Source organism: Leiobunum rupestre, chromosome 2 (assembly GCF_980474605.1).
Source record: "Leiobunum rupestre chromosome 2, qqLeiRupe1.1.hap1, whole genome shotgun sequence".
NCBI lineage: Eukaryota > Metazoa > Arthropoda > Arachnida > Opiliones > Sclerosomatidae > Leiobunum > Leiobunum rupestre.
This window is the reverse complement of record NC_143385.1, coordinates 11472986-11545074: the sequence shown is the minus strand read 5'-3', so window position 1 is coordinate 11545074 and position 72089 is coordinate 11472986. Positions and strand designations below refer to the sequence as shown.

The following is a 72089-nucleotide window of genomic DNA, read 5'->3' as shown; positions in this document are numbered from 1 at the left end:
AGCTAAGGCTTTGAAATACTATTTATAAACCGCTAGAAACCTCTCCAGAATAATTTTTTGATCTACAGGGATATTTTTACCATTAAGAGATCGCCCATCATTTGTGTCATGATTGGTCGAAGGTGTGGATTATGGGCAATATCCTTTAAGTTTTCAACCCTTTTCGGTATGCCTTGTAAGGTTATTGCGCTTATGGTAAACGACGAAATGTACTGCACTACGATGAATATAGAGATCAGCCAGTCGCCGAGGAGAATTCGACTGCCCAACCGCTTAGGTATATATTCACTTCCTGCAAATTCAAAATATCAAAACATTAGATGTGGCAGCCATGAGCCGAGAATTCGTCATACGAATCTGGGCTAAATCAGGATTTAATCGAGATAAAAGCAATCAACTGCGGTTTCTAGTCGATGCAAACGCGCGTCGTCATGTAAGGTTTTGCGTCCAGAGCACCTTCTGTTTCAATTACTCTCAAGCTAAAGTTAATCTACCCTTACCATGGCGCTACCTATTAGCATGACCAAATTAAATGGGTGTGGAAAACGAATGACAGCCATTGAAAATAAAGACAATAATAAAAAAATCAAGTCCGTCTATCATATTAACAGTAACCAACCAACCAACAGGACAAAATAAACAAGTCAGTCACAAGTACAGGTCTGATTCTCTTTGGATTCGCCTGAGGGGTTCGACATTCGTACAAATCCCGTACACTCTAGAAAAACAATTATTTTATAAATCGTTAAATCAAGTTGAAAATTCCGAAATCTGGGCGAAAATCAGTTCCAAAATCTCGAAATCAAGCTAAGTAACCCAAAATCAACACGAAAAATTGGTTCTGTAATCTCCAAATCAGTTTCTGATTTCTAAAATAAATTTGAGATTCAAATTCCCGTACGTAAAATTTGCAAATGTCCGATTCCTTTTGGATTCGCCATCTTCTATTTGCATATTTTTCAATTTCATCGATGATGTGTGGCAAACGCGTATGAAATAGAGGTCGTTCAAAGTTGAATACTCCTATCTTGATGAACTTCTGTCCTTACCTTGAAAGAGAGCTGTGACAGTATACATTCCAACATGCTTCGAAAAGTTTCTTCTACTTGCAGTTGGATTCTTTATATTATAAATTAGGGGAAATTTAAAAACCTTTTATTCTTTAGTATTTCTTAGTCTAGTGATATTTACTGAAGAAACACGTCGTTCCGATAAGTAAGACAAAGTTGAATACAAGAGCACAAGAAACAAAAACATTAGGAATACCTATTCAAGTATTAAAACAAATAGTCACTATTCAGAAATAATTATTTGGGCCCTATATTGCCTTGTAGGTATGAGATAATCTGACTATTTTATGATATAGTTAAGGAGGGCTTTTATATCAGACAAAGCTGATAAATCCTGATAGTTTCAGGTATAATAAACTAAATTTAATTTTTAAACCGGATTAACCCGCAATAACTTTATTATTGCTTGGCGTAAAATAAACTAAATCGGCTTATTTTAAGATCGTCTGAAAAGGGTGAGTTCAAAATGATTTTGCTAAACAACTTGCGCTACAAACTTTTTAAGCCCAATTTAAAAAGGTCTTACTCCCAAATTTTACAAAATTTCACTCGTGTAAAAATAACAAGTATTATTTACCTTCAAAAGTTCTACGCGATAGAAATGTAAGGTACTAAATAGCTCACTTACTTTGTAGGTAATTAGTTTAAACATATCCCATAAGTTTAAAGTATAACTTAGAGGTTTTCCAGAAATTATGTGAAATCCTATTTCTGTTAGAATATTGCTCGGAGTCCAGACCGTAGTGTTAATTATTGTAATAAAGTCAGCCATGCCTTGTATGTCTAACTCCTAAGAAATCAATTTAATTTTTAAAAACTAACCAAGTCTAATAAATCTACACCTTTTTTGCTAAGACATTTTTGTTCGTGCAGGGTTGAATGGATGCTGGGAGTTCGAATGACCTTGACAGCATGTTTTGAAGGTCCTTCAGAAATTATCTCGAGAACCTTAAAGACATGTTTCGATGTTTTTCTAATTTGACCATCCATTAACTCTCTGCACAAGCTAACATTGTAAGTGAAATAAAAATAACTAATTCGTATTATTTTTAATGGATACCCTGTATTTCGTTAACGTTAAGTTTTAATATTTAAAATTAAATTTCTTTCAAAGACTCACTTCTTTGTAAGCAAGTAGGTCGTAGGATACGCCGCGTTTAAATTCTATCATCTCGCAACTATAGGAAAATATAAAGACCTCCAGTCATTTGATTTCAATCCGACTGAGGCTCAAATGGAAACTTACTTTTGGCTGGCGTTGTGGAATAACACGAAATTAAATAAATTTCCATAAATTGAAGGGTCTTGCGCCGAAGAGGGCCGATATCGTTGAGTAGCCGCGTCAAAGACGTAATACGGAGGAAAATCCTGTTTGGAAAAAATATCGGATTCATTTTATCAGTTACCAATAGGCTTTTCTATCAAATAAGCTACGCTTGCTGAACTTGTTTTTATGTATGTTAACTATTACCGTTAACCTCGACAAGTTTTTATGGAAGGCGAAACCGAAGAACTCAGGGGAAAACCCCTTAAACCAGTGGAGAAATAACTTGCAAACTCAACGCAGAAGGAGTAGTTCCGAGTTTTCACCTAGTGCCACAAGCTGAGATCGAACCCGCCTCCTCTTGCTGCGAGGTGAAAGTGCTAACCACTCCGCCACCCCACATATATACAAACTGTCATCTTTAGATATTAGATTATATTGTATTTAAATTTGAATATCTAAATATCAATTAACATATAACTACGCATCAATTTATTAATTAACTCTGCCCGATAAGGCCACAGCGAGCTTTTCTATGGGGATAATTAGTACAGCCAAAGCCAAGGCAGGAAAGTTGATAGTCGAACCGCGAAAAACTAAGACTTCACTTATCACTAAGCATTTTTAATGCTCACGATTCAGTACTACGGAAGCAAACAACCTTTAATTACTACTATCGACTTCAACGGGAAACGTAATAGAATTGCATTACTTAACGAAGGTTAGTTGACAGTAGATAAAATGGAAGTCTTTAATCTCGCGCCTGCGCAGTTCGTCGCCTACTCCGCCGAACGTCACCAACAACAAAACCAAATATAGGCTTTCCATAACAGAAATGAAGAGTCTGCTAATAAGCTTTACCTATCTAGTTTTCGACGACCACAAAAAGATGGCGTACGGATAGTTTTTGGTATGCAAGCGAGCTAGCTACAAACTGATTTTGAAAAGTTTCTTCAAAATATAAAACCTTAACGTACACACGTACTTTTTTACAATTTAATATTTTATAAATTTACTATTACCCCAGGTAGCACCATCACGTACATATTACGTGTTGTATCGAGGTTTTTAAAACATATACGAAACACGTTTGGTAAACGTTGATCATGTCACCATTTAGCACGTGTTTCACCACGTAGTCTTTAAGTGTTAAATTATGCGTACATTTAGATAAAAAAAGCGCATATTAAGTTCAAATAGCATTAAGTTTGAAAACAATAACCGTATTTTTAATTTAAATTATATCTGCGTTTTTGCGTGTATTAAGAGTTATTGTTTTTGTGTATTTAGCGGTTAGTTTCCGTGAATTCAGCTATTATTTCGCGTACATTAATTACAATTTTTTTGTGTGTCAATCGTTTTTTTTTGGTTGGTCAATCGGTTATTTTGCGAGCATTAATTGCATATTTTACATAATTGGTTATTTTGTGTGAATTCATTGGTTATTTTGTGTGAATTCATTGGTTATTTTGTGTGCAATAATAAGTTCGTTTCTGTGCATTAGTTGCCTATTTTGGTTGCATTAATTGGTTATTTTGTGTACATTAATTAGTTATTTTGCGTGCATTAATTAGTTGGTTTTCGGGCAATAGTTGGCTATTTCGGGTGCATTTATTGATTATTTTGCGTGCATTTATTTGTTATTTTGCGTGCATTAATTGTTTAATTTCTTAATTATGTGATGAAAAGGTACACATTTCACGATGAGTTTTCGTCTAATACTAAATAGAATAAAGGTTTTGGGATACAATACATTTTTTGATTATGTGTTATATGCATAAATAATTTTTCAATAGTGCATATCTTAACTTTCATTCTCTTTAGGACTCGAATGCATAAGAGGGTACTAGATAGTTCAATGAATATCACAAACATTTGATTATGAAACAATTACTACCTCTTCAATGCAGTATTTCTTTTACAGATCTCCATTATCTATAATTCTGCCCAATTATCTAACAAAATGTATGTGAAGGATAAACGCCACGAAATTGTATTTTAAAATTTAAGATATACTTATAGTTAATTTCATTAAATTAATGAATAGACCTCAGAAAAGTAGTTTTCAAAAATATATTTATAAATCGCTTTTGAAATCTTGAAATGGAGACCTTTTCAGCGTTTGAAAGTCAAACAATCCTTCGGAAAACAATACGCCATAAATAAAAACCGCTTTATACACGTAAAAAAGCTTAATATATGCAAAATAATAGATAAATGTATTCGAAATAATTTCTTCGTGCACGCAAAATAAGTGCTTATTACTAGAAAAATAACGTCTTATTGTATGCCAAATATCCGCTTAATACACGAAAGCTAACAACGTAATTTACGCCAAATAACCTATAAATACACGGAAAATATCGCTTAATGCAAGGAAAATAACCAATATGTTCACGCAAAATAACGATTTAATGCACGAAAGTAACTTATTAATGCACGGCAAATATCCCTAACTACGTGAAAAATAACCAATTACTGCATTAAAAATAGCAAATTAATGTACTCGAAATAATCTCTTAATGCATGAAATTTAACCGCTAAATACACGAAAAATAACTCCTTACTACACGCCAAATACCAGCTTAATACCGTATGATTTAATGTAATTTAAACTTAATAAGCGCATTGTTTAATCGGTAAGTAAGCATAATTTAACACTTAAAAATACCCGGTGAAAGTTAAGAGGGTGTAAGGAAGGTGATAAAAATTTTTCATAGTCAAAGATACGCCCAAGGAAGGGTTTTTAAAAGTAACCATTCACTTGACTACGCCACTGGTTATTTGTCCACATTTTGAAACCTCAATTACCAATCTACTGATATATTTTGCAAATATATCCGGTATAGCAGGAGCACGTGTAAATTAGGCGTATATCTATTTATGACAAAGGAAGCTTCAATTCATAATAGCCAAATGATAACTTCACCAGATAACTATTGTAGAGTATTATAGTTAGACAACTTACACTCTATTTAGTGGACTTAAACCTAAACTATATATCCCGTGTAAAAATATTGTTTATAATTGCTGTAATGTATGTTATTGACCAATTTACAAACGATCCAATCAACGCGAGGGGTACCTATAAGTACCGCCTTTTGATTTCAACGCTAGCGACATCTATTCAAAAAAGAGCTAGCTACTTCACGTCGAGCCGCCACTTGCTTTAACCATTTCAACCAGTAATTACAAATCAAAGAATCAACTTACCGCGTAATACAATATCTTCAATTGCATTATTACGAAGTGAAAGGTGACCTGTTATTTTGATATTGATGTTATTTTCATAAAACTATTTCAACCACGAATACCATGTGGCAATTGCATTTCACCTGAAATTTCGAAGAATATTTAACGATCCGCGATTTACTGTTAAAACGCATTTTCCTTGGTTCTAGTCCTTTAAGCTGTTATTATTTCTTAAGATTTGATTTAACAAGTTGGCAAGCCATAATATACCTCTCTTCATGTATCCGTGGTTCTGTGGTAGAACGCTTATCTGTCGAGCTGGAGGGATCGGGCTCGAATCCCGCCCAATACTAAAGCAATTTGAAGAAAAAAAATATACTACACCCAATGACAAAAAGAGGGCTCTTTTGGAAAAAGCTTTTCCCTAATTCCAAGAAACTGCGAACGCAGTGATTACACTTTGACCCCGAAAATGCACTCGCAGCCCCGACAGACAGACAGACCCACAGACAGACCTTAGACCAAGACAGCGACGTCGCACGGTAGATATTTCGCGCCCGAATCTTCGTTGTGGCTGCCTATTTCCTATTTATCTCGCGATGTGTCGCTAGTAGCAAAGGTGAGTAAATTTTTATTGGCTATTTGAGTCGCGTGCACCGCCCTACAATCTGTCAGCACGTGGCCTGCAACAGTATGGCTCCAAAAAACGAAATTTCTGCTATGTTTTTTAATATTTGTGTCCCGAAAATATATAAAAAAAAATTAAATATATGTAACTCTTAGCTGATTATTTTTTTTCAAGTTCTTTAAAAAACGTTATTTTTATCTCTCATGGATGGCGCCTATTGACTTTCTGTATCACCCAACCCCCCTCTCCCTATCGCAGCCGCAACAAAGCTACGCCGAAAAATAAAGCGTTGGGTATGCTTTGAGCGAGACGTCCCTGTGTTTCTTGGTCTAAGGACAGACAGACATGGTGATTGTAGAAACATAGTCCCACTCGGAGAAGTAGAAATACGAAAATGCTCCGAATCTGTTTATAAATATAGAACTTTAGTCTTGGTGCCCGAAATGGTACAGTTGATATTACAGTTAGTGCTTAAAATTCTGATCTTTTGAATGTTATTCTACATCTGATTTCGATGTCTGATTTTAAAACTCGTAAACAGTTAGGTTTCATTTCGATATCTGATAAGAAATTAGATCTGATCTGGTAATTTTTAAATATCCGTTAGCCATAACTGATAGAAGTAGAAGGAAAGTAAGGGCGACACATCGATCCCGGGATCGGGATCCGGGATTTAAGGGGTGAAATGGGGGTAAAATCATCGAAAAGTCAATGTATATATGATATTTCTCGCGACGATTTGTTTTTTCGTATATCAACATATTGTGTTCAGGCCAACTTGTTTATTTATCTCCGCTTATCTCGAGTGACACTTGAACGTATTTCTTTTCACGTTTTATCGTACGGAATAAGTTGAAATGATGTAAAAAGTGATAACCTAGGCGGAAGATAGCGCGCGTGAGCGGATTACCCGGGGGACGCGGTTAATTTGAATTTAAAACATGGATTTGAGTGTTTTGACGTCATTGAATATTCACTGTTAAAATGACGTAGAATTGAAATATTTTTAAACTTCATTTTAATATCATTGTAGAACTTAAATATGCTTGGAATTTTAACCTATCTCACGCGAGAGATAGCGCGCGTGCGCGGATTTCCTGGGGCGTGGTTTTCGCGGCGCGGTTAATTTAAATGAAAATATGGATTTGAGTGTTTTAAAAGTGAATAAATCAACACACACGTATTCACGCCTATCGCGGTAGTGAGGGTTCCCTCTCCAAAATACTTCATGTACCCAAAATTGGACCGCAAGTTTTTTTTTTAGGTGAATCTCGATGAGAGTTTAACGTTACAATAAAGCTAATAGGTCCAGTTTAGGGTACTTATGGTCCGAAATAGGGTATATTGGGCTGGTAATGATGACTTTGGTCGCTTTTAAGGTATTTTCGGTCCATTTCGGTCCATTTGTTGGTTACAAGACGTGTGAGGGTTTAATGAAAATAAAAAAGCTCTTGACTAGCTCATTTCAAATGGGTATACGAATACGTTAAATTACATTCCGATATACAAATATATATGTATTTGGCGTTCAATACTTTAAAATACTTTTCCCGATACGCAAATATAGGTAGAAATATACTATTTAAACATCTTAACTCTACTTTAAACCGGATAAAATATATTTCAGATATGCAAATACATAGAAAAATACTACAAAAACATAGAAACTCTAATACAACAAAATACCATTCCGATATTCAAATATTTAAAAATACTTAATTAATGTACTAAGTTACGTTTAAAAGAACCTTTTGTAACAATTCCAATATGTATATATAGGTATAAAAATACGATAAAAACAACTTACCTATATTTTAAATACGGTAAAATACAATTCTTATACACAAATATAGTCGGATAGATACTATAATATATTTCAGATAAGCAAATACATAGAAAAATACTATACAAAAATCTAAACTCTACTTTTAATGCAACAAAATACAATTCCGATATTCAAATATTTAAAAATACTTAATTAATGTACTAAGTGACGTATAAAAGAACCTTTTGTAACAATTCCAATATGTAAATATAGGTATAAAATACGATAAAAACAACTTAACTATTTTTTAAATACGGTAAAATACAATTCTTATACACAAATATAGTCAGAAAGATACTATAAAAACACAAAATTTAATATTAAATGAAATTTGTGTGGATAAGATTTGTAAATATCATTTTGAAACTAATAATTTTCACGCTTTATTTAAGTCAAGTAATTACATTTTAAAAAATGAAAGAAGTTAAACAATATAATTTTTTTTAAATATTGTAAATATTTTTAGACAATAAAGAAATTAAGAAATGTTTTAATTAAAATCTCTTTTATTTTCTACAATAGTTACCTTTTATTACTATAAATATTCCAATATGAAATGGCAACCACGTATGCGTAACACAATATGTAAATATAGGAATAAAAATACGATAAAAACAACTTACCTATATTTTAAATATGGTAAAATACAATTCTCATACACAAATATAGTCGGAAAGATACTATAATATATTTCAGATATGCAAATACATAAAAAATACTACAAAACATCTAAACTCTACTTTTAATGCAACAAAATACAATTCCGTTATTCAAATATTTAAAAATGCTTAATTAATGTACTAAGTTACATTTAAAAGAACCTTTAGTAAACACGCTTTCTAGTTTTCTGCTCTCTTCCAACTATCTTGCAATATTTTCAATCCAATTATATCTGTTTTTATATCTTTAACTTCATTTCTCAGTACAATTTCTCTTTGACTAGCTTCATCTTGCTTAAATTTCCACTCTTCAATATGCTTTTCCATTTCTTCCAAATGCTTTCTTATGTCTTGTACATCAAACCACGTCACATTATACTCTTCCACTATTTTACTCGCTTCTTCAAATGTATTGAAATCCATATGGTTATAAGTAATAAAAGATAATTAATATAAAAATTTCAGAAATGCTAATATTTAGGTCGTCTGAAAGACCCTTCTCTCTACTACGTCACAAGACTTTTGTTAAAGTGAATAAAATTAATTATAAACTCCATTTAATATCATTAAGTGCCTATATACCAAAGTAGTGCTTTAGCCAACATCACAAGCATTTTGTTAAAATAAATTTCTTAAGTTTTAGTATGAGAAACGTATCTTTCTCAAGTATTGTAATTGTACACGTGATTCCGTATGAGGACCTGATAAATTTATATATACCTATTTTGTAAGATGAGTCGAAAATGATTTGCCAATTGTAATAATAACAATTTCAATATGTAAATATAGGTAAAAGTACGATAAAAACAATTTACCTATATTTTAAATTCGGTAAAATACAATTCTTATACACAAATATAGTTTGAAAGATACTATATAAAAACACAAAAATGAAAATAAAATAAAATTTGTGTGGATAAGATTTGTAAATATAATTTTGATACCCTAATGCTTATATCCGTTTCAACTAAAATTCTCTCTCCGGCGGGTTCATATGGACGTATAGGTAATTATTTATTCATGGTTACTAAAATTATTCCCCTTTAATTTATTCTATAGTACATGTATCTTTAGCTCCACGTTCAGGTCTAACAATACGCAACGGCATCGACGTTATGGCCTAAAGTCCATTTTTCAGGTATTAGTAAGTATTTCATACAAGCTAACTTCTAAGTTTGAAGAAAATATGAATTTAGGGCCCGTTACAGAGACGAAAAACTCTCGTTAAGTTACGAAAAAGGGGACGTGTCTAGTAGAAATACGAGACTTTTTCAAAAATGCGTTCCAGAGACGTTTTACCGAGACAAAAAGTCTAGTATCTTCTACGAGAGCTCAGGAGCTATCGTAGAGCTCTCGTAAATGCGTTTGGAGGCGAAAATAATCATTTTTCAGAAAATGGCGATGGAATTTCTTCGAGCTAAAGAGATAAATCAAGGTGTAAACAACATCGAAACCGACATCTCGCTGAAAATAACGCATGGTGAGTGTTCCAAACTATGAATTGATTTAAAAAAAAGATTTTTGGCACTACCAATGAAACATTTACCTGAAACCGCGTTTATTGTGCTACAAATGGGAATGGCCGAGGACTGAATTGAAGGGCGCTCCATAGATTCTGCTACGCAGGTAAGAATTCCTTTACCACTATTTTTATTTAATAATAAAACGAAACGAAGAAAGAACTATCTTTTCGTTTTAATAAATTTAAAATTATCTTATTGCAGATCCCCATAATCATGTGCTGTATTTGTTTTGGAAAGACGGCGAATTATTATCAAGTTGAGTGTTTGTCGAATCGTTCACAGTGTAAACTTCAACAGCCAAATAATTTTTTGTATTACACCTTGATTTTTTTACATATGCTCCACTTATAATAAAAATTATTTTAATTCCTCAAATAGAAGTATTTATTTATAATTGTAGCTATCATTTAAAGAGAAAGGGGACACATCTCCCTTTTGACCTGATACCCTATGATAAAAAAACTCTCAAATATACTTAATACAATGTGTATTGAAGCCCAAACTGCTTTTATGGATAAAAAAATTACAGGAAGGTGATAACCACCTTTGTAAAATATCCAAATGAAATTCAAATCTACCGCCAAAGTGATATTAAGAGAAAAACCAGATGGAGACAGCTCCGTTAAAAAACCCACCAAAACTTTGGTCAGCTGACAATAATAAAGAAATAAGTTTCATTGTTGTGGGAAGTTTTACATCTGAAAGCTAGAGAAAAGGCAATCAGTAATATTTATTATTTTAAAGGAGTAGACATACTACTGGTAAATGTAATTATGTTTCAGGGTTATTAATTATTCGTTTATAAAGGCGAGATCACTGAAATTAAATTTTCAATTTCCTTTTCAGTCCGAACAAGAGAGTTGTGTATGGCCACCAGAATTTTATTGGTATTGTCCAAATGATTCAAAAAGGAGAGAGAAAATTGAACATGTTGAGCTACCATTTCGTTTAGAATCATTTTCTAAAGCCCATTCAATCGTTCTTGATTATTTACTACCGACAGGGCAACGTTGTCTAATGTTTCAGCATCGCTAGTAGCAATAGGTTCGGAGGACACAGGTAATGTATGATGTTTCTTTTGGCTTATTTTATCACCTTAAACACGTATACCAAATTATTACTTATATGTAAATTTATGTCCATCTGTTTTTCAGGGAATGTAGGAAAAGAGCAACGTTAACAATACCACTTTTGAAATTTTCTCCTACCGTTGGTTTAGGCTGATCTAGAAGCGGTTTTTCAGCCCTTGCGTCTATTTAAAAATGTAACTGAGCTATATCTGGTAGTAAGTAATATACCTAAACTGATTTTTTTCTAAATATACCCATTTCATTGGCAATATTTTGCTTTGTCAATCTTTGTTTTTTTTCATTGTGTTATCATCAATATGGGAAGCTAAATTAAATTCAAATTAAATATTGATAACCTCTACTTTCTAGAAATATTTTGCCGTCTCTTTGAAGCCAAATGAAAGGGAGCACTACCAACCACGCTCGGTGGAGTACTCGTAGGAGTAATGTGAAAACATCCCGCACTTGGCATACCAATAAAAACACCACTTGTTCTGGACTTTTCTGATCCTTATGATATCTTGGCCTTTCACTATTCTCATAACTCTGTTAACCAAACACATTCTAGCCCAGCCACAATTTCTTTCCTTTCCTTCAACCTTGGTCAAACTTCTTTGCATTTTGCACTCCTTCTTTGCTTGCCCCATTTTTAAAACAATTTCGCGTAAAACTTATGAATAATAAATGTAAATGATATATAAAAACAAATGTAAATAATAACAAAATTTGAAAATATGTAAATAAAGTTTAATATGTATAGTAAAATAACTGAAAGTCGAAAGTGGAAAATTGCCACTGTTTACAAGAAATAAATAACAAGTCAAAGCTAAGGCTTAACTGAGTGCTTAAAGTAACCCGCTTCCCACCGATATTTTCCGGCGTTTCTATTGGCTATGGCGAGGGGTGGAGCTTATTAAAAAAAAGGCGAAAGATACGAGAGCGGGAGTTTACGAATTCTTGAAAAGTTGTCTCTGGAACGCGTTTAAGATACGAGAGTTCGGGTCTCGTAGATTTTTTTAAAATAGAGCTAATACCCAAGGCACCACCTTCGTAACTTTTTAACTTACGAGAGTTTTGAAAATGTCTCTGGAAAGGGCCCTTAGTTTGTAAATAAAATCCTTTTATAGTACTTTGAAGGACTCTTTATACGATTTGAACTTGAATAAAATTAAAAACAATAATCTAAGATACCCTTTATAGTTAAATTCCTTTAGAGTTTATCAGTAAAACCACTTACTTTAAGTATTTTTTAATCCGTTCGGTCTAATAGTAGATTACGCACCTATAATCCATGATGTTTTCATTTAAATTCAAATTATAACGAATTGAAAGTTTGAAGAAAATATGAATTTAATTCATTAATAAAATCCTTTTATAGTACTTTGAAGGGACTCTTAATACGTTTTGAACTTGAATAAAATTAAAAACAATAATCTAAAATACCCTTTAAAGTTAAATTCCTTTAGAGTTTATCAGTAAAACCACTTACTTTAAGTTTTTTTTTCAATCCTTATACCTATATTTACATATTGGAATTGTTACAAAAGGTTCTTTTAAACGTAACTTAGTACATTAATTAAGTATTTTTAATTTACCGTAATTAAAAAATAGGTAAGTGGTTTTTATCGTATTTTTATACCTATATTTACATATTGGAATTGTTACGCATACGCGGTTCCTATTAAATATTGGAATATTTATAGTAATAAAAGGTAACTATTGTAGAAAATAAAAGAGATTTTAATTAAAACATTTCTTAATTTCTTTATTGTCTAAAAATATTACAATATTTAAAAAAAAATATTTTGTTTAACGTCTTTCATTTTAAAAAATGTAATTGCTTGACTTAAATAAAGCGTGAAAATTATTAGTTTCAAAATTATATTTACAGATTGTCTAAAAATATTTACAATATTTAAAAATTTTTATTTTGTTTAACGTCTTTCATTTTTAAAAATGTAATTGCTTGACTTAAATAAAGCGTGAAAATTATTAATTTCAAAATGATATTTACTACTCTTATCCTCACAAATTTTATTTTATTTTCATTTTTGTGTTTTTATATAGTATCTTTCCGACTATATTTGTGTATAAGAATTGTATTTTACCATATTTAAAATATAGGTAAATTGTTTTTATCGTATTTTTACCTATATTTACATATTGAAATTGTTATTATTACAATTGGCATATCATTTTCGACTCATCTTACACAATAGGTATATATAAATTTATCAGGTCCTTATCAGGAATCAAGTGCACAATTACAATACTTGAGAAAGATACGTTTCTCATACTAAAACTTGATATTTATTTTAACAAAATGCTTGTGATGTTGGCTAAAGCACTACTTTGGTATATAGGCACTTAATGATATTAAATTGAGTTTATAATTAATTTTATTCACTTTAACAAAACTCTTGTGACGTAGTAGAGAGAAGGGTCTTTCAGACGACCTAAATTTTAGAATTTCTGAACTTTTTATATTAATTATCTTTTATTACTTATAACCATATGGATTTCAATACATTTGAAGAAGCGAGTAAAATAGTGGAAGAGTATTATGTGACGTGGTTAGATGTGCAAGACATAAGAAAGCATTTGGAAGAAATGGAAAATCATATTGAAGAGTGGAAATTTAAGCTAGATGAAGCTAGTCAAAGAGAAATTGTACTGAGAAATGAAGTTAAAGATATAAAAACAGATATAATTGGATTGAAAATATTGCAAGATAGTTGGAAGAGAGCAGAAAACTAGAAAGCGTGTTTACAAAAGGTTCTTTTAAACGTAACTTAGTACATTCATTAAGCATTTTTAAATATTTGAATAACGGAATTGTATTTTGTTGAATTATAAGTAGGGTTTAGATGTTTTGTAGTATTTTTTATGTATTTGCATATCTGAAATATATTATAGTATCTTTCCGACTATATTTGTGTATAAGAATTGTATTTTACCGTATTTAAAATATAGGTAAGTTGTTTTTATCGTATTTTTATACCTATATTTACATATTGTGTTACGCATACGTGGTTCCCATTTAATATTGGAATATTTATAGTAATAAAAGGTAACTATTGTAGAAAATAAAAGAGATTTTTATTAAAACATTTCTTAATTTCTTTGTTGTCTAAAAATATTTACAATATTTCCAAATTTTTATATTGTTTAACTTCTTTCATTTTTCAAAATGTAATTGCTTGACTTAAATACAGCGTGAAAATTATTAGTTTCAAAATGATATTTACAAATCTTATCCACACAAATTTCATTTAATATTAAATTTTGTGTTTTTATAGTATCGTTCTGACTATATTTGTGTATAAGAATTGTATTTTACCGTATTTAAAATATAGGTAAGTTGTTTTTATCGAATTTTTATACCTATATTTACATATTGGAATTGTTACAAAAGGTTCTTTTAAACGTAACTTAGTACATTAATTAAGTATTTTTAAATATTTGAATATCGGAATTGTATTTTGTTGTATTAGAGTTTATATGTTTTTGTAGTATTTTTCTATGTATTTGCATATCTGAAATATATTTTATCCGGTTTAAAGTAGAGTTAAGATGTTTAAATAGTATCTTTCTACCTATATTTGCGTATCGGAAAAGTATTTTAACGTATTGAACGCCAAGTTAATAGGTTTTTGTAGTATTTTCCACCTATATCTGCGCATTGAAATATATTTTAACGTATTGAACGTCAAATACATATATATTTGTATATCGGAATGTAATTTTACGTATTCGTATACCCATTTGAAATGAGCTAGTCGAGAGCTTTTTTATTTTCATTAACCCCTCACACGTCTTGTAACCAAAAATGGACCAAAATGGACCGAAAGTACCCTTAAAGTGACCAAAGTCACCATTACCAGCCCTATGTACCCTATTTCGGACCATAAGTACCCTAAACTGAACCTATTAGCTTTATTGTACACTCTTAGAAAAAAGGGTTTTGGGAGGGTTTTTCCTAGAACTCACGGGTTCTTTGTAGAACTTTAATAAGTTTTTAGTCATCGAAGAGGTGGATTATACAACCTTAGGGTTTTATTTTTATCCTTTGGTTTTAGCATATAACCTTCGGGTTTTATCTTGGCTACAAAGGGTTTTATTTGGACCAGGTAGGGTTTTTTATAACACGTAGGGTTTTTGTTTGACCATGTAGGGTTTTCGTTTGACCGCGTAGGGTGTTTGTTGACCGCGTACGGTGTTTATTGACCGCGGAAGGGGGTGTTTGTTGACCAATAATGGGTTTATTCTAGATCTTCAAATATTTAATATTTGAACCTTTGGGTATCTCAACAACTTAATGCTATTTATTGTTGAAGTTTAATCTAGATCTTAATCAAGTTTCCATTTGACCCTTAAAGTCGAAATGACACCACCCTAAAATTTACTAAAAATCATTTAAATGGATAGAGGACTTCCGAAAATGGTTATACAAAAATTTCATGTTAATATTTCCAGTATTTGATTTATTATTAAGAACCAAATTTCGTGTTTTATCCCCCCCTCCCCCGACTACCGCTTGGTTGAACCTACCCGCCGGGCCATCTTGTGAACGAAATATTAATTTCCCCGGTTTTATCGTTTTTCGGTTGGAACTGTCGTCTGCTACGACATTCTCCTTGGCTATTTAACCGAGTTATATTCGTAGATTGTAGTTTATCGTGTTTTTAAAATGCCTTACACGCCGCACATTCTCAAGTTTTTTTGCCGCTTCAATGGGTGGTAGATAAAACCTAGGAAAGATATGAGACCAACCTTTGAGGCTACTAGATGGAACCTTGAAGGAGGAAGTTAAATTTGTGGATGGATTGAAATAGAACCCATGACGGGGCTAGGTAAAATCTTAAAGGTGCTACGGAGGATTAACTAAGCAACTAGGTTGGAGTTACATAGAACTTTCTATAGTTCCAATATAACCTAAAAGGGTTGTTGATAAAACCGAAAGAAGATGTATGAAAAACTCCTGAAGGTACAAGATAAATGCCAAATGAAACCTCAAAACAAGGGCCATACATAACACCTTTACGGGTTGAAAATAAGGGACATCGGAAAAAAACCCTTTTTCCGGTTACATAACACCAATTTTTCTAAGAGTGTAACGTTAAACTCTCATAGAGATTCACTTAAAAGAAAAAAATAATATATTTGTATATTGGAATGTAATTTAACGTATTCGTATACCCATTTGAAATGAGCTAGTCAAGAGCTTTTTTATTTTCATTAACCCCTCACACGTCTTGTAACCAACAAATGGACCGAAATGGACCGAAAATACTCTAAAAGCGACCAAAGTCATCATTACCAGCCCAATATACCCTATTTCGGACCATAAGTACCCTAAACTGGACCTATTAGCTTTATTGTAACGTTAAACTCTCATCGAGATTCACCTAAAAAAAAAACCTGCGGTCCAATTTTGGGTACATGAAGTATTTTGGAGAGGGAACCCTCACTACCGCGATAGGCGTGAATACGTGTGTGTTGATTTATTCACTTTTAAAACACTCAAATCCATATTTTTATTTAAATTAACCGCGCCGCGAAAACCGCGCCCCAGGAAATCAGCGCACGCATGTTATCTCCCGCGTGAGATAGGTTAAAATGCCAAGCATATTTAAGTACTACAATGATATTTAAATGAAGTTTAAAAATATTTCAATTCTACGTCATTTTAGCAGCGAATATTCAATGACGTCATAACACTCAAATCCATGTTTTAAATTCAAATTAACCGCGTCCCCAGGGTAATCCGCTCACGCGCGCTATCTTCCGCCTAGGTTATCACTTTTTACATCATTTCAACTTATTCCGTACGATAAAACGTGATAAGAAATACGTTCAAGTGTCACTCGAGATAAGCGGAGATAAATAAACAATCTGGCCTGAACACAATATGTTGATATACGAAAAAACAAATCGTCGCGAGAAATATCATAAATACATTGACTTTTCGACGATTTTACCCCCATTTCACCCCTTAAATCCCGGATCCCGATCCCGAACCCAAACCCGAACCCGGGATCGATGTGTCGCCCTTACTTTCCTTCTACTGATAGACATTCTTAGCTGTTATCTGTGCATTAAAAATATCTGAACAGACAACTGATAAAATAAATAGCGGAAAAATGTAGAGGTCAAGGTCGATTGACTGAACCCTATTACAACTATAATCTAGATATCATCCGATAGTGTCACAGATACTCGGGTAGCCGATCTTATAAATTAAAAAAACACACATTTATCAAGGATATATACTGATCCGCCTTTCAAACCGAAAAGGAAAACTGATCGGCGCAGATAATGTCGTTAAAATCCAAATCCAATATTTGAACCGACTTAAAAAATCTGTTATCGTCAGAGCAGAAATCAGTTAACCGACTTCGGTTTAAACCACTAATTACAATAGCTTAATCATTTATATTTCATTTAACAGGCATTTTTATGAAAAGAGAAGTACCTAGAATTCAATTCGACTTCAAAGTTTAAGAAAATGAACATTTCATACCTTGTATGTTCTTTAATCGGGAGTAAAATATATGAAACAATTCTTAAAACCTTTGTGGAATAATATTCTTCATGAGTATAATGAAAATCACACTAACTACAGAAAAGGAACACAATTTTATGGTGGCTTTAATTATTAATAGTGCGTGATGTTAAACATCATTAAGAAAACAGTTTTTGGAACTTGTTAGTATTGGAAGCTCTATTAAATGTTCTAAAGTAACGAAAATCACGCGAGCCACAAAACTAAAAACATTTAGCTAAAATTATTTGTAGCGTGTGGGTTTTTTTGGAAACTCCACTACAAGTAAAAGTACGAAAAATTGCTCGAGCGTTAAATTAAATACGCAACAGAAAGCTTTTATTTAATTATTACAATACAATCTTGAAAAACCCTAGTCGGTGAAAAACACTTATGAGAAAGGTTAAGCCTGCGCTAGCAAACATGTAAAGGGGACGTGTACACTGCAAAATTTATATTCACTACCAGATCACATTCGAGCATTAAAAGATCGTTTATAGTGTACCACGAGTGATCATCAAGTGTTTTTCAAATGGTCTTAAACAGTTCATAGGCATTCTCCCATTTTTCGTTAGTGATCTAAATGCGAAGTAAAGCATTCTTATGTAGTCTTAGTAGAAATGAGATCGCTAGACGTTTCGAGATCACTGTTTCCTCTTATATCCAGACACTTTTCTTCATTTAGAGATCACTTAATTTTAGATTTCATGTAGGTAAGATATGATATTATTTTAAACCTAATTTTGTTTTGGAACCGAATTTCTAGTTTTTACTATTTTTAATATTATTATCATAAATAGCATATTAATATTATTATCATAAATAATTTATTAATATTATTATCATAAATAATTTATTAATATTATTATCATCATAAATAGTATATTATTAATATTATCATCAGAAATAGAATATTATTAATATTATCATCATAAATAGTATATTATTAATATCATCATAAATAGTATATTATTAATATTATTATCATTAATAGTAATAATTTTTTATTATTTCAAGCCTCTCCATATGAGAGGGATATATTTTATTCCAACATAAAGCGGATAAACACGTACATATAGAATAACCTAGCTCAAAGAGACTCTAACATTCTCTAAAATAATAAATATATTCTGGATTTACCTTCAGGGTTATCGTTATATCGTGTATAAAAAAATGGAAAATGCTTCTGTTATTCTACTTTCCTATAGTGGAGTGCAGAGGGTTGCTTTAATGAGCACGGACTGTTCATCATAATCGATCCCGATAAGCGTTTTTTAGCTCAGGATTAATCTCATCTTTAAATAAACGATGCGAATTTATTAACGACGCTCACACTATCACTTGAAAGCAATTTTTAGATCAAACCGACTGAAACTGCGTTTAAAGCTCTAGTGTGAACGTGGCTTTATTTTCCCAAACTTGGGAGTACGGCCAATAAACGCAAACACGTTAGTTGGAATCGAAACATAATAATAAATAATAATAATCAGCTAGGCTAATACCCAAGGCACCACCTTAGGCCTAAGTCATCAAGCGACTTTTGAAGCCTTTTAATTCAGGTGGCCGGGTTACAATGCGTAGGAGGGTGGTGACAAGCCCTGCATGCCACGCGTTCGAGTCAACAGCTCCCTACACTAACTATTACCGTTAACCTCAATAAGTTTTTATGGAAGGGCAAACATATTAGTATCATATATAGAAATACAATAAACATTATTTGTATTTTAATAATATATATATATTTTCCAATGCTTTGGTTTCGGTTTCAAGGGATAAAAACACAGGCTTCACAAAAACCCACAAAGACCAAAACATTGAAAATTTGTATTATTATGTCGAATGTTTAGGTACATAATCAAACGCTATTGAATATTGTGAAGTGGCTCTGGTCAGATAAACCTACGTTGTGGTTACAATAATAAGTAGTATATAATTTAAAGCGGAATATAGTGTTTAGTCAGTGGATAGAGAAGATTAAAAGTAATTTATCTAGAGTTGGGGAAGCACAACAATTATCGGGACATTTAAAGTTTGAGGCTCACCATCCTGGATATTTCATCCGTAGATGCAACAATTCAGGGTATATTCTCAAATTTTTAATTTTTCGAAAAAACCCTGTCTTTGACATGCTGAAACCGGCATCATTGACAAATTGGCCGTCCCATGGAAAAACCCAGTAAACGCCATTTTTGAAAAAAATTAGATTTTTAAGTTTCTTTATTTTGATTAACATTAGTTCTTAAAGTAACGAAAGTGATATTTACTGGTATAGCTCATCCAAGGAGGGTTCTGTTGGGTTAAAAAATTCCCATTAACTGAACCATTCACGTATATACTGAAATTTACTACTAACTAAAATTTTAAAAATTGGCTTTTACCAGGTATTGGCGTTCGACAGCCGAAATAAATATGTAAGTAAGCGAACTTTCATGCTTTCTGTGAAAATTTCGATTTTCAAAAATTAAATTTCAACATTTTAAAGATATGTTGGCTCGCGTGGCTTGCAGGGCTTGCCAACACCCTCCTACGCATTGTAACCAGGCCACCTGAATTAAAGGCCTTCAAAGTCGCTCGATAACTTTGGGCTAAGGTGGTGCCTTGGGTATTAGCCTAGCTGATTATAATTATTTATTTATTTATTTATTTATTATTCTGTCTTGACAAATAGTTGTTCTTGCGATGCCAAATGGCGAAAAGCATATAAATTCAAACACAGATTTGACCAAAATAAAAAATAAATATGTAATTTACCTACTATAAATGAGAACCCATTTAATAATAGCTCTTCCTATAAATTCCTCGTTCACAACAATGTATATAAAATAAGCTACCAGTGGCGACACCCGGGGGTAGGCCAGGGCAGCCACCCTTCCCTAAAATTTTAATGGGTCCCTAATTCCTACCAAAAAAGCCTAAAAAATTAGAAACAAGTCGAAACCTTTGAGGGTTAACTTTTAAATTCGTTTAAAAATCTAGAGCATCGAAAATTCCTGGCGCCGCAACTGTACACCGTCTGTAGAACCTAAGACCATTTACACCTGGACTACAATGCCAACGTTATAACTCCGATTTCAGAGTGTCCGCTACAAAACACCACCAAGTGGAGAAAATTCGCAAAAGTAATCCACAAACATGCAGCAACCCCCCCTTTTTGATCCCCCTTCTTTAGGAGGCGAACGGTTAGCGCTCTCTTCCGCTGTTTTTCTCGGACTCGGGGCTCTTCATGTCTATTTTCAAGCGGGTGGACGAGTATCTAACACCATGATAAAAATGATTAAAAACATTTAATTAAAAAATTAGAAAATTCATAATTAAACATACCTTCAACAAGTTCCCAAAACGTTTTAGGTGGAATTTCAATAAACTTCGCCATGTGGTCTCCACTTAAGCCTTGACGCCGTAAATAACGGGCGACAATTGGTCACGACTCGCGGGGCGACCGAGTAAAATGTCGGGAGAGCAGGGCGACGCTATGAAAGAAAGGAGCGCGAAGTGAACGCGTTTTTTCAGCCTGAATTCCCTTGTGGACGAGAGTTGCCTCTTAATAACGGTGGTGGCGTTGGGGTAGCGGCGACACTAGCCTAACGACAACACTAGCCTAACGACAACGCCTACCTTCATTGCAGTCCAGGTGTAAATGGTCTTTGGTAGAACTTGTAGGTTGTTACATCTCACTTCTCTCTATGGGAAAATTTTAGCCCTAACACTCGCATTGTCAAAGGTAGGTAAGCTATTGTAGATCACTTTTTAATATTGAAATAAAAAGAAAATGTTCTTTAACAATTAAGAAGAATGATCGATAAATAGAAAAACAAACTATCCAGGTTTATGAAAATTAAAATTTCGGTTCTGTTTGTGACAATTTTCTGAAACGTAATCTTCGTCCCAGTGCTTTTGTCCGGCGGCTAATGTTAGTCGTGTCCGTTTTCAGAATCGTCATCCAAACAGCTGAAGATGGAGAAGCCGTCCGTCAAGTAAGTCGTCACAACAATTTTATGGTAAGCGTACCATAAATGGTCTCGGACGTCCATTTGCTAGTGTGTTAATAAATTTAAAATAAATTAGCAATGCGATAGATCTTTTTTGAATGTCCGTGGATGAAAATTCCCTTCCTAGAAGTTCCACTATCTCTTTTAGCTGCTAGATCTAACTGCATACCAAATCAATAAGACCATTTACGGATTATTTGTGCATTTTACTATAAATATAACAAGTTCGCAAAGAAGGCGATAATATTATTTCGTTGCCCGTGTTACAGTTAAACATGGATAACATAGACTTGAACGGAGCTTCCTAAACGAAATTGATAGCTACGAGGTTTTAGCTCTAAGTAATGATTTACCTGGTTTTAGCATGGTAGACTCTTAGAGGAAAGAAGGCGTTTCTGGAGGGGATAATACAATACCTCTAGCAGAGGCGGTAAGCACTTAAGCGCGAAAAGCCACCCACATTCTTCCCAAAAATTAATTTAAACAATTTTGCGACGGTGCGAGTGTAATTACTATTAATTACGATTTTGATTATACCCACTAAGCCACGATATTTGGGCGATAATCAAATAAATTTACGATTTTGCTTATGCTCACTTTCAAGCGAGCGATCTTAAGTGAGTGTGCCCACCGAGCTCGTTCACCGGTATCGGACATGGTTAACGGAAAATTAATATTCAGATTTCGGGAACCACTCCCAACAAATAAAGTAAAGCGTGGGAAAAGAGGGGGCCCTACCCATACGCACAGACTTTACCGCTCAGCCGGCTGTCTTAAAGTTTGTCCTTTTATTTATTTATTTACTAGGTTTAATACCGGGCTTCGCCCGGGGTCTTAGTTTTAGTGAATTAGATCTGATTTGTACGTAAGGAAGGTAAACGCTGAAATAAAAGTACGGCACCATAACAAAACCGTCTTCAGAAAACTTCGTATTTTTATTTCCTGCTGACGATTCTTCCTAATAACATTTGGGAGAGCTAACTTTGAATTTGTTCTTTAATTAGCCGACTGAAAAGCTAATTAAGATTTAAACCTACGATTTCATTTAAAGAGACTTTTTTGTGCTCCTTAACCAAACTTTATTTTATATCTCCATTTGGGAACGACCTAAATTTTTGAGCCCTTTCACTTGGCCTTTTACAAAGGAACTGCTTTATTTTCGTGTCCTCTTTTACAAAAAAGATATACCAAAGATGACCAGTGACGGGTTTTTCCCATACGCCGGGCCTCTTATTTTGAAATGTCCAATAGTCGAAAGCGAGAAGTCCGTTGAAGAGCCCCCAAATTCGACCCCTTCAACCTGTCCGTCTGTTGAAGATAAGGAACGTTATCGTTTTTTTTTCCCGTTCAGTTTTTTTTCTAACAGGTTAAAATGTTCAAGTGTAAATAAGATATTTTTAATCACGTTTACTATTTTTTAACCTTGTATATATATTCGCTCACGGCGCGTATAAGTGTGTCACTTTAATTATGCCTTCCGTCTTGTACAGTATTCATTATTAATATGTTTTAATTAATAAACGTTCGTTATTTTAATTACTGCATTATGACTTCTTACTAGTTTCATTAGTTAGTTAGTGTAGGGTAGCTTTGCTGTTATTATTGGAGTTAAATCTCCAATAGGTTATGGCCCAGCACGCTCCCACTGCGCACTCACGACAACACTGATGATCTAGTGTATTACCTGCTATATCCTGTTTCCAGTTACCCGTCATAGCAATCCATATCCTGTTCAACGATTCCCGCATGCAAACATGGATAATATATTTCGTCAATACGTCGAAAAACTATCAAGTCCAGAGAATTGGAGGAGTTGGAAAAGACAAATAGTCGACATCCTAACCGTTCGAGACGTATACGAGATTCTTACTGGCGAATGGATTGAAACTACGGAACCGGTACCTGGAGAAACAGCAGCAGAGAAGTCTGAATACACTTCAAACAAGAAGAAGTACCGAGTGGCGTTCAGCACGGTCCGTGGTATCCTTTGGTCAACCTTATCCAAAAAGGTCCGAAACATGATCACAAATTGCGAGACACCAAAGGAAAATCTTCGAGCAGAAGTCTTCAAATCGTCTTCGAAAGCTTCTGGCGCAGCTCTTGCGAACTACGAAGTCACCGGACGTCGACATGGCCACCCACATTGCCCAGATGTGTTATCTCTGGACAGATATCTTGTCAACGGCAAAGACAGAAAAGGACGTAACGTTCGACGATTGCATCCTTATTGCATGTATTTTCGAGTCCCTACCGCAGGACGAATACCAAGAATTGAGTATGCTTTGGGATACGATGCCTACAGAGAAACAGACTGTCGCAGAATTAGAACGTCTGTTAATCGTCCGTGCAACTCGAGAGGGCGACGCGTTTGGAGATTCTTCTGGTCTTACGGTAAAACGCAGTAACGGAAGTTACTCTGGCACCTCAAATGAGAAGAAAACCGTAAGACGTAAGCAAAAATGTACTAATTGCCGGAAGCTTGGTCACATTGCTGAAGACTGTCGGGGACAGAAACGAGCCTCTAGAAAGACGTGTAATGACGACAGAAACCACGCAAGCATTGGGGGTCTGATTGCAGCTGACGGTCTCGTGGCACGTTCATCATCTGAAAAAGCCTGGTACTTTGATTCGGATGCTACACAGCATATTACGAACGACGCCACGAAGTTCCTGAATTTCCGAAGGTTTGCTACACCAGCAACAATCCAGATCGGAAACAAAATGCAGATGACAGCGGATGGTGAAGGAGACATCAAGTTTCAGTTCCGGATCGGAAAGAAACTATATCAAGATGTCGTCCACAATGTCTGGCACATTCCCGATTTCACCTGCAACGTTTTCTCATAAAAAGCGCCATGAAGAGAAACAAGAATCTGGAGTTCAAAGTTACAGCAAATTCTTGTGGTCTCTATGAAGTCCTCGGGGGTAAGAGAAACCTCTGTGTCCCTGGTAGGGTGGAGAACTTGTATCGTCTGGACGTCATGGTCAAGCAGCCATCCCAATCAGCTTACATCGCAGCAGATCCTCGAAATGACCGAAAAGCAGATTTACAAGTCTGGCACGAGCGGATGGGTCATCAGGATAAACGTAATGTAGCAGCAACCTTGAGAAGACTCGGATATGCAGTCCTCAACCATAGCTCTGATAAGCTCTGTGAAGGGTGCATCTACGGCAAGATGACGAGGCACAGCTTCGGCACTCGCCTGGAAAAGGCAACGAAACCGGGTGAAAGGATTCACTCAGATCTCTGGGGACCATCACCAACCCCGTCCATGAAGGGGAAGAGATATTACGTCCTATTCAAAGACGAGTATTCCAGTATTCGAGCCGTATTCTTCATAACGAAGAAATCCGAAGTCATTGTCTGTTTCAAAGAATTCCTTGCTTTCTGTCGAACCCGAAACCACACAGTACAAGAGCTGATCACTGACAATGGAGCCGAATATGTCAATGAAGAGTTTCATCGTTGGACTTCCAAAGAAGGTCTCAACCATCGCAAGTCAATGCCATATACGCCAGAACAAAACGGGGTTGCTGAAAGAGAGAACAGGACAATTATGGAATCCGTACGAGCCATGTTGCACTCCAGATCAGACCTACCAACGAAACTCTGGGCTGAAGCGGTAAACACGACTGTCTATGTCCTGAATAGAACAGCTCCGACTTGCATTACTGGGAAGACCTCATACGAGTTATGGACGGGGAAGTCAAATCCATCGATCCATCATCTGCGTGTCTTTGGCACGGAGTGCTTTGTCCACATACCCAAAGAGAAGCGGAAGAAGCTGTCTCGGAAGGCGTATAAAGGTTTCCTTGTTGGCTATGAAGACAATGCAGACGGATATCGCGATGTCAAATTCAATCCCGAGACGTGCGTTCTTGATTCCTGGATTCCTGTCTCTGAGGAGTTGTCCAGCCAGGGCGAGCAATTGACCGACGATTTCATTTGCGAAAACCGGCCAACCAGAGCCACCAACTCATCAAAAGACGGACCAACCAGAGCCACTAATGCACCATCGGGCATGCCAACCAGAGCTGCCGACTACTCAAACGACGAGACAACCAAATCCGTCAAAGCGTCGGAAGAAGTGGCTACCGGACACAATGAGGCAACAGTCTCTGACGAAATGTCAGACAACCATTCTGAGAAGAGTGGTCCGGTACTCAGAGATCGCTCAACTCTCAAGAAAGTTCAGTCGTGTCATACCTGTCATCCAACAAATAAAGCCTTCCTGATCTGCGACACATTACCACAAACTGCCAGCGAAGCACGTTCCAGTAACGAGTCCACAGAATGGCAGGAGGCAATGGCAGACGAGCTTACAGCTATGAAGAAACACGACGTCTACGAAATGGTCGATCCTCCACTTGGTCGAAAAACCATTGGAAACCGTTGAGTTTTTCGTACGAAGCATGATGAAGATGGCACTGTTATCAAGTACAAAGCTAGACTCGTAGCTAAATGCTTTACGCAACGAGAGGGTGTCGATTACGACGAGACTTTCGACTCTACGAATATTCATCAGCCTAGTCGCCCAGTAAAAACTTCATTTACGGCAATTTGACGTGAAGACGGCTTTTCTGCATGGCAAGCTATCTGAAGAAATATACCTACGTCAACCCGAAGGTTTCAACGATGGCAGCGGACAAGTCTGGAAGTTACGGAAAAGTCTTTATGGTCTCAAGCAATCCCCACGGTGCTGGAATGAACGAGTCGACAAGTCCTTACGTGACCATGGTTTCCAAAACGCTGATGGAGACCGATGCCTGTACATGCTGTCCACCAACGCCATTTTCTTGGTTCTCGTCCTCTACGTCGATGATGGTCTTATTGCTGGAAATACTACCGAAGCTGTAGACGAGTTCCTTTCCAACTTCAGTGATGAATTTGAAATCATCACAGGAAGAGCGTCAACCTATCTTGGGCTGAAAATTGATAAGTTGAAAGACGGGTCTATATTTCTTCACCAGAGCACCTATGTCGAAAAAATCCTGGAGAGGTTTAACATGCAGAACTGCAAACCAGTAAAAACTCCCACCAGCAGTCCAGACACTACCGATCAGAGCAGAGAGTTTTTCGAGTCAACGACCGTATATGCCTCAGCCATCGGAAGTCTCAGATACGCAGCCACAGGAACACGACCTGATATAGAGTACGCTGTTAATCGAGCGTCACAAGCTATGGCCAACCCCACAGTCGCCGACTGGAACTGGGTGAAAAGGATCTTTCGATATCTTAGAGGGACCTCTACACTTGGTCTCCTATTCAAGGCAGGCGATTCTATGACAACAAATCCTTACAGCGACTCTGACTACGTCGGCTGTGAAAAAACGAGACGTTCAACATCTGGAATCGTATGCTTAATTGGTACCACTCCAGTCACATGGGCGAGTAGAAAGCAACAATCCACCGCCTTATCAACCACAGAGGCCGAGCTGGTTGCTGCCACTGAAGCAGTCAAGGACGTCGTCTGGATTGAACGAATCAAGTCATTCCTAGGTGTCAGAGACAATGTTGTACCGACACTTCGAGTTGACAACGTAGGAGCCATCAAACTCATCAGAAATCCTGAGTTCCATCGCCGAACGAAACATATCAGTATTCGTCAATACTACGTCCGTGAGCTAGTTGAAGAGGGCGTGATCAACGTTATGTATGTTCCAAGTGAAGAGCAACTGGCCGACATATTCACCAAGTCGCTGTCAGCAGAAATCTTCATTCTTCTGCGTCACAAACTCAACCTACGTCACCTTGAAAAAATCTACAACGAGGGCGAGTGTTGAAGATAAGGAACGTTATCGTTTTTTTTCCCGTTTAGTTTTTTTTCTAACAGGTTAAAATGCTCAAGTGTAATTTTAATCACGTTTACTATTTTTACCTCTCCGAGGGGACAAAGTCCCCTAGGAGGGGGTTATACAACGACCGTGTCTGTTTGTGGGTCTGTGGGTCTGTGGGTCTGTGGGTCTGTGGGTCTGTCAGGCCTGCGAACGCGTTCGCATTTTCGATGCAAAGTGTAATCACTGCGTACGCAGTTTCTCGAGATCTCTGCGTTCGCAGTTGCTAGTAATTAGGGAACAAAGTCGAAAAACCGTGTTTGCAAAACCACCGTGGGACGGTGAGCGTTAACGGATTAATTTGCAGTCGGGGTTGGTTTGGTGGTTTTTTTTTCGTCAACGCTCGCCGTCACGACAGGTTTAATTCAGTAGTTTGGATATTTCGCTATTGTAATGTTTATGTGTAGGGTGGTAATGTTGTGTTATTGTTATGACGTTTGTGGGTGTTGAGTTTGTGGTGTGTATGTACGGGTGGTAACTCTCCAACTCTTTCTTATTGACTTTTGGGACGGACCGAGTGCTGAGTGTAATGCTACCTCTCAACATCCAATGGCAGGGTTTCCACCAATTGTTCACGGTATTCGTCTTAGTATCAATTTGCGATCGCATCGGGAGCCCTCCTGCATGACAGGCGGCGAGTGTTCTACCACAGAACCACCGAAACATGTTACGGTTCAGTGAAAATTAGAAGCTCAGCTTAAGCGGAAGAGTATATTAAAAGTTCTTAAACTCTAAATTTTTTAACGTATGAAAATTTGAAGGTCAAATCTTGTTTTAGCCGGGATTACGTTTTTAGTAAGTAATTCTGAATTGCGGAGATATCTTTAAGGGTCATCTCAAGAAATTAATAACACTAGGGACAATTCTTCCAAGGAGAGGTAAATTTTGGCTTGCTAACTTGTTAAATTTTTCTCGTGTCCGAATTCCCGTCTACGGTCTACCATTTTTGTTTCGCGGTTTTTGTGACCAGTTAGATCGGCTCAGCGGTGATTAAAGTTGGTGAAAGAATTGAGGGGACAAAAAAGCATTTTCTTCTACGAAGTAAGTAATTAACGAGTAATTTCCTACAAATGAAAAATTTTAAAGTCAACGGCACTAGGCCTAAACAAGCAGAAACTATAGTTGGTTTAGAACTGATTTTAATACTGCGCGAAATAAAGTACCGTCGATTTTCAAATTTTCAATAGGGACTTGGCAAGCATCAGTTGCGGCTGAAGGGCCGGGCAACCCGGGCAACTGCTCAGCAACGTCTAGCAGTTGGGCCAATAGGGACATGTGTCTGTTTTCCTCAGGATCATCTGGGGGCCCTCCCTTTGGAATCGGCGTTACATTGGTGCGCTTCCAGTCCTGGGGGAGTGAGGCTGTGGAGAGCCAGCAAGCAATCATGTCTGCCACCGGAGAGGCCAGCGGTTACGCGCAACGTTTCAGGATTGCCGGGTGAAGTCCATCGGGCCCTGGCGCTTTATGGGGATTTAGCGGCTGAAGGAGCTTTAAGATTCCCGTTCTTGAGATTGTGGGGGCAGACCGGGGGGAGTAGGGGAGATACCGAATCTGGATGAGATGTTGCGTGAGGGGTGTGACGTAAGACCGCCTCAGAGAGGGTGGCCTTAAAAGTATCCCACTTTTCACACATATCCAGGTTTGGGAGGCACAGTAACTGGAGTTCAGCGGAGATTGCTTCAGTATCCGCTTTGCCGATCGCTAGGCAGGTACGGGGGGGGGGGAGTCTAGGTGGTGAGGGGAGAGCCGGCTGAGTGAATTGAAGGGAGTCGTGGTCCTCGGGACGAGAGCGCTAAGTCGAGAATGCTTTCACAGTAGGACGTAGTTCTGGTAGCACTAAGAACGTGCAGCGTGTAGTTGCACAAGAGCACAGTTCACAAGAACTTCGAATCGAGAGTTAAAGGGGTTTGTAACAGATCCCAGTCTATGGATTTATCGTGAACTACTAGGACAACAGTGACACCCTGGGACAGCTTTTCAACTAAGGCGTTGACCCGGGCGGAATACGATTTATTGGACGAGGGGGGACGATAGACGCAAGCGACCCTCAGATATTTGGAGCCCATAATAAGTCGCACCACAACCACCTCAACGGTATCCTCGGAGCGCACTGGATAAGATTTTTAATGCTATTGGCGACCGCGATCAGGACACCACCACCGAGCCAAATATTTCCGAGGAATTTATCGAGGAGACCAGTTTTGTCTCAGTTAACGCGACAATAGCAGGGCGGAGAGTTGAGAGGTAACCTCGGAAGGCTGGGATCTTATTGCAGAGCGATTCCGTGTTGGTGTAGAGCCTGGTAGAGGAGATTCAGGCCGACACGGTCGCTGAATTGGACGTGTTTTTTGGCGCTGATACTATTCAGTATGGCCATAATAATTAATGTACTTAAGGTATACTAGTCTTGTCAAATAACCTAGTGTTTCAAGCTCCATGTAAAATGACCATGTACCATAAAGAAGGTATTAAATATGTTTACACAAAGTATTTAGAAAGTTAGAAAATAACAGGGGCGCCAAAAATCCCCCTTGCCCGGGTGAAAAAATTTACTTGAGCCGGCCCTGGGCAAGCTGGCAGCATGACGTCACACCTTTTGCTATGGCCACCATGCAGGTATCCTTTTTTTCTTCAATTGAAAAAAGCATAGGTAACGTATAACCTACGTCATGCTACCAATGTCCCTATTAGTAATTTATGCACAAATAGCTGCAACCAATTTTGTTGAGTAATTTCTTAATTATCGTGTTAGTATTAGTTTATACGTAATTAGGGCGTTAAACGTACAATTTTTAAGTAGAATATTTAAAATTTTGCTAAATAATTGAGCAATAAAAAACGCTTTCTTTATTTCGGAGGGAATTAGTTTTCAATGATGGATGACTTAACATCATTGATAAAAACTCTTAGTTCATACCAAACATCTGATCTTTTTCTTTACATTACCCCAAAATATTTTGTAAAATGTTGGAGTTCTTCCAAAATGTAATTTTTGGAATATACCCCCAAAATAATGGCAATTGCTGTCTGCAACGTTGTTGGAAAATTAGGTACATGAAAGAAAAATAAATACTATTATTTTGAGCCGGGATTAGTGACTCACTCCTGTAGTCCCAAGCGTCCGGGAGGCAGAGTTTGTGGATGGCCGTGTGAGGACGACCACCAATCCCCCAACGGGTGTTCGGAATACTTCCGCCACGGGTGTCCCCACCCCTGTCCCCACGTATCCCCCCGTTGGCGTGGCCGTTACACATTTCTCGCCCTGATTGTCAGATGGACGAGAGGACTGAACTGTCCCCCACGTTTCAATCAAATAAAAAAAAATATTACTTTGACTTATAAGAATACTTTTTTCATGATTTATCGTGCTAATTGGAATAAAACTCATAAAGAAAAGTAGGCTGACAAAAAGCTAAGGTATAAAATTTAGAGCAAACCCAATACAATCTTATAGGATTTGAAGTAGTATTCTTTGTGGTGAAGGGCGGAACCGTACTTCTGAAGGTGCTAAATAGAACTATAGAGTGTTGAAATAGAATCCCTGGAGATGCTGACTTTTCAAAATTAATACGTTGAGGTTGTACTTAGAACTGTGGAAGGCTTAAAAATGAACCTCACCTCTTCAGCGGAAAAGTAGAACCGTTACGGTTTTAAACATTAACCCCTAGAGGCGCTTGCTAGAACTGTATATGCTTAATAAAGGATCCATGGGGTGTTGGGTAGAACCGTGGTGTGTTTGAAGAAGAACCCTTGGACGTGCTAGATAAAACCGTAAGCGGCTTAAGCTGGAACCCCTTTCGGCGCTAGATGGAACCGTGATGGCGGTTAAATCGAACCGGAGGCGGCGTCAGGTAGAAACCCTGACAGTGCTAAATAAAAACATAAGGGGGTTCGATAAAAACCCTTGGTGATGTTAAATGGAACCTTTCAAATAGGTTCTAACTAGGCCAAAAAATGGGTTCGAAATAAGGGGCCTACATGGAGCCTTTTTTTCTTTGAGTGTACCTTATCATAAAAACGACTATCTGGGATATTTTTAAAAGCGATTTGTGTAATATTTTTATATTGATTCATAGTGGATGATGAATTTCCCCCCAGCACGAGTTTAAAGGGCGAAACAACGTCACCGGCCCGTGTTTGAATCGCGTATGAAAACGACAGGATTAGAGAACCAATTTTTCAAAGGAAGGAGCTTTTTGGCCGAGCATACGGGCTATTAGGAACAAAATTTAAAATCGTCTCTACATAATCATTTTCCCTATTTTGACATGAATACGGTCTTGGTTGAACCTGATATTCACTCCAATAAATAATCTATAATCCATATCTCGAGGACTAGAAACCTTGTGAAATTTAACATTTAAATAGTAATGTTTAGCAAAATCATTTATATTCACACTTTTCTTTAACGATATCAGCTCGACATTTTATCGATTTTAGTTGTCGGAAGTTCTGGAACTTTGTTCAAGTGCTTTTTTAAATCTAGTATTTTAAAAATTCTGGTTAATTTGAAGTTATGTTTTTCATTTCTTGTAAAAATTATCTTTTCTACCTTAATAACTTGTAAATAATCATCGTGTGGCGTGTGGGGAACGCTGTCAAAAATTGGGAAAATTTATAAGTCGAGTACTTACCCAGTAGGGCTTCAAAAGTCGCATGATGACTTAGGCCTAAGGTGGTGCCTTGGGTATTAGCCTAGCTGATTATTTATTTATTTATTATTTAGTTCCTTTTTTCTCGGAGAGATGGCGCGGTAGAGCAGCGAAAGAGATCATTCGATACTTCTCGGTACAAAAAGTGACGCGGTGCGAAATGTACAGAAACGAGAAGGAGGTAGTACCTCTCCTTCTGTATCTCGTGAAAGCAAGGTCAATCGATCACGATTTGCCTTTTCTATTGCGCTATTTCCGGAGTCTAGCGCTGAAAAGTAGGGAAATTTCAACAATTTGGTGGGGTCTTTAAATAAATTGAAAATGCTGCTGCATTAACGACTTTTAATGTGGAACAACATTTTAGAAAATTAGTTAATAATTATTCAATTTCATTTCACACTTAACTTTTATTCAACACTTTCCATTATTTAAATATACTAAGTAACTATATATCACAATTTGTAAAGTGGATACAATAAAAACGCGTAGGAGAAACGTAAAGGGTACAGTTTGTACTTATGTAAACTTAGGTATGTTTACACTTCCAGAAGATCAACGAAGAAATTTTAACACCGAGAGTTGAGCCCCATTTTACCAAAGTCTAAAATTACACGGCCTTATTTAGATTTTAAAGTTTGAAAATTTTAACAACTTTTAAATAATTTGATATCTAATCGTGTCTCATAAAATATTTAAAAAGTCGCTTGGGTGCTTTTCTGCAGTACATCAACGTGATTCCAAAAATATCGCCCCGTCGCGAACCAATCTTTTCGCCCAACAGGAGATTTGTACGACTTTAAAGTTAAATGTGATTTTCTCGGAAGTTAATTTCATATACAAATACTAAGTCGGATACAATCTATGATTTTATACAAAATTGGTTAAAATTTTCATATTTTCATAATTATTTTGGCTCAATGAAAAAGAGTTGTATTAAAATTTTTAAAAGATATTTATATTGTTGTTCAGCCTCGGTCAATTCCCAATTTAAGTACACTGTAGATGAAAAAGATTCGATATGCTAAAACTAGAACCATTGAGTCTTGAAGGCCAAAAATGATTCAACTGTAAACCTTTTAGTGTTCCAAAAAAAGATTAGAGATAGTTAACCTATGTACCATTCAAGGTTCGATTTAAAAAATGATTAAGTGGGTGTTAAAATATTAACTATTCAAGATTGAAATTCCAGAAAGGTGCAAAGGTGGTTGAACTATTCAACCTTTCAACGCTATGATTTCAAACAAGGTTCAGAGAAAAGAGGGAGACCTGGAGCCTGGTGGTAGTGGCAAACAAGGGTGAATCGACTGTTTCACTTATGGTTATATCTAAGCTATTTGTATTTTAAGAAATTTTTTATAAATATTGATCTTAACTTAAATTACTATTTAAACTATAGTGTTGAACATAAAATAATTCAAAAATCACTTTTATAATTTAATCCTTTTTATTAAATTCTATTGATTGACATTTGTTAAAATATTTTGAGCTATTATTTTGTTAAATATCGCCAAACGTTTCCTGTCAGATAGGATTAAGTGTTTAAAAAAAATTTCGATGTTTGAAAATTATTTTGAATGAAATACTTGACTATTTGCCTAAACACGATGATTTTGTTTTGATTCAAGATCTTGATACGTGGAAGCCGCCAATTTTTGTTTGTTCAAGGCTGTTTGTTCGCCCGATACGCCTACGGAAATTTAAGGTTGTACAGAGGTTAAGAGTTAACTATAGTTGGTTCAACTTATAAATAATAATAATAAGGTTTTATTTGACTTCGTTTAGAAGAGATATATATACAGTTTATGTTATTGATGTATAGATTGAATAAAATTGGAGAAAGGACAGAACCCTGAGGGACACCACACTTAATCAAAGTTTCACTTGATAATATGCCATTTACTCTTGTTTGAGTTGTTCGTTCAGATAGGTACGAGGTTATCCAATTGTGACTTTTTCCTTTAATTCCCATTAAATAAAGTTACGTTACATACAATCGTAAATATCTCACAGTATACAGATAAGGGTATATTATATCTATACAAAACTCTCACTTGCACGCACGTTTTAAGATACAAATATTTTACTCCATTATGAAGTTGCGTGTGATAATCGTTTTCGACAGCGTGTGCATGTACGTACATAAATTTGTTGATTGATTCTCAATATGTGACTAAAATATTATAACTAATATGTAACCAAAAATATATACTAGTTAGCAAATTAGCTGCTGTATTAAAATACTTCTTAATTGTCAACGTAAAAATTTAATGAAACGGGATTATGTTTTCTAAATTAATTATTGGATCGATGTTTTCGCCCATTCTCTATTGGAATGAAATAATATAAAATTAATTAATATTTAATGTTGAACACTTTATTAATTACTGGTACTACTTTGTGCTTAATTTTTTTAATTTCGTCAATGTGTTGGCATAACTTTAATTTTTCCTTGGTGTGCATAAATAAAAAGATAGAAGGAAACTTCAACTAATTAAGTGCTTACAGATAAAAGATAAGCATAGTATTATTTATTTTTCAGGTACGATAAGCGCTGCGTTTCGAGATCAATGCGCCTGATGAACGCATTCCTTTAAAGTGAGAGAAATACAATCTGGTCGAGGTTAACGGTAACAGCGAAGGAAGGAAGCTGTTGGCTGGCGTGGAATGAAGAGCTTGCCACCACCCTCCTACGCATTGTAACCCGCCCATCTGAATAAAAGGTATTAAAAGTAACTAGATGATTCGGCTCTAAAGTGGTGCGTTATTATTAATATTAATGTTTGTAACCTCTGATTGACCGTACCTCGAATCTCTTTTAGACGACTTCTGTTAAGCCACGGTCACACTAAAGCTTAAAACCCAGTTTAGGTGGGTTTGAATGCCAGTTTTGACCACCGACGATAATTCTTGGTTCATACGTGCGAAATCGCTTCACCACGGTTTGCTTATAGCCAAGGCTTAACGTCATTTCAAATTATGACCAGAATTTTGAAAATACTCAAATGTATCCCACCAAAACAATTAGTTAATCATGTTTACTATACATACAGTAATATTATTTGACATTATTTAGAATTTTATTCAAATTATTTTTGAAAATACGAGCAATTGTACTTTCCCGCCTTGTCGTTTTGAAAGAGATTCTAAGCGAACCGACTTTTACGAGTTGCTTCCCGAACCATCACGAAGTTAATTCTCACGCTGGTTTTGAAAACTAGTTATCTAAAAGACAGAGGGTGAACCTGCCTTTAGTCAGCCTTCCACCTTTCCCTCCGAGAATCTGAAGCCTCTTCTCGTTTCTGGCTCACGCCAACGTGCTCTGTGTTAGGCTTTGAACCTGTTGGGGGTGCTTCTTCTAAGCTTTTACGGAATGTAATTGGAACCGTTGGAAAGTCCTTCTTGGAGCGATACAGTGGGATTCCTTTGAATCTTTAGCGTGCTCTGTTAACCCTTTTAAAGCTGCGATTTAATTCTTTGTTGAAATCATTCACGAGGAACCTTTTTTAAAGGTTAATCATTGAAACAAAAAGAGGTTTCATATTGGATTCTATCTATACCTTTTTATCATTTACAGTGTAGGTTTTGGAAACGTTAGCCAACAACGACCTTTTTGAGCCATCAGCAGCCTAATTCAAGAAACATTTTATTACATCATTGGGTAAACATTTCGCCCTCTTAATTCCAAAACCAATTTTTTTAATTATGAAATTAGAAAATAACAACGACGTTTAAAAGTGCACAAGAAATGATCCCTGATGACGGACTGATGATTTGTCCGAAATAAGTCGGACTATTTTTTGTGCACCTTTAAACCTAGTGGTTATTTAGTATATTTGTGCAGGACGGTGACTTACAAACTAAATAAAACATTTCCACCTTCAATTATGATAAAATTTTTAAAAGTATTCCTTAAATAGTTTAAGTTTCATCGATTTTTACTTTTTTGAAAATGGATTGGACTATTATATATTTTTCAACAGAAACAAATTTTTAAAGAAATTGAGTTTTTAAATACCGGATTTTGGCACTTAAAGTCGAGTAAGAACCATTGAATTGGGAATAATACTGCTAGAAATACAATTACGATTTCGGTTGCCATGGTTACGTGGGACCTGTTCTGATAAGACTGTACGAAATTCATCTTTATAATTAGGCTGTAGCGCCATCTATATTTTGTAAAGTTATATGCCTAAAAATAAATAATTATTAGCTAACTCACCGTAACTTGAGTTAAAAGGATCGTGTTGACAGAATAAAATTATTTTAAAACAACTTCAAAGGTTTGTTTGTTACGAGCAATCATACATTTCAATTTCACATCAGATTCGCGAAAAAATTCAATTGCAATATAGTTGCCACCACTAGAGACAGATGCCGCCACGGTAGAACGATATAGTTGATAAAGTCTCCTTATTGAACGAAATTGGTTGTACCTCTATTTATTCCCAACTCAATGGTTAGAACATTTCGGTCTCTTTGGATAATAAGGGCTTTTTACAAATATATCTCTAATGAGATTTGACGAAAATGGAGCTTACGCATTATTTAAATTCAACTTCGTTTGTTGTATTGAACGCGAAAGAGTTATAAAAAACAACATTTGAAAAAGTACGATAACGACAATCGATAATAGAATTCGAAATATCTCAGCTTTTTCATCAAATAGTCCTTTGAAAATACTCGGGATAAAATCATTTTAAAAATATGCTAGATTAAGATATATCGCTAAATTTAATGTACACTCTATATATACTACTATCTCTTACAGTTTCTCGTTATCAATCGGTTCTTCAGGTGATATAGTTTTTTGGTTCAAGTGTTCTTGTAAAGCCAACCGTTGTCCGACCATAGAGGCTCTACTGTTATTGGAGTTGATCTGTAACGGAAATTTAACTTCAATCAAATATTAAATAAGTGGAACAGGTACTTCGCATAGCCACTCGGATGGGGAGCGGTAAACTGGCTTAACTGGGCAAGGTCTTGGATCGGGTAGCATAGTGATTAGCTATTTAACCTCGCAACCGGAGTAGGCGGGTTCGATCCTAGTTTGTAATTCACAAGGCACTAGTTGATTTAGAACGGATTATTAGCTTAGCTGATTATTATATTTTTATTATTTGAAGTTCACACACGCGCCGAGAACGAAATTGGCGCTATGTACCTACCAGGAACCAACGACTTCGCTTGATAATTTTAGCTCGGGCCCAAAGACTAGTTGAAAATTAAATCGCTTTAAAAGGTAAAAATAACGCTTATTTCGGCGAAATAATGAGCAATTATTGAATCGGAACGTAAAATTGACTTTGGTAAATCCTCGCTTCGTTTCTGGAGGAGTTTATTTTAAAATCTGAAACGAGACGAATCGCGGAAAACACTGAAAATCGCGGATAATTGAATCCGGGCAGGTCAGACAACGGCCGCGTTTGGGACAATTGGGGATGAGAAGCCGCACCAATTAAAGAAAAAAATAAAGTCCCAAAGAAAAAGACAACGGAACTCGGAAATGAAGGCGCCAGAGCGGGGACTCTTTCGGGGAAAACGAACTTTGCTGTGGTTTGAAAGCCGAATCCGACAGATCGTTCATTTCATTCTCTTCAATGGGAAGAGTTTTTAAGCTTTTGAAACGAATAAATTCAGAAGATGGTGTGCTTTGTGAAACAGTCCCTTAAATTAAAACGCTTCTACGACTGTTTTGGGCTCGTTAAAAATAATTAAGAAGGAAACTTGTTGATCAAATATTTCGCAACGGTTTGCGCGGAACTGGGTTTTCCATTTAATTTCCCATTACCCGGATAATTATTTCAAATGTTTGGCGAGTTTATAATGACACTAATGTTTATTTTGACGTGGTGAGCTTTCATCTCACTTTAAACATTCAACGCTTATGCGTAGAAAGGTTAATCTACCACGATTTAACCAGGGCCGGATTAAGGCTTTATGGGGCCCTAGGCCCAAGTTAATTTTGGTGCCCCCTTTCAATAGCGAGCGAAGCGAGCTAGGCGCTTCCTCAATTTATAATTGAGAAATGGAAGGAAAATTCATTTTGCTGCCAGATTTAGTACGTCGTCAGGGGCTAGATGGCATAGGAGTGGATGCGTTTACTAAAATTACTCCGGAAAATATTTTGTGAAAGCAAATGATTAAAGTTTTGTACTTTAATTTATTTCGATCCCTCTTGGTGCCCCTTGTAGGCTTGGTGCCCTAGGCCCAGGCCTATTCGGCCTATTGGTTAATCCGGCCCTGGATTTAACACTGTATGATAATTTCTTAATTGATAACCGATTAACTCTTCCGTAACTCAACATTCTAGTTACAAAAACTCCCAATCTTATCAATGGAAATTGGCAGAAGTACGCAATATATTCGTCTACCTATTCTGTTGAATTTAGTCGTTTGGAACACCTTCCTTCGCAAGAACACGCTGATTTTATGTTATTCGTTTGAGAAGAAAAAATAGTACTCGCAGAAACACTTCGAAAAGTAATTTTCCATTTCATTTTTCTGGCGCTTTAACATATACGTTTACTACTTCGTTTTGTGAGAGGAGTAGGTGATTGTACTAGGTGATAAAGCTAGCTATTTCAAAAACGTTTCCCCTTAAATCCTGCGCAATCTTACAGTAATCCTAAATACACTGTAAGAAATTGGGGTGTATGAAAAGTGTAGAAAAGGTGTTTTTTCCAAACGTGGCTTATTTACAGCATTTAAAATCCGGAATATTTTTTGGGTTGTGCAGTGGCGTCACCAGGATTTCCAAACTGGTGGCGCTTAAGCCGTAAGCACTGGTCAGGGCCTTCCCATTGAGTGATATGGGGGAGGGGGGGGGGGGCTCCTAAAAAGGTTTGTAAAGTTTAAACATTGAAGCCGCCGGCTAGGAAAAATGAAATTTTTGATGCCCAATTTTAAGTTCGAAGAAACATTTCGCCAAGTAAATTGTAAAAATTCTGAATTTTAGGAGGCGCTTTTCGTAAATTTTAGGTGGTGCTTCAGATATTTTACAGGTGGCTCAAGCGCCGCCTAAAACACACTAGCGCCGCCAGAATAACTCAGAATATACACCTTTCTAAAATACAACAGTTAAAAAGGGTGTTTTTCTTTCGAGCACGCCTTATTGAAACCTTTTAAAACTTTAATATTTATTTTTACATATGATTATTTAATTACATAAAAATTATCTCAGTTTTGAAATTCAATTCTAAGTAAATTTAAAAATATTATTTTGTTAAAAATTAAAATATAGACAGGTTCGTATTCTACAGTATTTATAAATAATTATACATATTCTTTATATTTATTCAAAAGGTGGCTCTGAGGTTGCTGTAAATAATTTTAATAACTTTATCGAATTAAATCAAATATATTAATTAATATTAATAAATTAATTTGATAAGTATTTGATTTTAAATAATAAGTTTTAATGTGTAAAATATTTTTAAACCGTTTCTGTTATTCTAAATGATAGATGGCACTAAAGTAAAAACTACTTTTTTTCATTTCCACTGCACGAGTGGACCATGCGCAAACGGAGCACTTGTCGTTGTTTACATTTCTATGGGGTCCTTTTTTTCTCGGCGCACCTTATACAGGAGCGTCTCATTCCAATCCGCTAATTAAACTTCTAAATGTATTTCCAAATTCGCACAGTGTATTGTATAGTAGCGATCACCGCACTTCATAAATCGAGCAATCATAAACAAGCATTGAAGATTACATATGGTTCGGAGACTATAGGCTGATCCATAATATTATGGCTATAGTGGCATGATGGTGAGTGAACAGTATTAAACTCAACTATAGTTACAAAACTAAATAGTTAATGTTAAACAATTGTTTGTCAAATGTATAGATGTCCGAATTATGGCACCTTAGAATGTGAAGAGAATTGCACATGCTCACCAGCCAAGAAGGCTTGGTTTATTAAACAACGAATGTATGCATGTATATTTAATGGCTTTGCAAACTTTTTTATGAATAACTTCAATTGGTTTTTTTGGTACATTGGAAATTGTGTATTTAGATATTCATAATTCGTAAGAAGTTTTAACTTACTTTTAAGTCTACGAAACATTGACTAGAATGTGTATGCATTCATTAAATGAGTTGGTCTTTTAAGCCTGGTTGACACGGAAGTAGTTTACTGTTTTCTGTGAAAGCACTGCGGAATGCGTAGTGGAAACAAGAAAATTTTAAAAGCACAGAAATTAACTGCGGTGTGAATTCGGCTTAATACAATTGTCAATTAGATTTATTATTTAAAATTAGCCTAAATTAAATTGGTTTGGATAACCAAGAGAAATCTGGGAGTATTAAGTGTATTGGGATTTACCCGTAGTTGAGCTACATTGGCTTACGCAGATGGTACCAATGTTGAGAATTGGAGTCTGATTGCCTTAAATTTAAGCTTAATTTCTAAACCCAAATTTGTTATAGTTCTGTAGTTGTTATTAATAAAATTAATACATACAATATTAACTAAATTAGTATATTTGTTTAACCTTCCAGATTATTTATAATATAAATGTAATCTTTAAAAGTAAGTTTTAACTTTTAGGTAAATTTCTTATTAATATTCAATAAAACACCATTGATGGACGAGTAAAGAGTTCGGAAGAAACCCTAACTTTCCTACCATTGATTTAAAAATATTTAAAATCAAAGCGCGAAAGAATCTCCAGTTACCACCCCAGAAAGGTTCACTGTGATTTTAAATAAAAAATAGATTCTAAAAATAACCACAAATTGTCTTTAATGATTTATGACTTTATTTTCACAATTAGAATTGAATTAGAATTTTTTTTATTTGTCCCTGTAAAACTATTTTTCATTTATAGTTTACAATTCAAAATTCAATAATGTTGTATTAAAGCTATACAGAAACTGGATTGGAAAGAAACTAGCCTTTAGTAACTTATTCAATTACGTACTTTTAACTAATGAATAATCATTGTATCAAATGAGGATAATTAGATATAAATAAATTCAAAAACGAGCGAGCGGTAAGCAGTATTTTTAGGTTATTAGTAAATTCTTACTAAAATAACATGGTGATAACTCGTGGTTTAAAACATTTATTGCGCTTATAAAATGCCCCCCCCCCCGCACGAGGAATGATTCTAAACATATTATATACTGATGTCGAACAATTGAACCCAATTAGGATCATTAGCCGCCGATCTGTCTAAACGGGAAGATAAGAAGATATTTTTTCACAATCTTCGCACGCCTTTTTTGTTCGCGGCGCCGGTTCCTTGTAACTGAAGGTTGGCTCCGAATTGACTTTTTCCTTCTTCGACGGGCATCAAGGCTCGTATTAATATCAAGAATGCATTTATTTATATTTAGGAAGAATGATTATGTTGCGACAATCGCCAGGCACGTTGAACGCCTTTCCCCCGTCTCGCGCGGGGGAAAAGACAAAACGTCACCGGCGTTTGATTACCATCGCGTTAGGTGACGTAAGTTTTAAGCAGCCAATGAAATACCGGGACTATTCGTTTTATTTTAAGTGGAGGAGCGTACTGGGGGGACCAAAGGCTAAAAACCCTAGGTATAAATAAATACATTCTTGTTAATATCATAAACAAATTTAGTTATTTCAAGTAATTAATGAATTCAACGCCCTAAAACATACCGATCAAAATCAGATACGTTTGTTTTCCATGCTGGTATTTTATAGTTGGCGGTTGGTTTGAACCCACATGGAACGGACGACTTTAATTGGGGTTCGGGAGCGTACGGTAGACTCCGTTTGTTTGGTTTTTTCTGGAGTCACGGCGGAGAACGATTTTGTGAGCGCGTCTTGCTCCCCAGTAAAGTCCGTTTCCTCTCCATCTGCAAAAGTCAAAAAATTTAGCAAATACATAATTTATAAATAATTTCTTTTCGTGCATTACTTTTTGTTTCTTTCAGCCGCTTCATTTTGGCCTCGAGAATAGCTATTTTCAAGAGCAGCTCTCTTTCACGGTCCTCTGAAACTGAAATTAGTACAAGAAGCTTTTAAAAAAACTACTCCTTAACTAATGTTCACACACGATAATTTTACCTTTAACTTTGAATTTATGGTACCCCTTAAAAATAGATAACATTTCGGCTATGTCCGTCATTCTATTAGAGAGTGGATATTAGATATTATTTCTTTTTGTAAACCAGCAAAAAATTTAAAAATATTTACCTCAAACGTTTTAGCACGAGAGCAAAAACGTTGTGATTGTTGAAAATTGAAATATACGAAGTGAGGACAGGAAGGCTTACTTCCAAGTTTATATACCCTACCCAGGGGTGGATTAACCAATAGGCCGAATAGGCCTGGGCCTAGGGCACCAAGCTTACAAGGGGCACTAAGAGGTTTCGAAAAAAATTAAAGTACAAAACTTTAATCATTTGCTTTCACAAAATATTTTCCGGAGTAATTTTAGTAAATGCGTCCACCAATAAGAACCAAAAACGTTTGATTGTCACATTCTCTGACGGACTGTCGTCTAGCCCCTGACGACATCCTAAATCTGGCAGCAAAATGAATTATAATTCCATAAATTGAGGAAGCGTCTAGGTCGCTTCGCTCGCTATTGAAAGGGGGCACCAAAATAACCATGGGCCTAGGGCCCCATAAAGTCTTAATCCGGCCCTGACCCTACCCCTAAAATAAGTACCTACCCCGAATCTGTAAATGGGGAGGGGGTGGGGAGCCCGGTATATATATGAATATAACTTAATTACTCCCGTCAAATTTCACTTCAAAAGAAAAGTAAATCAACGATAATAGTTACATACGAAAACATACACAATGATAAAATAAAACCAAAAATAAAATATTTGTACATAAAAGCATACGTACCCCCCTGTGCCCTCTGGCTACGCCACTGAAAACATACTAAACGGAGTTGGTAATGAGGTATCATATTTTCGGGCCAAGCTCTCCATTTTTTACTAATCTAATTTTAAACTACATTATAACTTTCTAAAACGTTGTTGGGTTCTTATGCACATTATACTAACTCAATATCAAGTATGGCAATTTTTTTAAGAGATCCTTATAATTAAAAATTATTTCCATGTATGATTACTACTTTCTGATTTACTAAAACCTAATTCTAAACATTAATTAACTTGAACTTAATACTAGGCATTATTGTAAGACAGGGAAAAAGATTTAGTAAAGACACTGGAATTCGATTCTAGTTTTCCAAATATGGCCTTATTTCCGTATCAAAAGATTAACAAGACGTTCAATATACTAACACGTACCTTTTTTTTTCTTAAAAAAATAGCTTTTGGCCCAAAGAGGTGAAACGAAAAATAACGCCAGGTGTTTGGTTTAGAATTTTCACCGCCATCTTAGGGGCTGCCGCCAGCGCCCCTAACCCGGTATGAGCGATTTGCGAACTATCCTAACTTTTAAAACCGCGCAATTTAGGCTTAGTTCTCTTATAACTGGAACGCGCCGCGCGTGCAAAACAAATTTTTTGCTACTTCAGCAGCGCGCGCTTTTACGTTGTTTTTCTGTCTCACCGACTTCTCGCCAGGTGTCGCGGCGGACGCGTGCTTTTCAATTTCCCGGAATTTCTTTATTATATTAATAATTAACGACTCAATATTTTTTGATGCGGTTTTCGCCATTAATTTTAATTTTTAATGGGCTATAGGGCTATCTAACTGGTTAAAGCTTGACCTTTCCCCTTTAAATGGAAGAATAAGCTTTGCAACAAGTTTAAAAACTTTCGGAGAAAACTATTGACACCTAAAATTGAAGAAATGAAGAAACATGACAAGAAGAACTTAAAAGGAAAAATAACTTAAAAGGAAAAAAGACGTCTCACGAAAGACAAATGAAAAATAAGGATGTCGAAGGTGATTCTGGAATTTCTGATTCATCAGTAGATAATTGCATTGAAGAACCACTTGAAACATTACCAGCTGATACCGTGGATGAGAGTATTAGTTGATTAAGCGAGGGATAGCCTGCCTCGGAAATAACTCCAGCAGACGAGACTTCTAAAGATGACAATAAACCCAAAAAACCAAAAGCAAGAATTAATAGTTCATCAAAAGAAAGATTCAGTGCCTTGGGAAAAACTTCAGCAAACAATGTCCAAAAAAGAAAGAAACCTAATGAACTTCGTTTTCCGGTATTATTTTTTTTGACTTAAACAACTTTTGGTAACCTCCATTTCCCATATTTATATAGATAGAAGAGTTAATGGAAGATGAATTAAGTATTAAGAAACATAAAACGTTTATGGTTAAGGAGCGGAAAAAAATACCCTGATTTTGAAGAAGTGGATTCCAGAATGGAGATAACGTTTGCTGCAAGGGCGGCTGCGATTCACGAGCAAACTCTAGTGAAAATTATTTTAATAGAATATCCTGCTTTAGGAGATTATCGACAAGTAAAAATTTGCATGCACATTTGAAAACAGCAATATTTGTCTAGTCAATTTTCTTACCCGATTCTGTTACAAAGTCGAGTCGTAATATTTAAATTTTATATATTGTGATTGATTTTTACTACCTTGACGAATCAGCTTTAATAATAAAATTTCACGTAAGGAAAAACACTATACATCTTTGGAATATTATTTCTAGAACTGTGGTCAATTTATTTCTAGCTTAGTCGTAAGCTATGTCATGTATGTCTAATTGTTGGAAATCAATTTTAGCTTAACTTGCAATTTCAACGAATTTCCAATGTTAACGCAGACCAAATATTTCTGGAATTTTTGAAGAATAATTGGGAGCAGATCTGGGAAACTGCCCCAAAATCAGTAGCTAAGAATCTCAAAGTGGAAATAACGAACCACATTTCTTCCCAGACAGTGAAAAAAGAAAAGAAACGTATGCATTTTTACCTCTCCGAGGGGACAAAGTCCCCTAGGAGGGGTTATACAACGACCGTGTCTGTCGGTGGGTCTGTCTGTGGGTCTGTGGGTCTGTCAGGCCTGCGAACGCGTTCGCATTTTCGGTGCAAAGTGAATCACTGCGTACGCAGTTTCTCGAGATCTCTGCGTTCGCAGTTGCTAGTAATTAGGGAACAAAGTCGAAAAACCGTGTTTGCAAAACCACCGTGGGACGGTGAGCGTTAACGGATTAATTTGCAGTCGGGGTTGGTTTGGTGGGTTTTTTTCGTCAACGCTCGTCGTGACGACAGGTTTAATTCAGTGGTTTGGTTATTTCGCTATTGTAATGTTTATGTGTAGGGTGGTAATGTTGTGTTATTGTTATGACGTTTGTGGGTGTTGAGTTTGTGGTGTGTACGGGTGGTATCTCTCCAACTCTTTCTTATTGACTTTTGGGACGGAGCGAGTGCTGAGTGTAATGCTACCTCTCAACATCCAATGGCAGGGTTTCCACCAATTGTTCACGGTATTCGTCTTAGTATCAATTTGCGATCGCATCGGGCGGGTTTCGAACCCGAGACCGCCTGTTTGACAGGCGGACGTTCTACCACAGAACCACCGACACAATTAGACCTTCAGCTTTATCGAAAGCGTATTTAATAGAGTATGAAATTTTGGTTTAATTGAAATAGAGCAAGATTTCGTGGAAGATTTAAATTATTGCATCGAAGAAATTATAATTTAGCGATTTCTCATTTGATTAAAAACAAATGCGTCACCCAGGTTTCGAACCCGGGCCGTTCAGTTAGGCAGTCGAGCGCTCTACCACAGAACCAACGATAACTTCAAGCTATACTGCAAATAAGACACTCATTGTAAGCATAATAGTTAACAAAGTCTTGAATTTTTTTACGAATGAAATTGTGAAGGCCTAATGTGGTTTTTTTACGAAAAAATTATAAAGACTTAATCTTGTTTAATATAATAAGTTGCTTTATTTCAATTTGGTACTTTTGTTTAGGGTTTTTTTAATGAATGGAGTTTAAGATTGTTTCTTCTATTATTTGACGTTTTATTTTTGCGGTTGTATATTTGTTTTATCTTTTATTCTTTTAAAATTATTTACTTCTTCCGCAAAATGGTTCATTTTTTGGAGGAACCTTTTTACTTATTTTTTGTGTATTAATGTTTTGAGAACCTTTACGTTTGGGAAAGGATAATTTTTGACGGAACCTTCAAAGTGTATACGTCGCATTTTCAAAAGATTTAATGGTCAAATCTTGTTTTAGCGCAGTCAGCAGATAAGATAAAGGGTAGAACCCGTTAGTTTTTTGTAATTTATTTAGTTTTTTCAGTCGTATATTCTTATCTATTAGGTTTAGCGTATTGGTTTTCAAGCTTAATAATTCATTTATTAACAACATATCGAGTTGGTCTGGTTTTCAACTCGGTCGTAATTTATTTTAAACGTTTTCTCGGCTGATTAAGATGTTTAATGCAGTTCATCAATTGGGTTCGTTTGTGTTTATTTATAAAGAACCCTAACTATTCCCTCTACGGTCATTTATTGATATACGTTTAGTCAAGTGGCTTTCTGTGCTTTGTGAATGGTAAGTTTTTCGCTTCTTGTTAATAAGTTTTTGGTGGTGTGGATATTTGGATATCTACGATTCCTAATGCAGTCATTGATATCCTGGGTGTGCGAGTCATTATATGATATTGGAAATTGGACGGTTTTGGTCTTTTTCATGCGGTATGTGTCACAACGTCAACAGGATGGTTCCGACAGTCTACGAGTCGTCCACTACCAGATATCTACGGTATCTTGATCGTGCGAACGTTGAAATAAAATGAGCGTTAACTATGCGGAAAGTATTTCGTAAGCGACAAAAATACAAATACCCTCTGTAGATATTTCATTCATTTAAATTGGCTTCGTATTATATTTAACTGCTAAACTTGTACCGTAAATAGGGTTAAATTCAATTGTGCATTGTTTTAGTAAGTCCAACTCGCAGTTGTAACTACTTAATTTATAATATTCTGAATAAATTAATCTCGGTTGTTTCGTCTCAATTATTTTAATTCAAATTAAAATTTTATACCGGGCGGGATTGAACCGGGATTAAGTTATTAGTAAATAACTCTGAATTGGGGAGATATAACTTTGAGGGTCATCTCGAGAAATTAATACCGCTAGTTGTATTTTAATTTTGATTGTGTTGAGCTTTTGGGCGGTATTGTTGGCTTTAATTATCATTTTTTCGTGTGAAGTGGTTTAAAGAAGGTTTTCTGTGTTGTTATATCGTAAGCGATCAAAATACAAATACCCTCTGTAGATATTTCTTTTATTAAAGTTTGCTTCGTATTACATTTAACTGATAAAATTATTCTGTAAATAGGGTTAAATTCAATTGTGCGTTGTTCTAGTTCGTCTAACTCACTGTTGTAACTACTTAATTTATAATATTCTGAACAAATTAATCTCGGTTGTTTCGTTTCAATTATTTTAATTCAAATTCAAATTTTATACCGGGCGGGATTGAACCGGGATTACGTTATTAGTAAATAACTCTGAATTGGGGAGATATAACTTAGAGGGTCATCTCGAGAAATTAATACCACTAGGGACAATGCTTCCGAGGAGAGGTATATTTTGGCTTGCCAACTTGTTATGTCTGATTTTATGTTTATATTTAAGTTCTTAAACAATTTTTTATATATAGGTGTAAGATATGCTGGAGGCTTAATGTTAATTCCAGAAATTTACAACAAAAATTACCAGAAAATGTTTTTTTCTGATAAGGTAAAATTTTAATAAACGTTATTTATTTTAGTTATTTATTTTATTTTATTTTAAAGAGCATCAAAAACATTCCGGTAGAGCCTGTGATTGTTTACAATGAACATGACATCCTACAATCTACCGAATTGAATATGTCGATGCAGTGCCAGTTATTGTTTGCCACGATGTAATAACGGCTGTGTGTCTTATTTCTGTTCGTATTGGGTTTTCCATTGTGCGTATCAGCCGAAATTTAAAAAAAAAACACTGAATTTTATGGATTTTTTTTCGATTGAGTTACACTAAGCCTTGTAAGGCAGTGCACGAGTTTATTCAGAAAATAACGTAAACTTGAGAAAAAATAATTAATTTCAACGTTTTCACTTATTTTGTGCAAGATTACTTTTATGTATACGGGTTAAAATCAACGTTTTCACTTTATTGTGGAATAAAATTTTATGTATGGATTTTTTATGGTTATATAATTGTATTGTATAAATGCAAATTAAAATGTTTTTGTGGAAATTTTAAATATATTTTTCGTCAATTTATTTAATTAGCTATATATTGTTGCACACCTTTACAGGTGTTAATTATAACCCTTTTTGAACCTTAAAATAAACTTATTTTACACCGTACAAAATCTTATGTTTTACCCTTAAGAAAAACGACGGAGTTAAAAACACTCCTTTTCTTCCCTTGAAAGCGTATAAAAGGTGTTCAAGCGTACTTTTTACACGAAAAGGTGTTGCTATATTTTGGTACATCAGTGTCAAAAAGTTATAACTGAACACCTTTGATGGTGTAAACTAACACCTCTAAAGAGAACAAATTTGGACCCAAAAATACTTCTTTAAAAGGTGTTAACATACACCCCATTTTCTTAGAGTGTAATCTTATGTTGAGTGCAGCAATTCTAAATGGGTGTTACTTTCCGATTGCTCAGCGATTTTTAATATATATAACTGAGGTAAACTATTTGACGGCTGCAAATTAATAATAATCAGCTAGGCTAATACCCAAGGCACCACCTTAGGCCTAAGTCATCATGCGACTTTTGAAGCCCTTAATTCAGGTGGCCGGGTTACAATGCGTAGGAGGGTGGTGGCAAGCCCTGCATGCCACGAGATCGAGCCAACAGCTCCCTACACTAACTATTACCGTTAACCTCAGCAAGTTTTTATGGAAGAGGAAACCGAAGAACTCGGGGGAAAACCCCATAAACCAGTGGGGAGAGAGCTTGCAAACTCAACGCAGAAGGAGTTGTTCCGAGTTTTCACCCAGTGCCACAAGCTGGGATCGAACCCGGCTCCTCTTGCTGCGAGGCGAAAGTGCTAACCACTCCGCCACCCCTATCGAGATTTTAAGTTTAATATTTACTCTGTTCCTCAAATTTCAATATTAAAGTATTATATTTTAATGTAAATAAAAATCTAAGAAATATTAAACAAATAGGGCAAAATTTAAAATTAATAATTTATAATAATTACCAAGTTGCCGTGAAATGTATTTTACTCGATAATTAGGTGCCAACTAACAAACTACTAGAATACAGTGTTGCCCGTCGTGTGATGTATATTGTAGTTTTTAGTATTTTGTTAATTGGCGTTAACACGTAATCTATATCATCTAGGTTGTGTAATGACTGTGTGCTATCGTTAACCTTTGTTTCGTATAATATTACATTTATCTCGTTCATTGAACAAAAATAAATGTAAAACAACATTTATTTATTGTTAAGTTATGAAAAGTTATCTTTGCTATTACACGGAGAAATAGGCGCTTAAATAAAACATCTTCCCAAAAATCACCAAAAAGTAATATTTCCGACAGCCAGGACTCATAAGTTAGTATTTATATAGTGCTTTTTGAAATATTAGAAAGCTGGAAACTTTTCTCGAACATAACATCGGTTCTTTGCTAAGCCTTTACATGGCAAAAAAGTTACCTGGTTAAAAGGAAACACTTGTTGCATACCGTACTGCAAAAGTAATACGTTTAGTTCTAAAGGAATTAGTTTTCATCTTTTTCGAAAAGATAATTTTATACGAAATGAATTAACTCTGCCTCCATGAGAAGCCTTAAAATTGGCCGGTAATATAAAAATATTCCGTATAATTTTAATTATTTATACCATAAGAGGATGATGATAATAATAATAATATTATCTTCTTATACTTAGTTTTAGTAACATTATATATTTTACCTTAAAATATATTATCGAAAATTAACATTAGTATATTCCTTATACACGTGAGCCGACGCGTTTCTTATCTGACGCAAAATTCTCATGAGGGCAAAAACGCGTCTCCAATTGGCTTAAATATGACTTTTTGGCTAGCCATTCTAACCGTTTAACCGACCGACCGGAAATAGTTCCTTCCCAGATGAATTTGGAGAGGGGAGTAAAAACCAAGTATCTTTTATTGAAGCGTCCATTACCGGAGTTCATGCTCATAGAGTAAGCTCTTCACGCCAAAAAATATCCAATCATCCCGGCGGTATTACCCAAATCCGACGTCTAAAGAAGCGCACCCCGATTACATTTTTCATTCACCTTTTCGTTCCGGACGAAAATTCGACCTTAATGATCGCTGATTGTTATAAAGAGATACATTCTAGGTAAATAGAAACATTTAACTGACATCTTATCCGATTTCAGATTGCCTTCCATTTGGCAATTAGGCCTCCCCGCCTCTGCTAATGACGTAATGGCAACAGTGCTCCGAATACTCCGGACACGCGCATTTCGGACAGCGCTTTTGAGGAGTAATTTCAAATTATCTTTGCAGACGTATATACTAATTGCCGCGATTTCGAAAACCCCAGAATATTCGTCGTTTCGGATTTACAGGATTGCTCGTATCCCCAAAATTAGTCTAGAAATCAACGTTACCCGATTCGCCTATTTAATGCGTTATTGCATTTGCGCTTAATTAAAATTGATTGGAGATCTTTAATTTCGTAAAAAAATTGTTCAAACATCTTTTGTACTCGACAATATATGTGCCGATTTCAAGTCGCTATCCGTAGACGGGCCAAAGCGTAAAATACGTATGAACCATTCCCCAAGAAAAATTTTTGGCCTTTAAACGCGGATTACGTTAACGACAATGCTTTTGAAACAAAACCTATTTACTTACAAATCGACTACATTTGTCTCATTCCAGAAATTGTCCCATTTCCAAGACCATGCATTTTCAAGAGCGAGGAAGTTAATGAAATTAATGGCTTCCACCGTTTTGAAGCTGCTTTCAGAAATATCTCTAGAAATACAATTCATTTTTAAACTCACTATTTCCTGGGTTGTACAACCCGGCTATTTCCCACCTTTACCCGCCAAATGTTAACAAACATTTACACGGGTTAGATTTAAACTAATCGTCTTTCAATATATGTTTCCATAAAATAAAACAATAAAAAGATTAAGGGGGAAGTCAGCAATAACTCTAGAAATAAGACGTTCTTACAACACTCCCTAATTCGACAATAATTAAGATGTTAAACCTCGGTTTTTTGCATAATTTTGTTAGATTTATATTCGAATTTCTTTTTAATATTACATTTTAAATATTATACAAACTATAGCTTTGGAAACTGGCGGCCTTGAAAAAATCTTAACTAGTGGAGCGATTTTTAAAATTAAAACTGCTCTCCATAGGTTTGACATAAATCTTGTTTACGTTGAAAATGGCACCGCTAGCCCAATTCAATTAAAACCGTATTTTTGAGTAGTTAGCCTAACTGACGCGAGAAGTCGCTACGTTCTTGGTGAACGACTTTCGTAAAAAATAGTAAAATTCCAATATAACGAGCTAATATTTTAGCGCGGGTATGTTTTTTAAATGCGCGCGCGCTGCTTTCAACTTTAACAGTACAACGATTTTAACTAAATCACTTGAAATTGAATTAAGAATATTTTTCTGACAACACCAGCAAGAGACGTGTTTCAGCGCCATCTCTTATTTTTTCCCAGAAACACAAAACCACTTACTTCCGCCTTAAAAGTAAAAAACGATTTACTTTGTATCACGAGCTTAAGCTTTTTAGTAATTTATTGGCGCGAGAATTTCACACCTTCTCTTTAAATTTCAAAAACTTTATTGACTCAAGCGCATGCTCTCTATCTTCAATAACTATAGCTAGTGACCTAAGAAACATTTATGCGTGACCTCTCGTATTTTATATAATATTACTAATTTAATGATTTGTATGCCACTGAATCCAATGTTTGAAAATGTTAATGTTAATTAAATCAAATTAAATTAAATTAATATAAATTAATATAAATTAATATAAATTAATATAAATTAATATAAATTAATATAAATTAATATAAATTATTATAAATTAATATAAATTAATATAAATTAATATATATTAATATAAATTAATATGAATTAATATAAATTAATATGAATAAAATTAAATTAAGAACATAAATAAACAAATACATTGTACATTATAAACTTGGTTTTGGTTCAACTCTAACTTAGGTTCGCAATTAGAAACCAATAATCACAACGGATAAACTAAATCTTTATTTCCGCAGCTCTTTCGGCTTCTGACGCAGTCGTCGGCCATAAAGCGCGGCTCTGCAGGATCGAAAGTGCGCAATTAATGAACGAGGCCTTTCAAAAACCAAAGCTTCTTTCCTCGCTTCAGTACGACACCCTTCTAATTCATTCCCCCATAATGAAATGTAATGAGGAATATATTTACCACAACTATAGTGTAAAAGTCTCTAGTCTCAAATAATATCTATTCACCGAAAACATTCTTATTACAAGCCAACGGTTTCGAATAATTTTGGGATAATACACTATTGTTTAATTATTCGCCTCCAAGGGTACCAATCTTAAAATTATAAAAAAGGGAAAAATAAGGGTTCTTGAACTGACCACTTGACGATTCGTCGGAGTCATTGTCACAGCAAACATTCTTGCGGTTGCAGATGTCCTCCTGTTCGATGGGGGAGACGCTGTTCTTGCAAGGAGGTAAGCCACTCTGGTACCAGCTCCGGGGGACAATATTCATGAGTGTGTTCCTGTCTTGGGGGTGGCTGCACACGAAGACGACCATTATTCGGATGACGAACATAGAGAACTGGTGTCCTTTTCGATGCTTCATATGTATCAGCCACTCTTACCTCGGTATTTTGCTAAATAAAAAGAAATAAGGTTAATATGATAATATGGAATGGGTTTATTATTAATAAAGGAAATTACATAAGTAATTAGAGGAATTACAGAAATAATTGAAATTAAATTATAAATAAAAGGTAGTTAGACTAAAAATAATAAAACATATATTATAAGTATTATCAAAAATGATATTGGTTTGTGACTCATTGAATTACTTTAATCACAAAGGATATTTCGTCATTAATAATGGGAAAGTTAAATTTATTAGCGGGAGTGTTACAAAACTATGTTTAAATATGGTTAACCATAATATAATTTATTAGAAAAGACTCACTTAATCTTGCGTGTGGTGAGCGTAAAATACTCCTGAAATGCTTCTCTAAAATTTCGGGAGTGTGGCAAGCATAAAATTATCCTGAAAAGTCTTTCTAAACCGGAAATTTAGATATAAAATACTCCTAAAAAGCCTCTCTTAACCGGGCGTGTGGTAAGCATAAGATACTCCTTAAAAGCGTCTCTAGACCGGGAGTGTGCTAAACACAAAATAGTCCTTAAAGGCCTCTCGTAACCGGGAAATTGGAGAGCATAAAATACTCTCTTAACCAGGATTGTGGTAAGCGTAAAATATTCCTTAAAAGCCTCTCTTAACCGGGAATTTGGAGAGCATCTTATCTTGAGTTTTTTTTGCATCAAATACTCTCTTACCCCGGAAATTTGTTTCTTAAATTGGTTTAATTTGGCAATTTTTGGTTCAGTTACAATTTAATTTAGCAAAATAGAGATTTTACTGTTCGGAAATTCAGATGCTCATTACATTACAATTGAAAAACTTCGGTTCAGAAATTCATATATAAGACAGATATTCAAAGAGAAGTATAGTATGTAAATAATTCAGAGGGACATTAATTAGATTCGAAATTTTGAGATGAGAAATTCCAAGTACAGCAAATTAATCAAATATTTCAGGCAGTTTTGAAATTCCAAGTACAGCAAATTAATCAAATATTTCAGGTAGTTTTGAAATTCCAAGTACAGCAAATTAATCAAATATTTCAGGCAGTTTTGAAATTCCAAGTACAGCAAATTAATCAAATATTTCAGGCAGTTTTGAAATTCCAAGTACAGCAAATTAATCAAATATTTCAGGCAGTTTTGAAATTCCACGTACAGAAAATTAATCAAATATTTCAGGCAGTTTTGAAATTCCAAGTACAGCAAATTAATCAAATATTTCAGGCAGTTTTGAAATTCCAAGTACAGCAAATTAATCAAATATTTCAGGCAGTTTTGAAATTCCAAGTACAGCAAATTAATCAAATATTTCAGGCAGTTTTGAAATTCCAAGTACAGCAAATTAATCAAATATTTCAGGCAGTTTTGAAATTCCAAGTACAGCAAATTAATCAAATATTTCAGGCAGTTTTGAAATTCCAAGTACAGCAAATTAATCAAATATTTCAGGCAGTTTTGAAATTCCAAGTACAGCAAATTAATCAAATATTTCAGGCAGTTTTGAAATTCCAAGTACAGCAAATTAATCAAATATTTCAGGCAGTTTTGAAATTCCAAGTACAGCAAATTAATCAAATATTTCAGGCAGTTTGGAAATTCTAACCTAAGCAAAATGATTTATAGGGACTACAGTGCTTTCCTAAACAGCATTTGTTTAATCAGCATTTTCCAAAACAGTGTTTTTCAAATCAGCGTTTTGTCAAAATAGCGCTTTGTCATAACAGCGTTTCTTTATACAGCGTTTGCCAAAACAACAAATTGTTCAAACGGCGCTTTGTCATAACAGCGTTTCTTTATACAGCGTTTCCCAAAACAACAAATTGTTCAAACGGCGCTTTGTCATAACAGCGTTTCTTTATACAGCGTTTCCCAAAACAACAAATTGTTCAAACGGCGCTTTGTCATAGCGGCGGCTTTCAAAACGGTATTTTGTCGAAACAGCGTTTCCCAAAATGGCGCTGCTTTCTATAGCACTAATAATATAGGCCTATTGTAATACATATTTTTCTGGAATTTCGGCAAATTTCATTACCTAATGGTTTCTGCCGATAGTTAGTATTGCAAACTTACCTAACGTAACCTAACCTAACCTAACCAAACCTAACCCCTGAAGTTCATATGTATGTTATACATTTTCCATCGTTAATTCATATACATTTTAAGAAACCGCTGTCTTGACCAAAACCGCTGTTTCAAAATCGCTAATTTGAGAAACGCTATATTCAGAAACGCTGTTTATGGAAAAAGCTGTTTTGACAAACCGCTCTACTGAGAAACGCTTAACCAAAAAACGCTGACTAAACAAAAGGCTCTTTCGACAAACCGCGGTATTGAGTAACGCTATTTCAACAACCGCTGTTTTAACAAAGCGCCGTTGCAACAAAATGCTGTTTTGAAAAACGCGCTTTTGAAAACGCTACTTTAACGAATGCTATTTTAGTTAAGCGCTCTATTCCCTACATACCAAGCAGAATATAAAGAATTGTCAGACGAGTCAACTGAAAATCGTTCAGACCTTCATCATATTACTTTTCCAAATTCTCAGTTCAGCAATTATCCAACTAATCAAAACATTTTAAACGGTTCAGAATTTTTGAATTTAGTAAAATGGTCAAAAAGATTCCGATAAACTAGAATTTTAAAAATCCGAAAAAGAGACCAAAACAATCACAATGTTTAATAATTTACAATTTTAATAAAAATAAAATTTCAATCAGGTTGTTCCGATGTTTATTATATTAACTAAAAAAAGTTTTTTTTTTCAGAAATAGGATTTTATAAAATGCAACAGCTGTCAAGCCTATCGCAGCAATTTCAGAAACAAGGATGTGAATGTTTTTACAAAATGTGAAAATAACGAAAGTGTTTACTCTGAAAGGTCGATTGATTGAAATAACTTTGGTTTCATTTGATGTTTTAAATTTTTTTAAGACTGATTTAAATAACCTATTATACTTTTATGTATTTACAAAAACTTTAAAATTGTTTTGGGTGGTAATGTTAATTTATAGTCAACCCTATTAGAAGCGGAAATTACATTTAATTTAAATTATTTTTACTTTGGTTAGTCCACAACCTTTCTCCGGAGAACATATTATTTCGAAATTTAAAATTTATTTTGATTGGGCATCTCTGCCCACTTAAGAATCCCACCCGTGTTCCAAGAGAGCCGTTGGAACGAGAGGCCCATTTTTATCTCTCCCTCGGCGGGCCCGGGGCCCCACAACACCAATGGCGAAATGAAAACTTGTTAGCGAGCTCACCTGTGGTCCATTAAATCGCGTCAATTATCCCCTTTTGAATTGTTTCGGAGGTAATTGGCGCCATCTCCTTACATAAACTCCTAGTTTACTAGACGCGTCTGGGCTCTAATCTAGTCTCTCCGCTTCTGCTGAGTTCATTACGACGAAGAGAGAGAGAGAGAGAGAGGACGAAGATGCCTTCCAGGAATTGACGGATGATCCTCTCTACCAAGAGCGTTGTGGTTTTCTTCCATTCCGCCCTCTGGTGGGAAGACGCGTCAATCCAAACTGAGACTTTGGTGTTTATCATAATACTACCCTCAGGCTTAACAGAAAGACATCTAAAATCTCCCATTAAACAACAACTGGTAAAAACAAAAGTGACAGACGATATTAAAGGGGATCTAAAAATATTAACTACTACTATTGAAGACTACTTAAAAAACATATCTGAATTATCGGAAAACTACACAGAGATGATAAATGGCTAGAGTGATTTAGGAAAGATATCGGTACTAGCGGGACAGATTGAAGCGAATATGATTAAAATTCCGAATATTGATAAGAAGATTAGAGTGAATAATAATAAACTCCTTAAGTCAGAAGAAGAATTAAATACGAAAATACCGATGAAAGAAGATTCAACTGAAGTACCGGAGTGTATTGATCCGACAAATAGTGACCAAATGGATGAGTCTTGGCCCCTGGTTCATAAAAAGAAAAAAGAAACTAGGAAAATAACTACTAGCTACTGGTTTCAAACTTTCAAAGTTCAACCAACAATAAGTGCAAACTACGCAAAGAACATCGAACCAACTTTTCTAAGGAACCAAATTCAGCCAAATATGAAAAATACACCCAACCAAGACTCCCACAAGAAAAGTACAATCTCAGGGTATAAGGGAAAACTAACTGCGTAATAAAATTTTCAAAGCAGTACACTCTGTTTAAAAAGTCTTCGACAGGGGAAATCTTTGCCCTTTTTTTAATTCTGCTAGAAAACTATAATAGATAGCTCGATGAAACCAATTGCAAATATTATTAATTTTGCAATATCTTTCGTTATTTATCGGTTTCGTCCGCCAAACATTAATAGTTTGGCGGGAACCGTCAAAACTCATTTTTGACCAACTTTTTAAATATTGGTTCTACGGCACTGACTCGCGCGTTTTTGAATTCACAATGGTCGGTTCATATTTAGAAAGTGGAAACATTATCCCTCTACAACCAACGGTTGAGAAGTTATCGCGTTTACAAACTTTCGTCGAAACTAGGAAACACCTAAAATGCATCAAGCGATTATTAATAACGCAACTTCGACAGCGATCCAACAACATTGAAAATATATTTAATTAAAGGCCGATTTGAAAAAAAAAATTCCTAGGACAACTGGGCAAGTGGTTTTAAGAATATTCCTTTTTTATACGCCAAAGCTTTTAAAAAGCTATTTGCGTTATAATTTGTTTATAATAATTGTTACCACAATTTTAAACCAGCCTTTAAATAAATATATGTTGTTGGATCACTGTCGAAGTTGCGTTATTAATAATCGCTTGATGCATTTTAGGTGTTTCCTAGTTTCGACGAAAGTTTGGAAACGCGATAACTTCTCAACCGTTGGTTGTAGAGGGATAATTTTTGCACTTTCTAAATATGAACCGTCCACTGTGAATTCAAAATCAGTGCCGTAGAACCAATATTTAAAAAGTTGTCAAAAATTATTTTTGTCGATTAATTTTTGGCGGACGAAACCGATAAATAACGAAAGATGTTTTAAAATAAATAATAGTTGCAAGTGGTTTCATCAATCTATCTATTATAGTTTTCTAGCATAATTAAAAAGAGTTCAAATATTTTTTCGAACACAGCGCCACGTTTTCACCTAGAATCAACTCTCAAACCTTTTGCATTAATTTTTTTTAAATCACTGGTCGCTCCAGTTTAGTACTTCTTGTGTGTTTATTACTCCATGGTTTCGTTACCGACTCGCTAAACTGTACATTTGTTGCCGTAGCTCAATTACTATACCAGATATGAACTTCTCCTTTGGAAGGACACAATGGGAGCTTAATTTGAAACTGTATACCAAATTTCATTTAAATCGGGTCAGTAGTTTTTGCTGTAGAGCGGTCTGCGAGGAGAAGATGGAAGAAGAAGAAGAAGAAAAATTAAGCCTTACTTTGCCCCATTACTACGAAACGTCGCCTCAACCCTGTTCGATGGAATTCGTATATGTTTGTCGCATTCCTGTAACCTTGGGTTTGTTTGTTTTTATTTATAAAGAGCCCTAACTATTCCGTCTAGGATCATTTATTGTACGTTGTAAGCCGTGTATTGCTAACGGTAAGTTGTTTTTCGTTTTTCCTTTCGCATAATTGTTTCAATTGGGTTTATTTATTCCTGATTTCAAAGTATTTGGATTATTAAACTTGTTTCTTGGTTGAATATTATTTCATATTTTTCTATTGGTTATTTTTGTTGTCTAATTTTATCGAAAGTATTGATAGTTTATAATAAATAAAATTTTCGTATTTGGATTGACTTGTATACATGCTTCGTTGGGTTGTTGTGGTGAATCGACGTACTTTGGTTAAGACCTTCCACTTATAATTTCAATTTTCGCTTAACATTTATTTTCGTATATATCTCATTTTTATGGACCTATAATACTATATGTTGGGTTTTTAACTTAGTGGTTTTTCGCACTTTTATACTGTACCGAAAGTGTTGATAATGTGAGCGAAACTTTGTGTACGATGATTTATTTGCATTGATCCAGACCAACCCTATTCTCGTTCACCTTAATTACTAAAATCTTTAGAATTGTGTAATTTCTAAATAATTTGACATTATCGCTGTGATATTTAATAATTGTTTAAGTAAGTGGTTGATAAAATTTAAGTTGTTGTGACAACCTGGTCTAAAGAACAATAAACTATTTGGTATTGTGTTCTCTTTTTTTCACCCTTACAAACAGAATTAACAACCTAGTACCAAATACATTTTCGATGTAGCAGCAACGGGATTAAAATCTCGTAAATTTTGGAATATATTAGTGAAATATATAAAACATATTCATATTTTTAAATTTTTGGCCCGTTTTCTTATTTTCTTTTAAAAAATGTATCGCCGTTATAACAGTTTTGATTAAGCGTAGTTATAGTACTGTGGAACGCTGCGTGGATAATGAACTAACTCCCCTCCGAGGAGAGGTAGTATTACGGGCTTGACCGTCTTGTTAAATTTATCTAATTGACACTTGAATGCCGATGCGGAGGATTTGGTCTTAACGGCAGCCGGGAGATCATTCCAAAATTTAACAAACCGTTGCGTGAAGAAAACCCGCCTAGCTACCCCGTTGCACCCCTTTTTACGGATTGTGGGAGCCTTCAGCCCTACCACTTGATGTCGAAGAAGTCAGCTGCTGTAACATCATACAGGCCATAAATGATTTTGAAAGTGTCAACTAAGTCAGCGCGAAGACGTCTGTCCTTAAGGGACAGAAGACCCAACCTTTTTCACCTTTCATCATATGGTAAGGTTCTGAACCCTGAAACTAGCTTCTTGGCCTTTCTTCGCACCCTTTCCAGCTTCTCAATGTCTTTGACCAGGTGGGGGGACCAAATGCTGGAACAGTAGTCTAAGTGAGGGCGAATGTAGACACTGTACAGGATTTTGAAAGATTTGACACTAAAATGAGAGAATGATCTCCGCACTGTCCGCAGCATATATAAAGCCCTTGTACCGCGCGCGGAAGCAGCTTTGCTAAGGCCGGAAAGCTTGACCCCAACGTCCCGAACTACAGCATGCGCCTCTATCGCTTTACCCCCCAAACTGTACTGATAGCGAGGGTTATTAGCCCCGCAATGGAGAACAACCGATTTAGTAGTATTGAAGCTCATACCGTTCGAGGAGACCCAATGGGCCAAAGCATCAATGTCCCGTTGGAGTAAAAGCGAATCAGTCGGTGAAGCTATTCTATGGCCAGCCTTATTGTCATCGGCAAACAATTTGAGAAAAGACTCCTTCATAACCAGAGGAAGGTCATTAATAAATATAACAAAAAGAGTTGGGCTTAACACAGATCCCTGAGGCACCCCACTGGTCACCTCACACCATTCCAAACATACCCCACGCAGGACCACTAGCTGCGTTCGACCACTCAAAAAATCCGCGATCCAATGGACAATCAAAGGTGGAACCTCTAAATACTCAAGTTTCCGAATAAGCAGCGAATGCGGGACCGTGTCGAAAGCCTCGTGTAGGTCCAGATAGACCAGGTCAACGGAATGCCCTAAATCTAGGCACGTAGTGACTTCCTCAAGGGTTGAGAGAATGCACTTAGCTGAACATGTTTCATATTTGAGATGAATTTAAGGCATTTGATGTACCCCGCACCTGTTTCATTATCAAAACATTTTTTTTTTAAATCCATTACTTTAGCAAAACGTTTCCGAGGTTACGTGTGAACGTGGAATATGGTTGCAATAGTGAACGCGGGCACCCAGCGAAAACGAGTGACGGGATGCGAAGATAGAAAACACAATGATTACTCTCCACTAATCGAACTTCAACCTCGAATGTTTGAGAGTAAACATACCTCTATTTTCTTAAATTTTTGCAATGTAATTTTGAGAATTGTGTTTATTACAATTTTTTTTGGTTACCCCCAATTCTTTTGTTGCCCTAATCAATCGCTTATCTCGTTTCATGTTAATCTAGCCCTGGGGTCCAATAACGCCACCGAAACTAGTCGGGTTTAATTTTCAAATTTTATAAAATAAAATTTGTTCTACACTTTTAATCTTCGTTGTCTTTAACTCTTAATTAATTTGTCTTGAACAAGTAGCTAAAAATATTTTAAATTCCTTAGCCTATTTTTCATTTTTTTTTTGCCAATAGATGTTTACATAAAATAAAATAAAATAGCGCTGGCTTTCATAGGGTGAAGACGTCTCCTTTTTCGCTCCGTGTATACTAGTGTTTTTTACTATTAAATTAGTGCGCAAGGCCTAACTGCTATGTCGTCGTCTGATAACGATGAACCGCGAGTTGTTAACTCCGGTAAAGACCCTCCTGATAAAGTAAGAAAAGAAAAACTAACTCCTCCAGCGGTGACGAGGGAACACGCCATAGTTTTTCAGGCGGTCCCTCAAGTAGCTGCCAAGACATACGCTAAAGCCATCAACCAAGTCATTGGTAAAGGTAACACGTTTTACATTTCAAGAATTCCCAAGCAAAGAATATGCGCCTACGTTGCAACAACGGAAATGGCCGATTTATTATGTACTGACGGTTTTGAATTTGAAGGCGAACTAGTTAGCTGTGAGAGACTTAAACGACCATCTGAAAAAATAACCATCTCAAATTGTCCACCCGAGATTCCAAACGAATTAATTATAAATCTAAATATGGGAAAATAACATCCGATGTAGTTTTCATTAATGTGAATAATGAAGAGGACCCTGAGTTGGGAAAACTATTTAATTTCAAGCGCATAATCTATATGTTACCAAAAGCCGACCTACCTAGAAGCATAAACATGCGGCACAATGAATATAGCTTCGTTATCTTTATTGAAAAAGGCACAAAAAACTGCGAGAGGTGTGGAAAATGGGGTCACACCGTTGACCGCTGTTACGAAAAGGCAATTAGTAACGAAGAAAATGTAGAGGTAGTGGAAACGCCCCCCAAAGATGTTATTGAACCCATTCCAAGCAATGAAAATATAGCGGCTGAACCTAGAATTGAAAATAACCCTAATTTAAATAAGCGCACTTTCGCAAATATCGTTGACGAAAGCTTTAACACATCAACTGAAAACTTTCCAGAATTACGTCCTTGTACATCAAAAAATAAAATCCCGAGTGAAATTAATAAAGATAAGTAGGAAGCAGTGGCCAAAATAAATTAAAAAAAGATAATAAGACAGATCGTAACGACTGGAGTAGCACCTTAGATACGTCGACCCCCAAAAAGCGACGTAAATTCAGCGTAAACTCAAACCCAACGGAAGATTCAGAAATAAGTAGTAGTGAAAATGAGGAAACCGAAGAACCATTTATTCCCAGTCAAAACTCGGTATCTACAGCTTTAAGCGAAGAGAGATTTTTATCTTACATCGAGAAAATACGCAAGATAAAAAAACCGAAAGATTTTACCGAAATGTTTTTTACTACGAACTTTGAAAGCGTTTGCTCACAAATTGAAAACTACATGGGTAAAGTTGACACAAAGAAAGAATACGGGCGCCTAAGAAAATTATTAAAAACTTTAAAAACATCAGATTAGTACCTCTTCCCTTTTATCCTTTTTAATGTCGGTTATATTTGCATCCCATAATACTAGAGGTTTAAATTCGCCATTCGAAATGATTCAAGAAATTAACTTCATGAATGATCGTAATGCCACGTTTTGTTTTTGGCAAGAGACAAAACTCTCAAAGACTCCCTTAATTGAACATAAACAAAACCCATATATTTTTAACTTTAGCGGCGTATCTAGCTACCAGGGCGGTATCGCTTCCGGTTTAAAAACCGCTTTTTATTTAAAAAACGATATACTTTTTAAAACAACTACGCTTATAGAAGGTTTTTTACAACGAACCGACTTAAAGTTTAAAGATACAAATTTACAAATCGCCATTTTTAATTGTTATATTCCACAAACTAATGACGCGGCAATCAATTTGTTTGAAACCATACATAATGACATACAAACTAACAAATTTACAAATACAATTCTCTTAGGAGATTTCAATTGCACCATAAATCCAAAATTGGATCGCTATAATACTCGTGAGCAACGCTTTGCAGTAGTAAAAAAGCTCAATGAAATTATTTCTTTATATAATTTAAAAAATGCCTTTAGAATCATGTACCCATACAGACGAGACACAACTTGGACCCGCAGCGCCGACCCTGGTAGACGGGCTCGGCTGGATAGATTTTATCTCTCGCCAAATTTATTTCCTCTAGTTAAAAAAATATTCTCTACGTATGGTGGCACTAGCTCTGACCATATTCCAATCTTCTTAGAACTGCGGATAAAAGTAGGAAACTGGAATACCATCAAAAGCGATACCTGGTGCTTCAATAACTCTTTATTGCGCGATAATTCTTTTAACGATATATTTTTTTTTTTTGGAACAATCGAGTAAAATTGTTGAAAGAGAAAGGTGAAGAATTACTACCCTGGTGGCAAAAGACTAAATACTTACTTAAAAGCTTATGCAAAGACTACACCTACCGCTCCACGAAAAATGGTTTCAATGAGATATCCCAGATCCAAAGTAAATTATCCGCCGCAAGCCCTATACCTGAAAATGAGAAAATGGAATTATTAAAAAAATTAGAGGAACTAGAAAATAAAAAAGCTGAAGGCATACTCACCAGAGCAAAAATTGATTTTACGGTGGCGTCTAAATATCCTTCAGAGCGCCTCGCGTTGGAGGACAGTTTTAAGGGAATAAATAAAATAAATTGTGTTTTAAGAAGTGATGGCTCGGAAGTGACAACTAATAAAGAAGTAATAGCGGAAGTACGAAACTTTTACCAGGATCTCTTCTGTTACGAACCAGTTGATGCTAACGACAACTATCATGAAATTTTACCCAAATTGACAGCAGACGAAAGTACATAATGCAATGCCGACTTAAATCAAAAAGAATTCGATGAAGTAATAAAAAGTCTTTCAAAACGAAAATCCCCTGGCATAGATGGCATTACAAACGAATTTTACCAACATTTTTGGTCCCTAATGGGCAGTGTTCTTTTCCAAGTTTTTTGTAATATAATAAATTTACCACAAATACCAAGTTCCTTTACCATGGCCGCAATTATATTGATCTTTAAGAAAGGTGATCCAAAATTATTGCAAAACTGGCGACCAATTTCACTTTTGAACACGGATTATAAAATACTATCCAAAGTTCTAGCGACCCGTATTCGTAAAGTAATAGGCATCTTAATAAATGAAGATCAAACGTCTAGCATTCCAGGTTGCAGTATTTCTTCTAACATAGCAATAGTTAGAGATGTAATACAATATTTTGAAAAACATAACTCTCCTCTGGCTATAGTTTCCCTGGATCAGGTGAAAGCGTTCGATAGAGTAAACCATAATTACCTGTATAAAATATTAGATCACACTGGGCTCGGCTTATTAATCTCTAACTTCGTAAAAAAAAACCTATTCAACTGCCGAAGCAAGAGTAAAATTAAACAATGTCATAACCTCGAAATTTAAAATTTCAAAAGGTATAAAACAAGGCGACCCCCTGTCATCCTATCTCTTTAATCTATCGATGGAGCCTTTTTTATGTCATCTCCGAGACAAATTACAAAAAGAATCAGTAAATTTACCGTTCCTGTTCTTCAATCTTTCGCTGACGACTCTAGTAATATCGTGACAGCAGAAAATGGATTTAGTATCATTAAAACGGATTGTCTAAGATACCGAAGAGCTAGCAATGCTAGTTTCAATCTAGAAAAGAGCAGCGGCCTCTGGCTTGGTAAATGGAAGGGCAGAACCGACTCTCCTCTGGGGATCTCATGGAGCAGCAAGAAAATTAAAATTATCGGCTTAGTTTTTTCAATAGGTAAAGATTTCTCGTGCGAATCTTTAAAAAAAATTTCCAGTGACATCTATATATCGTTAGAAAACGCTAAACGCATCGTTAAAAACTTATCGTACAAAGCAAGAGCTCAATTATGTAACAGTATTCAAAGTAAAATTAATTATTTGCTACCTCACATGGAAATACCTAATGATTTATCAGAGTCGGTTCAAAAAAATGCTTAGAAGTTATCTGGCAAAATGAAAATAAGCACTGGTGTAAGGCCAACAACTCTAAGAACATTCGAAGGAGGTTTCGGTCTACTGAACTTAAACATTCAATGGAAGAAATTTGCCTTTACCAAAATAAAAAAAAATCATTAGAATCTAGAGGTCATACTATTGAACTCGAGTTCCTAATACATTATTTGAAATCAACAAATAACATGAATATTGACTTTTCAATTCTTAGTCTTAAGGATTATATCCCATTACTGGACAACTTACCGAGCTACTATCAAAGTCTTTTTACCTTTTGGAAATCACCAATTGTTCTGACTAAGCCCTCTAGTCTTTCCAGTTTACTTAATTTGCCGATTTGGAAGTGCCCCTTCTTAAGCCTCCCAATATACCACCCTAAATGGAAATCAGATGGTTTCCTATTTTTTCGTAACATTTTCAACACCGAGGAAAACTCTTTTGAATTTTCAAATAATGGACAAAATCTCAGTGCTGCAACCACAAGAGCGTTGACGCGTCAAACCACTATGATCAAAACGGATCTTTTTCGTGAATTCCCGCCAGAGTTTTTCGATAAAGAAAATCTAGGAGAGCCAATATCTATAAACTTTCTTTTAGAACTAAATATTGATGATTGTGAAAATGAACTTATAGTGAACTGTGAAAACTCCAAATTACAATCCTTTTTAAAGCCAGTGCCGACCTTTTACAAACAAAAACCACTCGAGATAGTAAATGAGTATCTTGAAAATACAGACTTGTGCAATATAAACTGTAAAATTATTTGGAGTAGCTCATTCACTTATCATGAAAGCAATATTCTTTGGCGTCTGTTGTACAGTTTTGTAATAACCCCTCAGTTAGCTTCAAAATTATACGGATTAAAACCAGAGTGCCCGTTCTGTAATTATACTGTAGGCGATACTAAACATATGTTTTTTAAATGTCCAATAATTTTAACCTTTTTAAACAAAATAGAAATTTTAATCAGAAACTACGATAAGGATTTTAAATTAAATGAAGTAAATTACTGGATTTATAGACCAAGTGTTAAACCATTTACTAGCATTACTAAAATAATTTTCGGTATATGTAAGCTTTCTATTTATTTTAGTTATCACAAAAAAATGAATAATTGTACAGATGACTGTTTAAGCCTTATTGAAAATCACTTTGTATCGCGTTTATTGAAATTCTCAGAAATGGAAAAGGAATGTTTCAAAAAATATAACATATCGCTCTACCCAGATTTTATATCCAGTGGTTTAGTTAAAGAAGAAAATGGCGTCACCTTCTTAAACTGTAAACTTTAGAGTTAGGAAAAAGTTGTTGAAAATGTTGTTTGTTGTTTTTTGTTAATTGTGTTTTTATTTCATGCTTTGTAAATTTTAAAAAGGTTTTTTTTTAAATAAACGCTTACTCCAAAGTGAGTAAGCTTAAACTGAAAAAAAAAATAAAATAAAAAAAGTGAAAAATAAAAGATATTGCTTTTACGTCACAAGTTAGCTTTATTAGTATAGTCTTAATATAGTCATTACCAACAAACAGAAAGATCCAATTATTATAATAATTATATATATTATAATACAATTTATTATTATAGCTATAATTAGTATTATTATAGTTTTAATAGTATTATATAACTAGTGGGGAGAACGTGTAAGAGTATGTAGTGTTATTATAAAACAAGTAGTATTATAACTACTAATATTATTTAAAACTAGTTTTTAACTACTAGTAGTAATATAAAACTACTGGTAGTATTAAATTACTACTAGAGGTTAAAAGCTAGTTTTATAATAATACTAGTAGTATTATAAAACTACTAGTATTTTAACTACTATTAGTATTTTAAAACTAGTATTGAGAACTTGTCAAAGTCTAGACGTAGTGTTATTGTGTTAGAAAACTAGCTTTAGAAATATCGTAAAATCGCGTAAGCTTTTACCGCCTTCGAGAAAGACAATTGGATGAATATTTGTCTTAGCTCAATTTTTCATAAGTAATCCTTACATTGATGCATTTCAAAATAATTTGAACAGAATTTTCACTCGCTTGCTTTTTGAAGCAGTTAATTACGAAAATTAAAAATTCTGAAATCAGTAAAGCGAAAGACACCGCTATTCCGGAAAGCCACAATTCGAAAACTGGAAACAGGAAGCAGAAAGCCATTGGTACAATAGGCTTTGGTGAATTATCGGACGAAAACAGAAGTTTCCTTGCCTCCCATGACTCTTTACGCTCATTTGGGATATTCTGCGCTGTTTCGAAGTACCTTGTAGACCTGTTAAAAAGATTAACCAACATTCAAAAAGAGTCATTAAAATATTTTATTTTAAAGCAAGGCTCCCGAGTTGACCGATCTTTAGTAAATGGTGCTCTCAACCTTCAAAATAGTGATATCGACCTTCAAAATGGTGATATCGACCTTCAAAATCGTGAAATCGACCTTCAAAATAATGATATCGACCTTCAAATAGGTGATATCGACCTTCAAAAATAGTGATATCGACCTTCAAAAATAGTGAGATCAACCTTCAAAATCGTGATATCGACCTTCAAAATAGTGATATTGAACTTCAAAATAGTGATATCGACCTTCAAAATAGTGATATCGACCTTCAAAATAGTGATATCGACCTTCAAAATGTTTATCATGAAAATATAATAGAATCTTACAATAAAAAATAACTGCAGTAATTAGATCGGTCTTGACCTTCAAAAAGACTAGCCATAGAATTTGAAATAGGATCACAACTCGTTTTAAAGGGCTCATTGAGTTGTGGAAATTAAACATTCGTTTCCCATTTTCACTTCACCGGGATCATTTTTCGATGGGTGTAATTGATAGACTTCGATTATGCTTCTGACGAACCTTCCTAAAATTTCTCACCTTATTTACAAGTCGTTACCTTCGTTTAAAATATACACTACTTGGGCGGTGTTAAACCAAGTGTAGGGAGCTGTTGTCTTGCCTGGCATGAATGGCGTTGTAACGGGGCAACCTGAATTCATGGCTAGTGCTCGGCAGTCGATTAATTTTTATCCATGAATAAAAAAGCTCGGCGATATTTAAATAATATTTATTTAAATAACCAATAGTTGAATAAAAATTGTAAAATGTTTAAATAGTCGAAAGTGAATAAGCCTATTATTTAAATAAAACAAACAATTATTTAAATAAATGCCACTTTTATTTAAATAAATGCCACTTTTATTCAAATAAATGCTTGGTTGCGAAAAAAAGCATTATTAAATAAGTTAAAATGATATTCTTTTTACCAACATTTTTTAAATAAATCGGAAAATTTGTGGATAATGAATAAACAATTCCGAGCACTAATTAAAAGTCGCTAGATGACTTGGGCCTAATATGGTGTCTTGGGTATTAGCCAAGCTGATTATTATTATTTTTATCAGTTTGGCCATTATGATACCAAACGATGGATTTTTATATCTGTATCTGTTTTTGACCTTTCTTCAAAATAGAAAACCGTTCAGATTCAGATTCATAAAAAGCAGATTACAAAAACCAATTTATCCGCTCATCTGTCTAAGTATCTTGGGATATGGAAAAGAGATAACAGATATTACTACAATCTTGCATAGGCTAAAGTCAAAATAAATACAGTCCCGTTAAATAAGTGTTGGTTTATACAGGGGTGCCCAAATGAAGAACATAATTTTGAATTTCGATGTCATCATTCTCAAGGTCGAGATCCCCTTGTCTTTAGAAGTATTTTAATTGTTAGATTTTAATATACATTTTGAATGTAAAGATCGCCATTTCCCAGGTCAAGATCACCATTTACTAATGGTGGCCCCTTCGCGCATGATGGGCATCTCTGTTTTATACTAACCGATAATCAATGTCCTCCAAAATGTCCTTATTGAGGTCTCTTTTGAAAAGCAAGAAGTCAAACGCTTGATGATATTGCGTATTTCCAACATAAATAACGTTTCCGTTTTCGTGTAACATGTGCCGACATTTTATTGCAACAGTTTTTATGAATACAGTTTCATAGAGCACTGCGCCTCTTCCACTTGAAATAATATTCAAAACAGTTTCCTCAAATATATTGGTAAAAAATATTACTTTTCTTTTGTCCATATTTCGTAATTTTTCGTAAATTTCCAAATCGCTGTTCTAGAATAAATAAAGTAAATTGAAATTCCTTAAGTCAAATCTTTTTCAGTTTGTAAAAGGAATGTAATTTTTTCATTTTGTAATAGTAATGTTTTTTTTTTCAGTTAGTAAGAGTAATGTTTTTTTTTCAGTTTATAAAAGAAGTGTTTTTTTTTTCAGTTTGTAAAAGTAATTTTTTTTTCAATTTATAAAAGTAAGGTTTTTACCTCTCCGAGGGTACAAAGTCCCCTAGGAGGGGTTATACAACCAGCGTGTCCGTCTGTGGGGGTGTGTGGGGGTGTGTGTGTGTGTGTGTGTGTGTGTGTGTGTGTGTGTGTGTGTGGCCTGTGAACGCGTTCGCATTTTCGGGGCAAAGGGTAATCACTGCGTACGCAGTCTAACAACCGTTTTAGCAGTTTAAAGGTTGGCAAAACCACCGTGAGACGGTAAGCGTTAACGGATAAATTTGCGATTGCGTTTTTTTTCGTTAACGCCCGCCGTCGCTACGTTTGTTATGGGTGCGTATTCTCCAACTCCGTCTTATTGACTTTTGGGACGGACCGAGTGCTGAGCGTTATGGCAACCTCTCAACTTCCAATGGCAGGGTTTCCACCAATTGTTTACGGTTTTCGTCTTAGTATGAATTTGCGATCGCATTGGGTGGGATTTGAACCCGAGACCTCCTGCTGGATAGGCAGACGTTCTACCACAGAACCACCGACACTTGTTACGCTTCATGAAAATTAGACCTTCAGCTTTATCGGAAGCGTATTTAATAGAGTACGAAATTTTGGTTTAATTGAAATAGAATTGAAATTGAAATTATTGCATCGAAGAAATTCTAATTTAGCGTTTTCTCTATTAATTAAAAACAAATGCGCCACCCAGGTTTCGAACCCAGGCCATTCGGCTTGGCAGTCGAGCGCTCTACCACAGAACCACCGATAGCTGCTTAGGTTCACTGAAATTAAGACACTCATCGTAAGTATAATAGGTAATGAAGTCTTTTTTTATGAATGAATTTATGAAGGCCTAATCTGGTTTTTTTACGAATGAAATTTTAAAGTTTAAATCTTGTTTTAGCGCAGTCAGCCGAGATAAGAGGGTTAAAGGGTAGACCCTGTGGGTGGTCCACTTTGTTAGTTTTTTGTTATTTATTTACGGGTATTATTAACGACCTATATATAGTTGTGTTAATTCAAAGACGATAATTTAACGTTTATTGCTTTAAGAGCTGGCGGTTAGTCAAGTGACTCTCTGTGCTTTGTTGATGGTAAGGTTTTTGCTTCTTGTAAATATATTTGGTGTGGATATTTGGATATCTACGATTTCTAACGCAGTCAATGATTTCTTGGGTGTGCGAGTCATTATATGATATTGGAAATTGGACGGCATTGGTCTTTTTCATGCGGTATGTGTCACAACGTCAACTGGAAGTCTACGAGTGTTGAAATAAAATGAGCGTTAAAGATGCGGCAAGTATTTCGTAAGCGAGAAAAATACAAATACCATCTGTAGATATTTCTTTCATTAAAATTTGCTTAGTATTATATTTAACTGATAAACATGTACTGTAAAAAGGGTTAAATTCAATTGTGCATTGTTTTAGTAAGTCTAACTCGCAGTTGTAACTACTCAATTTATAATATTCTGAATAAATTAAACTCGATTGTTTCGTCTCAATTATTTAAATTAAAATTAAAATTTTATACCGGGCAGGGTTTGAACCGAGAAAACGTTTTTCGTAAATAACTCTGAATTGCGGAGATATCTTTGGGGGTCGTGTCGAGAAATTAATACCACTAGGGACCATTCTTCCGAGGAGAGGTATATTTTGGCTTGCCAACTTGTTTCAGTTTGTAAAAGTAATGTGGTTTTTCTAATTTTTAAAAGTAGTGGTTTTTTAGTTTGTAAGAGTAATATTTTTGCAGTTTGTAAAAGTAAGATTGTCAGTTTGTAAAAGTAAGGTTTTTTCAGTTTGTAAACTAATATTTTTACAGTTTATAAAATTGATTTTTTCAGTTTGTAAAAATAATATCTCTTTCAATTTGAAAAAGTAAGTTATTTTTAGTTTAGGATTGTTTTCTAGTTTAAAAAAAAATTATTTTTCTGGGTGCAATTCAATTATTTTTTACTTGAATTAGTCGGTCCGTGAGCCTGTCATGCTCTATCAAATGGGTAATGTCCTGTCTTTCTATCAAATCTTCGAGAGTATTAATGAAAAACGCTTTGGTAACAATTAGTTCATCTTTTAAGTTCGCTGTATACCATCTCATCAAAATGAAAGTAGACGACAGCCAGAGGCTCAAAATAAGCATCGAAACGGCACTTTTCTTGCCAATAATCATACCTGAAATAGATAATAACGTTAACTTCGATTTTACAAAATCAAAGATTAATTTCCACAACAAGAATCGCCACATTATTTAAAACTAAAACTCGATTTTTACACATTTATATAGTTTGTCACTTTTGCCGCAAAGATAAGCAAGAATATGTATATATTAAACTTATTATTTACCATGGTGAATATTAGTAGAAATTATGTTTAATTCAGAGAAAACGGCATGGTATTAGAAGATAAAACTTATTTTATACAAGACGTTTCGAGCCGAGGCTCTTCTTCAGTCGTTCGTTAGTTTTAATTTGATTTAAAATTTTACCACGCGCCATATTCAAGTTCTAATATCACGCGAGCAGAAGGTCAGCGTGTTAAAAAATAAACAAAAGTTTTACTGATTTTAACAATTTACGTGTGTAATAGAATCAATGTAACCGATAAATCCAAAGTATATGTAAGTCAGTGTGAATTATTAAAATATAAATATAAAATAAAATAAAATTTTAAATCACAATATTACCCCAATTAGTTACTTCTTGACATCCTTTATCTAAATTTA

At 35.2% G+C, this 72089-nt stretch overlaps 2 protein-coding genes and 1 long non-coding RNA gene across 4 annotated transcripts; all 3 read right to left on the bottom strand.

The window, feature by feature from the left end:
* Positions 1–35267: 35267 nt before the first annotated feature.
* LOC149956122 (uncharacterized) lies at positions 35268–56613 on the bottom strand. 2 transcript variants are annotated; one of them, XM_090164627.1, is made up of 6 exons: positions 56289–56613; positions 52771–53030; positions 51013–51133; positions 37018–37127; positions 35809–35877; positions 35268–35749 (listed from the first exon to the last, which is right to left on the bottom strand). In XM_090164627.1, exons 2-4 carry the CDS (start codon positions 52997–52999, stop codon positions 37064–37066), a joined length of 414 nt encoding a protein of 137 aa, XP_090020753.1. In that variant the 5' UTR covers positions 53000–53030; positions 56289–56613; the 3' UTR covers positions 35268–35749; positions 35809–35877; positions 37018–37063. The 2 variants fall into 2 exon arrangements, with proteins under 2 accessions (XP_090020753.1, XP_090020754.1); XM_090164628.1 differs by lacking the exon at positions 51013–51133.
* LOC149956123 (uncharacterized) lies at positions 41478–43014 on the bottom strand. Its single transcript, XR_016478162.1, has 4 exons — positions 42423–43014; positions 42145–42225; positions 41883–42082; positions 41478–41794 (listed from the first exon to the last, which is right to left on the bottom strand). It is a non-coding gene; the product is annotated as an uncharacterized LOC149956123 (long non-coding RNA).
* A 3172-nt stretch (positions 56614–59785) lies between the features above and the next one.
* Positions 59786–60702, bottom strand: LOC149956121 (uncharacterized). The gene is made up of 3 exons (XM_090166769.1): positions 60666–60702; positions 60398–60612; positions 59786–60292 (listed from the first exon to the last, which is right to left on the bottom strand). The coding sequence occupies exons 1-3, from the start codon at positions 60700–60702 to the stop codon at positions 59786–59788; spliced, it is 759 nt and encodes a 252-aa protein (XP_090022895.1).
* Between the last annotated feature and the right edge of the window lie 11387 nt (positions 60703–72089).

Coding starts and splice junctions, on each gene's coding strand:
- LOC149956122 (XM_090164627.1), bottom strand. CDS start 52,999: ATGAAGCATCGAAAAGGACACCAGTTCTCTATGTTCGTCATCCGAATA. Junction 51,134..52,770: donor CTCCGACGAATCGTCAAGTG/GTCAGTTCAAGA, acceptor GTATTTCTAGAG/ATATTTCTGAAAGCAGCTTC. Junction 37,128..51,012: donor GAGACAAATGTAGTCGATTT/GTAAGTAAATAG, acceptor TTTCCGTTACAG/ATCAACTCCAATAACAGTAG.
- LOC149956121 (XM_090166769.1), bottom strand. CDS start 60,702: ATGGATTTAAAAAAAAAATGTTTTGATAATGAAACAG. Junction 60,613..60,665: donor ATGTTTTGATAATGAAACAG/GTGCGGGGTACA, acceptor AAACATGTTCAG/CTAAGTGCATTCTCTCAACC. Junction 60,293..60,397: donor AGCTAGTGGTCCTGCGTGGG/GTATGTTTGGAA, acceptor CTGGTTATGAAG/GAGTCTTTTCTCAAATTGTT.